Genomic DNA, 61,919 nt, shown 5'->3' with positions numbered 1-61,919 from the left:
TCCACATTGGGTTAGTAGATTTTTAATGTCATAAATGGGCACCAAATTGTTAGTTATTTAAATGATTGTCATACGAATCCTATACAGCTATTATGTACCTAGTAGCACTATAACAATGCTGCTACGTAGTCACTTCCAGCATGAACCCCCTCCCCCAAACCTCACTTTCTGATAAACAGCTCCTGGAATTAAGAAGTGCCCATCCCTCTGTTTGTCAACAAAACCTCATTTTCTGGTAAACAGCTCCTGTAATTGAGAAGTGTCCATTCCTCTGTTTGCCTGATATTTCCACCTCACACTGGATCAACTTCCAGTATTAGGGAGAATGGGAATGTCAGGCAACTGATTTCCAATCAACGGGGGTTGATCCCTGGCAAGAGAAAGGGCTGCTTACTGGTAAATGTGGTTTAGGATACTTTCTTGTCCCTACATGTTCCCTAAAGTAGGGCCTGCAAAGATATCATGACTATGTAGCAATTGAGAATGTGTAATTGTAGGTTATATATTCATAATTGAACAAGAAAATTCCAGCCTATTATTGTATTTTTTTAATGGAGGACTTTTTGCCTCTTGGGCCATGAAGACTTGGATGGATTTGGGCACTATCAACCTTGACTTGGGTGGTGGTTCCAGAGTGACGTATGCTGCTCTGTCTCAGGCAGCAAATGTCTTGGACTGAACAAGGAGGCAAACAACTACTTGACAATGTATTGTCGAAGGTTTTCATGGCTGGAATAACTGGGTTGTTGTAGGTTTTTCTGGCTATATGGCCATGTTCTAGAAGCATTTTCTCCTGATGTTTCGCCTGCACCTTTGGCAGGCATCCTCAGAGGTAGTGAGGTTGAGCTCACAACCTGCCATAGATGCAGGCAAAACACCAGGAGAGAATGCTTTTAGAACATGTCCATACAGCCAGAAAAAACTTACAACAACCCAACTACTTGACATTTCCTTTTCAGTCCAGAAACAGATGATGACTGGACTAATAGCTGAATCTACCACATTTGGTGCAACAAACTAGTTCAGGGGCCACTAGACAGCTCGTGGGGCATAAATAGCTACCTTCCAAAGAAGAAATAGCTGGATAATTCATGAAGAACATCTGTGAAACTGCTCCTCTGACCCACAGCATGTGTTGCCTGTGGCAATCTCTTCATTCTGCCTGATAGGGACAGCCCTGAATGGAGTGGAGAAGTCTTTCTTAGAGAAGTCTGTATGAGACTGCATTCTTTCTCATGGCTTGCTATCTGCTACCTGCAACTAAAGAGATAAATAAGTTGTGACATCAACTGCCAAGAACAAGGACAAGTGAAAATATGCTGGGAATACGAGTTACTCCACAACAGATGTCAAACCTGGCTGCGTCCCCTTCGCAACCTTGTGTTGGAGTTTTATTTTTAACAGCAACACCAATTAAGAGAAGTCACTTCCAATAGGTACGTGTGTAGAGTGGAATAAAAGAGAGGGGCATCCCAGGAAGCATGAATGATGATTAATTCCAAGAAGAGGAATAAAACAAGGTCGTAAACATGCACTGAACCTAGCAGGACTCCTTTGTTCCTATGATGCAAGGTTGCAGTTGTGCTGAGCAATAAAGAACAACCCAAGCTGACTGCTTGCTTAGCACTCTTCTGAGTGAAGATGCCATTCTTCTTCTGCTGATGCTGAAACACATAACTCCAGAACAATGGGAACATTTCCTTGTTTTTATGCTGTGCCATTTCAAAGAACATTGGGGACACATGCCACAGGGTTTGTATCCCAAACTATGGTACACATGTAGACTTGTTGTATGCATGTGCCCAGCAGCAGTGCATAATTTCCATGCTGTTTCTGTGTCACTTTTTAATCCAGAGCTCTTCTTGTGAACATCTCCCAATCAGCCAATCCCATCTCAACCTCTCATTTTCCCTGGGGCAACTGTACTGCTAGCTGACATGAAAACATAGCGTTAGGGCAGATTTGTGGAGACAAGATGAACATGAACTCTTTTTAATGTGTAGGGGGAGGATGCCAAGTTATGCCTTCTCCCACTCCCTCCCCAGCTTGTCCCTCTGCTCTTTTGCTGCTGATTTCTTCTCTCCGGGTAGGAAATGTCATGTTTATTACCAACCAACTTTCCTCTTGCTCTCTGAAGCTTTCCCTCTGTTTCTGGAATCTCTCAAGGTCATTCTTTGTTCTTACCAAAATTGGGTGTCATTTGCAAATATGGATGGCATCTGAGAAGTGCTAGACAAAGACTGATCCTTGTGGTGGGACAGAAAGAGGGATGTTGTTTTTAGCCATTGTATCCTCAATATGTCCTAGTTTGGGTAACAGATACAATGGCATTGCCCAGGACTAAAGGACAAGCTAATTTTTCAGGTCTGGAATAGAAACATGTCAAAGCAAAATGCAGGTCAAGGGAATTGTTCTGACCTCAAGTTAAATGAATAGTATTTGCGGTGCTCGTCAAGTTCCATGGAATACAAAAAGGCTGATCAAAATAGAGAAGGTATGGGACCGATACTACAGCTAATGATCTCAGAATCTCAAGTTTCATGTGCCACAGTGTGGGATCAAATATGTTAAGTCAAGAATGATTAATTCATTGGATGCAGCAGGTGGCTCTCAGTGAGTTGACAGCTGTTTAGAATGCATAGCAAAAAATTAAAACCATCACAAAACAAAACAAATAATACAATGGTTTGAGCATAGATCATATCAAGCATTTCCAACCAATTTTTGGAAAGTGCATAATGTGATACATATTATTCTATTAGGTTTGTAGAGCATGATTTCATATATTATTATATTTTTACAGATATCTTCTGTGTAGATTTGAAGAAGTGAATCCCAAGGTTCAAAAAGACTGGTTTTCAAAGTAGGCATAGATAATAGTCCCTCCATGGCACTACCCTTCCTCGATGGCAGATCTACATATTTCTGTAAACAAGAGGATTCTGGTGCTGCTGCTGATAAGGTCTCTCATGTCAGGAAGGCTTTTGCTGATGAATCAGGCTAAATGTGCCAAAAGCTTGTTGGAGAACCAGGTTTTGGATCAACAAAAGAAGCAGTAGAGCTACTGATTGAATTTTGTGAGGCCAATAATTGCTTCACTGCAAACATATTCTTCAGGCAGCCAACGAATTGACAATGCATGCATGTTACTTCAATGCCAATTCTGAAATCAAATAGAGGCCATATAACTGGAGGGAGATGTTGGAGAAGCTCCATTGTCTGTGAAAACAAGACCAGGAACAGATTGTGACAAATGTGAATTTGTAATGTAAAAAGCAAAATAATGCTAACGAACATTAAATTAACCATCATGCAACCCAAGGAACATCCTAGTAGAATCTAAAGATAATGTAGAAATAGATTTGTGCAATTAAGCCTTTGACTGAGAGCTAGAACAAGTCTGGATTGAAGTCAAGGACACTGCTAGGTAGAATGAAAAAAGATATAGTTGGAAGCCAAAAAGAAAGAAAAGCGTAATTGAATTACAAATGAAACTCTTCAAGCAGATAAGAACAGATAAGAAGCAAAAGGAAATGGTGAAAGAAATAGGTTCAGAACCCTGAATTGTTAACTAATTTGTGACTAGTATGCAACAACTTGGAAAGCTCCTAAATAGGGGAAAGCAACAAAAAAGGAAGAACAAAAGACCTCTTCCACAAGATCCAAGAATCAAAGTAAAATTTATACAAATAGTGACGACAATAAACGAACCAGAAAAAAATACTGTATGATCTGGAAGAAATAAAAAGATGATTGAAACAATGCACTGAAGAACTATTTAAAAGATGAAATGATGACGATTCATTCAAAGAACCACCATTTGAAGATGAATACACAATTTTAGAATGTGAAATGGAAGCTGCACTCAGAGAACTAGGGAGGAATAAAGCAACAGGAGCAGATGGTATACAGCTGCGTCAACGTAGTGAAAAATATTCAATTCTGCTTCTAAGTAATATCAGCTAAGAAATAAAAGAAACAAAAAGGTCCACAAATTGAAAACACTCAAATATACATTCCAATCCCAAAGAAGGAGGTTACCAAGGGATGCTGCAACCATTATTCCATTATATTAATGCAAGCCAAATTATGTTCAAATTATAAATTGTTCACAATCTAAAGATAGCAAAATTGGGGCACGTAATCAGATTTCATATGATTTGAAATCACTTTCTAAGCTGCTGGTCTATTGTAGGCCTCAGCATTAGCTTCTTAAAATGTGCTGACTACAATGTAAGGCAGGCATACTCATACAATTGAAGGCGGGTATAGCCATACAACTCCCTCCGCCACATCCATAAATTGATATCCATGGATCACATACCATGCTCTAAAAACATTTCCCTTCCAAAATATTTGTGGGCTTCCCCAGGTTCTCCAGTGCAATTCTATGGTATGTTTTTTGCTGAAGTATAGTCAAAACATAGGATTTGCTATTATCCATTGTTTTAGGTATCCAGGTGGCTCTGGGAATGTATTCTTCATGTTTACAGAGGCAGCACTGAACATATTAAGTGGGAAGCCATCTCCTTCTCATTATCTTAATATTTCATTAACAGTAACTTAATTTACCATAATTAACAATAACCAAAAATTGTAATAATAATCTGGAAGAAATAAAAAGATTGTCCCCTCTGCCTTCAGGTTTATATTGAGCTAATTAAAGAGATTTCACTTTTAACAGCAAGGGGGTTGCAAGTTTTGGTTTTTCTGGGCTAAAAGAATGGAACTCATTCAGCCTGGATTAATAGTAAATGTGGGTGGGAACTGGGAGGGAGACGTCCCTGACAAACCCGTTCATCCACACTCATTAGTGAGCTTGAGGCACTGGCAAAAAATGTTATGGGACTTCCAGAAAAACATACAATTAACTTTGATGGCTGTCGGTGTTCTGCTTCCTTATATTGGCAGTCACGTTTAATTCTTTCCCTCGTGTTGCAGGAGATGGAATGCACTGTCGTGCAGCTTGACACCCCTACACACTGGCTTGCTCATTGGTTAAGCTTTTGAGATGTTAATTGTCACTGACACTACCAAAGGAATCTTAAGCATATACAAGCTTAGGACCAAAGCAGCCCTGGAGCAAATCAGTTCTGACAAAGCAGAAGAGGAGCTTGAAAAATCAGTACTTCTGGGAAGTTTCCAGAGGATATTTTTATTCTATGACTATTCTTCCAAAAAATATGGAATGTTCTGGTGTTCAAAGAGAGACGTCCTTCTCTTCCATTTGTACCCTGTGTAGTCCCACTGTTTTTTCTATTTTTAATTATTAGGAAAAGGGAAAGGAGATGCTAGTAATCTACTGATTATATTAGGCGCCCTTCATCTGCAAACAGCTCTGGTAAGTTTTGAGAGGAGAAGAAACATGGGGATATAAGCCTGAGATGTAGTGTTCCCACGAAGCAGATCTTGTCCTTAGAAGCCCTTATATGCTCTGAATGAAGCCCCTTGCCGATCACTGCGTATCTTCACAGAGTAGGGCATTGCTCTTCAACATAGTTGTTAAGATGTTGGATAAAATCAGAACTGTAAGCTGCAATATCAGATCTTTTGGGAAATGTAGAAAGGCAGAAGCTGAACAATAGCAAATCCCATGCTTACACTCACCCCCGCCACCTATACATACAAGGACTAGTGGAGAAAGAAAAAGAAACGTATTCCTCCTAACAAAAACATAGGAGTTTAGTTTTACTTATCATAACTGGAACATCAAATACATGTGGTACACGCTCTTGTCACATCCCGCCTGGACTACTGCAATGCTCTCTACGTGGGGCTGCCCTTGAAGACGGCCCGGAAGCTTCAGCTGGTTCAGCGCGCGGCAGCCATGTTACTAACTGGAGCGGGTGGCAGGGAGCACACAACGCCCTTGTTGTCCCAGCTCCACTGGCTGCCGATTTGCTACCGGACCCAATTCAAGGTGCTGGTTTTGGCCTACAAAGCCCTAAACGGTTCCGGCCCAAAATACCTTTCCGACCGCATCTTGGCCTACGAGCCCACGAGGACCTTGAGATCGTCTGGGGAGGCCCTTCTCTCGATCCCGCCTGCCTCACAGGCACGGCTGGCGGGGACGAGGGAGAGGGCCTTCTTGGTGGTGGCCCCCCGGCTGTGGAACACTCTCCCTGCACACATCAGACAGGCGCCTTCCCTCATGTCCTTTCGAAAAAGCCTTAAGACATGGCTGTTCGAGAGGGCATTTAATTAAGTGCTAAACAATACGGTAATGAGAACTGGAATGGAACAAGGAATATGAGACTGGCTATGATTCCACTAAGAGACGAAGCGGATTTTTAGTGTAGTCTGTAAATTGTTGTATAGTTTATATGTTGTTGAAACTGGCTTTTTGTAATTGTCTTTTATGTGTACTGTACACCGGCATGAGTCGCCCTTATGGGTTGAGAATGGCGGTTAATAAGTGCATCAAATAAATAAATGTTCTACTGGAGGAGAGAGATGGAAGAAAAAAATAGCTTTGGTTTAAAATTATTTTGGAAGAAAGTGCAACAAACAGGAAATCTGCAAGTACATGAACTAGTAATTAGTGGGTATAAGCATGCAAAGGTTGTTAACTCTAACAAACCACTTCCAGAAGTCCAGGCATTTGCAGGATAAGGCCAGAACCTATAGATCTCTAGACATGTACAGCATGTCATACTCAGGCCAGTGGGTGACAACAATGAAGGCAGATGAGTACTCTAACCAGTCCCATCAAGAGAAGGGGTTTGCTGGAAATTCCTGGACCAGGAAGGGCAGGATTGAACTCTTCCGGACCATGAAGTGTCCATGCTGGTCGCTAAATTTGTTGAGTGATTTCAGCTCTGTAAGAACCCTGGGTTCGAGGGTCCGGCGTGTCAAGGTCCCAAAGGGCCAAATAAGACACAGATGGGATGAAGTCAAAGAACAGAAGTATTTATTCACCTCAGCCAAGCGTGGATGTCAGCAGGTCGTTGATTGGTCCAGGTCAGTGCTGGCTAGGATTCACTCCCCGCTAGCTATAAGACCACCATTTGTTGCCACTGTTGATTGGCTCCAAGCACGGTGGGAAAGTTAATAAACTGCCATTGCTTGATTTGAAGTCTAGCAGCTGCATTTTAGTCCATCCTTGGAAGGGATGCAGGAGGAAAGGAATGTGGCTGAGCTGGAGATAATGGTTCTGTTCCTGCTGGGAGATTTGATGGTTCTGCTCCTGCCTGGCCAGAACAGGATAATGGGTCTCAGCTGGCCAATCAATGGGTGCCAGAGGTGTTAGCATAGCCTCAGTGGAGGCTCCAGGGAAAGAGTCTCATTTGGTGATCGGGATGAGAAAATGTTCTCAGAGAGAATCAGATAAAATCTGGAGAGAAACCCAATAGTTCTGCTTAAGCTCATTACATGTCTCTCAGGACATTATAGGTGATTATGTCTTTCCTTAAACTATATGTTGGAACATACCCTGAAGTGTGTATGTAGTGCTTGTGAAACTTTGACAAATTCATTGGGAAGTCACCTGAAACTGGGGGAAAGTTTACTGAAATTATCATGGACTCCATTGCGGGGCACCTATGGAGCCACAGGTTTCGGGATGACATTGTTATAAGTTCAGTTTTAACAGTGATTGTTGGGGGGCAAAGGCAAGAGGAAAGATGTTGCCAGAAGCCAAGGGAAATAAGGTGGAGCAATACAAAGCAACAAAAATGCATCCAAGCTCCATCAATGCCCTGTCACAGACCAGCATGGACACTTTATGAGCTGGAGGCGCCCAATCCTGCCTTGCCTGGTCCAGGAATTTCCAGCAAACCCCTTCTCTTGATGGGACTGGTAAAAGCACTCATCTGCCTTCATTGTTGTCACCCACTGGTGCTCTCTAGAGTGTGCTACATTCAATGTTCTGAAGGCAAGAACAGATGCTTGGGCGGGGAGGGGGGGGGAGGGTAATCCAAGGATCAGATAGAGGTGTTGGGTGAGAAGTGATGGCCGATGGGAACAGTGTTTTTGGAGGAGGTTAAAAGAAATGAGTAGGGTGTTGGAAACTTCCATTGGCTAGGTGATAGTCCGGGAAGCCAGGTGAGACTGTGAGGCATCTGAAAAGGATACTAAGAAGTTAGTAATCCAGTGGCCCACTGAGTTCCTTTGCCCTTAATATTAGCTAGGCTCCGGCCTCCACACTGAACACTTTAGGGTGCAAGAGGCAGAGGATTATGGGGAGTGTTCTTAGGGATATTATGGAAGTTATTGTTTTGGAAACAATAACAATCCCTAAGAACACTCCCCATAGTGTAGATAGTTTGTAGGTTTGTGATGAGGAAACACAACCTACAAACTATCTACAGACCCACTAAGAAAATCCAACAAATGCTGCATTCAGCAAAGGACAAAAAGGGATCCTTTCACCTCTTCAGGAGTCTACCGTATACTATGTAGCTGTGGACAAGTCTACATAGGGACCACCAAACGAATCAAGGAACATGAAAGGCAGTGCAGACTAATCCAACCTGAGAAGTCAGCCATAGCAGAGCACCTGATGAACCAACCTGGACACAGCATATTATTTGAGAACACAGAAATGGTGGGCAATAGTATGACAGCTGGGACCCTACACTGCTGTTTGCGCAACGCGGGTCTGAATTAGGGGAACACATGCATGAGTGAGTGCACCAAGTGAGAGACGCAGCTGTGGCGGAGACGTTGCAATGGAAGGAAGGATAATAAGGAGCGGGGAAAGACGACCAATGGAAGGAAGGATAAAAAGGAGGGGGGAAATACTGTTACATTACCTCACCCTTACTCTGTCCCTCCTGAGTTAAATTACTTCACTGCTATCCTGTTGCAGCTGCGTCTCTCATTCTCTCCGTTGTCTCATGCATGTGTTTCCTTCATTGATTCTCACTTGCGTTGTGCAACTAGTGTAGAGTCCCAGCTATCATACTATTGCTGAAATGCTGGACTACTCTAACAATCACCATATCAGACTACACAGAGAAACCAATGTGGACAATTTCAACAGAAAGGAAGAAACCATGAAAATGAACAAAATCTGGCTACGAGTACTTAAAAAAACTTTAAGTAAATAAAGTAAATAAAGAACAACATTCAAACACAGGGGAACTCCAGACAAAAAACAATAAGGAACACCTAATCACCTCTCAACAAAAGATTCTCCCAGGCAGTAACAAGCCATGCCTAAAAACTGTCAGACCATCAAATGCTAATCAAGGTGGCCAAGTGAAACATTCTCATCTAGCTCCAACTGACAAGAGTTCTTTCTCCCACCCTGGACTTTCCACAGATATATAAACCCAATTTTCCTAGTTTCCAACAGATCTCAAAACCTCTGAGGATGCTTACTATAGATGCAGGTGAAAAGTCAGGAGAGAATGCTTCTAGAACATGACCATACAGCCCAAAAAACCTACAACAACCCAGTGATCCGGCTAGAAAGCCTTCGATAATACATTGTTTTACAATATATTTAGCCTCCTCTGCCAGTTAGTGCTGTCTCACCAAATTACAACTCCCATGATTCCACAGGTTTAAGCCATGGCAGTTAAAAGCGATGTCAAACTGCATTTATTCTATTGTTAATGGACCCTAAGGCACCATTTTCTGACTCTTTTTTATGATGCATGGGGATTACCAAAGCAACATGTTACATCTCTACTTCAAGCTTGAAACCCAAGAACAGATGCCCAATTTGCCCTATAGCAGAACTAGCCCTAGAGAAAGTCCACTGCATTGATCAGAGGCTTTCGTTTGTTTATAATCCTCCTTTTCCCAATAAACCACCCTCTGGCATTGGGTAGGTTTGTTCTGCTCTGAGCGTTCGCTCTTTTCCCTGCTTGTTAAAGAGATCAAAGAAACGACTGTGCTTCCTTCCTTGATTTATAAACTGAGCGCCCTCGGGGGCAAATGAGGAGGGGCTCGTCCTGAAATAGTAACTATGTTATTACACCCTTCAGGAAATCACTGCTTGCCCGAGGGATTTATAACCACCTTAGCACACCATGGTAACTAATAAAATCTAAATTGGTCCAAAGTAGCAACCAGTTCCTGAAATACGCAGGATAAATTAGCTGCTGATGACATAATAGGTCGTTGCAGAATTTTGTTTTGATATACGAGAAAAGCCTTTTATTCTAAGGGAAACGGAAACAGTGCATTTGGGGGGAAATGCTCAGCAAGAGAGAGCCAAGAACAGAGATTGGAACATTGCTTTGTAAAAGTATTTATTTATGTACTGTATTTGTATACCACCTCTCTCAGCCTATCGGCGACTCAGTTTGTTACGTTTCCTAGTTAATTCTATTTTTAAGAGTAGCTTATCACCGCTAAATGTTACTATGCTAAAGAAGTAATTTCTTTTATGACTTGTGTCAATCTTTACTTTTCTGTCACTTTCTATTACCTTTTTCAGAGGAAAAACCATTTCGGATTGACGAGAGAATGACAGAAAATGAGAAAAAATCTTCATTGTGGCAATTCAAATGTATCTCCTCCTATGAACCACCTATGAGATGAAGATTGTCGGGGGAGGCCCTGCTCTCAGTCCCGCCTCTTTCACAGGTGCATCTGGTGGGAACGAGAGACAGGGCCTTCTCAGTGGTGGCCCCTCGACTGTGGAACTTCCTCCCCAGTGAGATTAGAGCAGCTCCCTCCCTCCTGGCCCTCCTGGCCTTCAGAAGGAAAGTGAAAAACTGGCTCTGTGGTCAAGCTTTTGGAGATTAACCTATAGTTCAATAATTGCCTTGAAATATGTGCGTTCTCTCCTGATGTTTCACCAGCATCTAGGGCAACCATCCTCAGAGGTTGTGAGATCAAAAAACCTCCAACAACCCAGTGATCCCAGCCATGAAAGTCTTCGACAATACATTAAACAACCAAGTGCCAGTGAATACCTCCCAAACAGAGGGTGCCTCCAGGCCAAAACAGCATGGCTACCTCTATGCAAATACCCTCATTGATTGACTTTGCAGCTGCATGGCTACTCAATGGTATTCAAGCTGGCTAACTGCAATGTTCACACTTGCTTCAACAGACAAGGGTTCTTTCTCCCACCCTGAACATTATTCCACATTATTTTTGGAGGGCTCTGTTGTCATGCTACTAGGGGTGAATGAGGACGACATCACAACCAAATCCTTCCACCTCCAATTCCTACCTTTAAAGCATGGAGAGCTATCTGTTCTGGCACATTTTCTTCTAACCTGTTGCAGCTTTTTAACAAATCAGAACGGGTTCCCTGAAAAAACAGGGATGATGGAAAATAACTTTTCATCAATATGGAGAAACTGGCTGGACTATTTTGGAAGTTGTAATCTCCAACAGTAACTGTTCCGAGTTCTGCTATTGCCAATTGCCATTCATAAACCTTTCCCTTCCTCCTTCATGTCTGAATTTGTCCAATTGCCTTTCAAAGCCATTGAGTGAACCTCCTTACTGTTATAATATTTTTGACAAAATGATTTTTACTACCTGTCCTGGTTCATATTCCATTCAAATACCTTGGATGATCTAAAGTATGAAGTTTAAAAGAGAGGGAGAAAAACAATTCCACGAGACATGATTCCTGAAGTGACTGCAAGATGTCATTATATCCACAGGCATGTGGTCAATTTCAACAGAAAGGAGGCGGTAATGGAGATGAACAAAATCTGGCTATCAGTATTAAAACAAAACCTCTAAAATCATAACAGTAAATAAAGAATAACACTCAGGAATGGGGGAGTTCCAAACAGAAAACAATCAGGGCTAGCTAATCACCTTTCAACAAAGGATTCTCCTAGGAAGTAAGAAGCCAGACCTTGAAACTGCCAGGCCATTAAATGCTAATCAAGGTGGCCAATGGCTACATTCACACCTACCTCAAACAGACAAGAGTTATTTCTCCCACTGGACATTCCACAGATATATAAATCCACTGGCTATCAGTCTGTTACTGAGCACAACTCAAAGTGCTGGCTTTAGGCTCTAAAGCCCTAAATCAGTGGTTCTCAACCTAGGGTCCCCAGATGTTTTTGGCCTACAACTCCCAGAAATCCCAGCCAGTTTACCAGCTGTTAGGATTTCTGGGAGTTGAAGGCCAAAAACATCTGGGGACCCCAGGTTGAGAACCACTGCCCTAAACGGTTCTGGCCCAGCTTACCTGTCCGAACATATCTCCCCTTATGAACCATCTCGGAGATTAGGATCGTCTGGGGAAACCCTGCTCTCAGTCCCACCTTTTTTGCAAGTGTGGCAGATACGGATGAGAAACAGGGCTTTCTCAGTAGTGGCCCCTTGGTTGTGAAATTCCCTTCCTGGCAATATCAGGGCAGCCCCCTTCCTCCTAGTGTTCAGAATGAGAGTCAAAACCTGACTGGGAGCAAACATTTGAAAAATAGAGCGGTGCAGAAATGTTAATATGGAAAATGTGCAATATGACTACGGAATGGCCTTGGGCTCTAATTCTGGATGACGTGAAAAGTATTTTAATTATGTTTATTATGTTTTTAATTTTAAACCATGTTTTTAGTTGGATATTGTATATTGTAAGCCATCCTGAGTCCCCCTCGGGGTAGAAAAAGGCGGGATATAAATAAATAAAATAAATAAATACATCTAATTTTCCTAGTTACCAACAAACCTCACAACCTCTGAGGATGCCTGCCATAGATGAAAGTGAAACGTCAGGAGAAAATGCTTCTAGAACATGGCCATACAGCCTGAAAAAAACTCACAATAACCCTGTCATTATATGGTTTGGCAGACATAATTTGAGGGATAATTTATAAGGTGCATTTTGTCCTGGGTCCTATAAAGCTATTACTTTTTGGATGGGACACTTAAGAGGAAGGGATGCTGTGGCTCCTGATTGGCTGCTGTGACCCTGCTCTTGTTACTAAGCAACGGGATGTCTCTTCTCACTAAGCTGTCACTGCGGGTTAGGTGCACTTAGATACCCAGGGTTTTTGAGAAAGGGGACTTTTTTCTACTTGCCATCTTGGATCTTGAGTCTGCTGCTGGTTTGGACAAGAACTTGGGCAGGCAGGCCAGGGAGAATGAAAAGGAGAGATTTGAAGAGTGTAGACAGAGCTGCTGCCCGGATCCCTAAAAAAATCTTCCTGGAGGATGCGTGGCTTCTTTCCAAGTCACTGGAGACCATTTACGACATGGCTTCTGGCGGGAGGGGCGCATGGGAGCCTGGCTTGTGCAAAGCCCAAGGATTCCACCTTGAAACATGTGGAGGGCCACGACGCTTGAGTCAGCCAGCTAGCCATTAAGAGCAACCATGCAAGGTACTTGGTACCTGCGTGTTTCATCTGTCACCATCCTGCAACTTGATGGCCTTGAAATTGGCAGAACAAACCCAGTGCTCTACCAATAAATAATACACAGCAGAAAGAGGGAAGGAAGGAAGGAGAAGCAAGTTAGCACTCATTTATTAGCATGTGGAAAATAGAGAGTGGGGAGGGAAGGAAGGAAGGAAGGAAGGAAGGAAGGAAGGAAGGAAGGAAGGAAGGAAGGAAGGAAGGAAGCAGAAGCAAGTTAGTTTCCATTTATTAGCATGTATCAAATTAACATGCCCCAGTGGCACACCAGGTTGAATTGCTGAGCTGCTGATCTTGCTGACTGAAAGGTCGTGATTCGAATCCAGGGAGTGGGGTGAGCTCCACCTATTAACCCCAGCTTCAGCCAACCTAGCAGTTCAACAACATACAAATGTGAGTAGATCAATAGGTACTGCTCTGGCAGGAAGGTAACGGCATTCCATGCAATCATGCCGGCCACATGACCTTGGAGGTGTCTATGGACAACGCCGGCTCTTTGGCTTAGCAATGGAGATGATCACCAACCCCCAGAGTTGGACACGACTAGACTTAATGTCAGGGGAAAACCTTTACCTTATTAAATAGCGATTGAGATTTAATACAGATTCTTGTGTGTGTTCACCTATATAATTTATATAGGAATATTTAATTGAATTGGCATATTCAAATGTCATAATCTATAAATTGTCTGTCAACTTGAAGGCACAATATTTTCAGTACCCCCTGAGGTCTTTCCAGAAGCATGTCATAGTATGTCCAGCTACAGGAAAGCTGCTGCATAGGGTCCTGCTATTCGTCCCACTTTCCAAAAACACAGAAATGACTTGCGGGGTGGGGTGCTGCTTTCACGGTGAATTTTTGGAGGTGATTGGAGGATTAGCTGCATCTGCCTTTTTAATGTTTTTAGTATATTTGAAATAGTTTTTCAATTATTCTTACTGTTATAAATTTGTCAGAGTGGTAACGTTGTATGTCCCCCTCCATTCGGTATTTTTACAATGGGAGATTTAAAGCATGGGTTCAAAACTTACATACATTGCATATGTAGCAACCATAGTGTACCTTGAAGTATTTATTAGTTTGTTAAAATATGGAGCAGTGGGATAAAGTGCTGAGCGGCTGAACTTGCTGACAGAAAGGTTGCAGGTTCGAATTCGAGCTCCTGCTGTTAGCCTCAGCTTCTGCCAACTGAGTAGTTCGAAAACATGCAAATGTGAGTAGATCAATACATACTGCTCTGGTGGGAAGGTAACAGTGCTCCATGCAGTCACGCCAGCCACATGACCTTGGAGGTGTCTATGGACAATGCCGGCTCTTTGGGTTAAAAATGGAGATGAGCACCAACCTCCAGAGTTGGACATGGCTGGACTTAATGTTACGGGAAAACTTTCACCTTTACCTAAATATGTTCACTCCATCTTCCATCATGGCATCTTAGAGCAGCATACAATTAGAACAATATATTTTTTTTCAAATGCCATATAACATCCACAGAATAATTTAAAGTGTTAAATGTTTATTAAATGAACAGCAAAACTAAACTAAATTCTTCTGCTTTATTTCCCTCCCATTTTCCCCTCCCCTTCTGTTCACTTGTATTTTTCATCAGAACAATGCAAGCCCAATTGCAATGCCCTCCTTCCCCTTTCCAAGTTCACACACACTCCAGCCCTGGCAGCCTCCTCTTCCATGCTTTCTTTCTGAAAACAAGGCCTTGCCCAGACATTGATTGGGGCTTAAAATAGCCTCGGGGATTCAAGAACAGCCACTGATGGCTGCTAGTAAATGCTGGAGCTGGCAGGGGCAGGACATCCAGATGCTGATGCCAGCATGAAGGACACGGCTTGCCATTTCCTAGCTAATGTGGATTGTTTCTCTTCTGAACACCAGAGCTTTAATACAATAAAGCAGGGGTTGGCAAAGTTTGGCCATCCCAGGGGCCAATTTTATGCCTTTCTCTGGACTTGTCACACACCATTTCTTGCTTCCTGCTGCCATGCTGCCAGGTTCTGATGGCAATCTCAAAAAAGCCACTGAATTATGGTAAGCAGGAAATGTATGTGCGTGTTTCTGCATCCAAGTTGCCTATTGACTTACGGCATGAAATTTCATGGTGTTTCCTTAGGCAAGGAATACCAAGAGGTTTTTTGCTTCTGAAATGTAGCCTAAAACGGGGCTTCTTAAACTTTTCTACTTGCGACTTCTTTTGGTCCGAGAAATTTTTGCATGACTCCAGATATATAGGTATACAAAATATGTATAAAAATGTTTACTGATAACAAACCAACATTTGTTATCAACTTCCTAACTGAGAGAGCTGTTCAGCAGTGGAACTCTCTGCCCTGGAGTGTGGTGGAGACTCCTTTTGCGGAGGCTTTTAAACAGATGCTAGATGGCCATCTGTTGGGGGTGCTTTGAATGCAATTTTCCTGCTTCTTGGAAGGGGGCTGGACTGGATGCCCCATGAGACCTCTTCCAACTTTATGATTCTATGATTTCCAATGTTTGCTAAGAAGCTTCCTTCGTTATGAAACACAGTTGAAGCATCTTCTGCAGAGTCCACTGTAAACATTGCACAGCAGATTCGTGTAAATGCCTAATAACTTCATCACATGCGCCGATTTTAGCCGAGGTTACTCATTGAGCCAGTCAGCTACCATCACATGATGCCATGCCAACTCTGTGAGTAAAGGAGGGTGGAGCCAGCATATGCCGCCAGCAGGGCAACACAGGAAAGATCCCGTGTTGCCATACAGTATATGGGGGAAGCCGTGCACACCACGCACGCTCACGCTTGCTCCATGTGATTATCTTCTATTGGATCTGGGTGTTGCAGGGCATGGGGTGACAGATTTCCTATGCCCCCCTGACAAAGCGGAGCACCACCACCAGCCACCGGAGGTATGATAAGGTTGTAAAACAGTTACTAGGTGACATTCAGAAATTTTTTACTGTTGTCAAATTTTTGGGACCCCAGCATTGAGCTAAGCTAAGGGGACTCCATTTGGAGTCGAGACCCACAGCTTAAGAAGCAGTGCCCTAAAGCCCTTGGTATTTGGTGACAGTCTCTCACCCAAGTATTAACCAGAGATTCCAAGATCAGATGGGATTTGATGCCTTTGGAGTATTTAGGTTTGTTTTAAAATGTAATTTTCCTGCTTTGTCATCTGATTTTGAGAATTGGGCATGAACATTCTTTTAAATCAGTAGTTTCCTGCTTCCTTTAACTCTGTTGCAGGTGCAGTTTGCCATTGAAATCTGGTAGCACGTTACAGGTGGGGGGGGGGGGCACACAAGAATAGCTTTGGAGTAATGCATGCACCTGACCGCCAACACATTTCCTGCTCCAGCAATAAATAAATGATATTATTTTTTCTTGTTCAGAAATTAAGACAGAAATTTCTACTGAAGGAGATATTCCAAGATCAAGGTAAAATGAAATGACAATTCTTCCTCTCTTACTATGGGAGGTGGGCTAAGGAACATCTAATCTAGCCACTGACTTCTAACCAGAAGGTAGATATAGACAAGCGTAGAAGGTGAGCTCTGGCATCCCAATGACTGGCAGGGAAGGAGTAAACTAACACTGAAACTCACCCCATCCCATGTGTCTTTACAAATTAATTTTGGGATTTTTTTTTCATGTCAGGAGCGACTTGCGAAACTGCAAGTTACTTCTTGTGTGAGAGAATTGGCCATCTGCAAAGACGTTGCCCAAGGGATACTCGGATTCTTTTTTAGATGCTTTACCATTCTTGTGGGAGACTTCTCACATGTCCCGCATGGGGAGCTGAAACTGACAGAGGGAGCTCATACGCACTCTCCCCGGATTCAAACCAGCAACCTTCAGTCAGCAACCCAACCTTCAGGTCAGCAGTCCTGACGGCACAAAGGTTTAACCCATTGCGCCATAGGGAGCTCCAATTTAGCAATGAAAATTTAGCAATGCAAATAGTAGAGAACAGCTGCTCTCCTAGCTAAGTAGAGGTTTATATGCTGCCCTTTTTCTCAGCTGATTAAAACTGGAGACTTCATACTCACATCCACTGACTGGCGATGCTTTATGAAAACTGGAGACTTAAGGCCTGGTCTTGAGATCTGATAACCTTAAATTATTGGAAGAAGCATTGATGTAAACATTTGGTCCCTATAGTCTTAACTACGCAGCCCTTTTTCTATTCTATGTCTTTAAAGAAGGTCATTCATTACTTCTAATGACTCTCTTGGTATTTCAAATATTCAATTTCTACAATACGTTATTGGCCCAGCTTCCTTGGCTAAAACTTAAATAGTGTCAGTGCTTTCAAAGACATCAGTCTCTGACCAATTACTTGTTCCATTTAGAGTAGTCCCATTGATTTAAGTTCCGAATGGTAAGTTGGCACCTATGTCAATAACATTGATTCAGTGGGTTGATTCTGGGGCAGAATTGGCAAGTGTACTGAGAGTATTCTTTTTTTATTGCAGAGATATTCATTCTTACAAAAAAAAAGTCTCAAGCACAGTTTGTGTATCATCTGTTCCAAATAAATTCATTTCTATTATTTATAAAAAAAACCTAATTGATTTTTCTCGCAGTCAATAGATTCAGGCACATCTGTGCTTGGGTAAACTAAGGTAAAAGTTCACATAGACCAAGTAAGATCAATTTCCACTTGAGAAAATGTGCAAGTAAATATATGAAGTCTGCCTTACCCAATCAACATTTACACGAGAGAATATTCTTCCCAACTATAATGAATAGGAAGATACTACCCTGTCATGTCAAGCTTTCTCCCACAGAGAAGGCTCATATGCATGCCTAAAGAGACTGCAGGTTTCTCTGCATATTTTAATATGTAATGCGGCTGCCTAATTTGGAGAAAGTGTGTTTGCACTTAAAGACAAATTGCACATAATGCAATGAATCCACCCCTGGAAGCCGCTATTATCTCTGGGAAGGAATCAGCAAATGAGAGAGAGTCTCTTCTGAGCAACCTGCATTTTTAAGGGAATGTCCAGGAAAACGTGGTGGGGTGGCGTGGGGGTGGATTATATTCCTAACATTGCTCTACTGGGAGCTCCCATGAAGCTTTTGAAGATCTGAAACCCCTTTATGACTTGGGTCTAGGTCACCTAAAGGAGTTTATTTTTCATATAAGCCTACCTGATTAGTTTTGAAATCTGATTAGTCTTGAAATCTTTCTGCTTTGTCACTTATTTATTTATTTATTGTGTCAGAAGCTAATTGAGGGTACAGTTGTAATGTATTTAAAAACACAAACATAGTTAAAAACTTGGCATTATACTAAATGTCATTTGACCAGTAGCTGGCCACTTGGAGTGCCTGTAGGGTTCCTATAAGAAGGTCCTCCACTGTGCATGTGGCAGGGTTCAGGTTGCATTGTAATAGGTGGTCTGCGGTTTGCTCTTCTCCAAACCATGTCATAGACTCCACTTTGTAGCCCCATTTTTTAAGGTTGGTTCTGCATCTTGTGGTGCCAGAGCTCAGTCTGTTCAGTACCTTTCAAGTCATCCAGCCTTCTGTGTGCCCAGTTTCTCATTTGGTATCAGCCATAGATTGAGGTTCTGGATTTTAGCCTGCCACTTTTGGACTCTCGCTTGCTGAGGTGTTCCTGTGAGTATTTTATTTATTTATTTATTTGCGGCATTTATATGCCGCCTTTCTCACCCCGAAAGGAAATCAGAGCGGCTTACAATATATATTTTCATACAATATATTAAATTATTACCATAGTACAATATCAGTATTATATATTACTATATTGCACTATACCATTATATTGTAATATTATTAGTAATATTATTATTATTAGTATCTCTGTAGATCTTAGAAAGCTATTTCTTGATTCAAAGCATTATTTATTTATCAGGAGCAGACCAAACAGTTGCATTGCATTTTTTTTACAAACAAGCAAACAAACAGAACACAAAATTTGCAAGCTTGGTAGTTGATTAAATGTCCTTTGACCAGTAGCTGACCACTTGGAGTGCCTCTGGTGTTGCTGCAAGAAGGTCATCCATTGCGCATGTGGCAGGGCTCAGGTTGCATTGCAGTAGGTGGTCTGTGATTTGCTCTTCTCCACACTCGCATGTCGTGGATTCCACTTTGTAGCCCCATTTCTTAAGGTTGGCTCTGCATCTCGTGGTGCCAGAGCGCAGTCTGTTCAGCGCCTTCCAAGTCGCCCAGTTTTCTGTGTGCCCAGGGGAGAGTCTCTCATTTGGTATCAGCCATTGGTTGAGGTTCTGGGTTTGAGCTTGCCACTTTTGGACTCTCACTTGCTGTTCCAGTGAGTGTCTCTGTAGTTTTCTAATTCAATCAGGGGATGAGCCAGAAATATCATTGATTGGTCCTTTCATTATTGGCTGCTACTTCCCAGCGGATGTCAGGTGGAGCAATATCGACTAAACAGTATAATTTCTCCAGTGGTGTGTGGCGTAAACATCCCGTGATAATGCAGCATGTTTCATTAAGAGCCACATCCACTGTTTTAATATGGTGGAGTGTGTTCCACACTGAGCATATGTATTCAGCAGCAGAGTAGAAAAGCACAAGGGCAGATGTCTTCATTGTGTCTGCTTGTGATTCCCAGGTTGTGTCAGTCAGCTTTCGTATGATATTAATTCTAGCACCCACTTTTTGCTTGATAGTCAACTGGTATTTCTGGCACAGTCCAGGATAATTCTCAGGTATTTTGGTGTGCTGCAATGCTCCAGTGGGATTCCTTCCCAGGTAATCCTCAGATGCTTGCTTTGTCACTGCCTAAGGTATATTTAGTGCACACTTGGGAGAAGACTTTCTCAGTAACTATTATCAAATCCTGGGATTTCCTTTCAAGGAACACTAGGCTACTTCCCTCTCTTGCGTCATCCAGACTGTTTATAAAGACCGAAGAGTCCCAGATTCTGTTCCTGGTCTCTCTCCCAACCCATTTTATTTGGGAGATTTCATATTTTGTTATCTCAGAATACTTTCTCTCAGTTCCTGGTACAGTCAGGGATTTTTGTACCAGTTCCAAGGGTCAGTTAATTTTAACCCAGTATAAGACCCAGAGTAATAGGAACGAAGTCTGGGATTTAGAAATTAGTGTACTGTAGATTACTTTCCACCTGCCAGCAAAGAGTTTTATGGTCAGAAGGGCAGCTGACTTTGTCAACTGATACTTGCTGTGTTAGAAGCAGAAAACATTGCATGGCTGTACTAATTTCTAATTTGTCTTGTGGTGATGGCCTGTTTCTTAGGTTTTACCAAACCCACTCTCTCCCTGCATCACTAAATTGAAGAGGCTTAGATGAGATGCCCCTTTTAAAAAGGCAAACTTTGTGGAACCCCCTAGTCCTGGTTTTTCAATAAGGAACTAGGAGGCAGAGAAGACATAAAAAAGACCCCAGATTTATTTGCAAATAAGCCGAGGGTGACCATCCTGAAAGGAAGGTGGCATACCGAATGAGATCTCACATAGGGTTCTTATAGTTCTGCAGGTACAATTCACTCTCTTTCATCTTGTTCCATCCTGTACAAAGCACCATTTGGTCAGATGCTTATCAAAACAGTCCAGGAAAGCACAACTTCTCAATTACAATCATTCAATATAGCAATATACCATCTGGGGTTTTCCTCTTCCTTTAGGCATCAATTTTGGTCCACTCCATCAGAAACTATTCTGTTAGAACAGTCTACATCTAAGACCTGCTTTTTTGAGTTTATTGTCCTGTGAGTTCCTTGGCTTGACATTTCAGACCTTCAACAGATATCTCCTTTTGCATCTCTAAGGAAGCGATGGGCTGTTTATGGTTGGGACTTCCTCTCCCATAATTATAAATGGCTATCATGTCTCCTCTCAGCCTTCTCTTCTTCAGGCTAAACATGCCCACCTCTTTAAGCCTCTCCTCATAGGGCTTGTTCTCCAGACCCTTGATCATTTTAGTTGTCTTCCTCTGGACACATTCCAGCTTGTCAACATCTCCCTTCAGTTGTGGTGCCCAGAATTGGATACAGTATTCCAGGTGTGGTCTAACCAAGGCGGTTTAAGCTTCTGCTTTGTCAGTGTATTACTCTGCTTTAGATATCTTCTCTCTCTCTCTTACCTTTCCTAACTCGCTGGAGAGGAGTCTTTTCACTAAACTGGCACTGTTTTTATTGGTGTATTTAAAATGGCATTTTATATGTGTTAAGCCTTTGCTTTATGCTTTTAAAAATCTCTCTGTGCCTCTTCTTGTACATCCCCAGGCCCACTTGTTTGCATAAACATAGCCACTGCCGTGCTGCAAGAGACCAGTAGCATGTACTGCCGAGTTATTTGCCTCCCAGTCTATCTAGTTCAGTATTCTGTCACCCACGGCAAGAAACTCCTGCTTGCAGAGTCTGGCTGTGTCGCCCATCAACAAATAGATCAATCCTGCACAGTCAAAATGAGAAGAGAAAAGAGAGAACTATCTTATGGTCAACAGTAGCACACTGAAAAATATGCTTTCAGTGCTCCTGGGCAACGGTCCAAAATGCCTGAGGTGGAAAAGGGTCAGTCCCTTGTCAAGGGAATGCACTGACACCGGTCTAAACACACTCCCCCTGCAATCTGCCTGTCACCATAGCTCTGTTCAAGAGTCAGTCAGGAACCATTTGTGTCATTCTGAGGCACCCCCTCACTCCCACATCCTCTCCAGTTCCTACCACGTCCCACAAGGTGACAGTTTCTTTTTGTTCTCAGAATGTGAAAAGAGGGGACAGAGATGGTAGCAGACCACTCCTGAGAAAACAGTGGTGTGCTTTTAAGTGCACAGTGCAAAAGAGGCATAAGTCTCAGGATAAAAAATAACCCACAAAATGGATGTTTGTTATTTTTATAAATTGTGGGACATGTCTGAGCCAGAAACTATTTCCATGCATGGTTTCAGGGGCTGCTGGGAAATCCATATACATGAGCATCACACCAAGCAGGCAGTCTATGAAAGCTTATGCTACCAACTTCATTCTCTCAGTTACTTTGAGGAATTTATTGCCCAAGGGAAGGCAAACTGCCATTGACACAGGACAATCACTTTTGGTGATGGGCCCTATTGCATTTTGCTTATTTCTTATTAGTCTCACACTTTAATCTCATGTTAATATTTTGCAATATAGGAGTGCTATTTTGTGTATGCTAATGTTTTTCATATATATGTATGTAGTGCTATAGACTCAACTACTATAGGTATACCAAGCAATACTGGAAGGAACAGAGAAGAATGGATTACCTGAGGAAGGTGTACCCACAACAATTGCCGAAACAAGGAAATACTACCCGGGATACCTTGTAGTAACCTCTGATACTACTACAATTTCGTATGTAACAAATGATCCTCCAAGAAACTTAGGATTGACTTTTTGAACCATCAGACAGATTCTGTCAACATATTGGACCTCTGAACTGCCTTTACTAAGTAAGAGGAGTTGACGTCTCCCACCTTAAAATGTATGTAAATGCAGATATTTACTCGTAATAGAGATAAGAATTGTATTTGTATGTTGGATATAAAAAACCTATTACATAACAGTATATTTAATATTTTAATAATTAACAATAACATACTATTTCCTATGTACTTGGTTATATAGATATCTGTGATGTAATTATACCCTATTGCACAATGTCATGTGCATCCTGTTGCTGGTCTGTCTCCTTCCTGTGATAAACCCACCTCTCCTTCCTATGATAAACCTGTCAATAGCTACAGATCATGCCATGCCATCATTTAAGCCCCTTCCACACAGCTGTATAAAATCCATAACTGAACTGGACTATATGGCAGTGTGGACTCAGATAACCCACTTCAAAGCAGATATTGTGGATTATCTGCATTTATATTCTGGGTTATATGGCTGTTTACAAGGGCCATTACCTGGTGTTATGAGGCCATTCTGCTTTTGTGCCAGAATATTAGCAATTGTGACATCAGGAAATAGGATTTTCTTCCTCTCACCCATCCCTCGCTTTTCCCAAATTCCTCAATTTGAAGTTTTATTTAATTAAAATGTGTTTTTTAATTTAAGTAACCTTAGCTGGAATTGTAGAGTTGTGGAAGGGCAGAGCTACAAGGTCAATTGCAGAAGTGGGCATAGGACTGAGCTTTAAGACATTGTACGACACTTGTTCTTTTTTGTTGCACTGTCTTACCAGAGCTTCTCTCTGAAATGTATCACTTCTTTCCTTCATGTGAATGATGGCTTAGATTATATTTTGGCTGAAATTCCTGATCAGCTACCTAGTTATATAACTACTTTAGTAATGTGGCCAAATAGCGTCTCCCTGCATGACCCCTCAGTCTGGAGTCACTGGGTAGCAGCTGCTGCACGCAACAAGGGTCTGCTCTCCTGTTGATTAAGCTGCAACAGACTGATGTTTCCACTCTTTTCCTGCCAGTGGTCTCTGATGTGACAGCCAGAAGTAGGATCCCTGTTGTAATTCCTCTATTCTGTCCCCCATGCTATTCAACATCTACATGAAACCACTGGGAGAGGTCATCCGGAGTTTTGGAGTATGGTGCCATCTCTACGCAGATGACACCCAACTCTACTACTCATTTCCACCAGATTCCAAGGAAGCCCCGAGGATACTGGACTAGTGCCTGGCTGCTGTGACAATCTGGATGAGGACGAACAAGTTGAGGATCAATCCTGACAAGACAGAGGTCCTCCAGATCAATTATCTGTCTGACCGGGATATTGGGTGGCAGCCTGTGCTGGACGGGGTTGCACTTCCCTGAAATCACAGTTCCGCAGTTTGGGGGTCCTCCTGGATTCAGCACTGATGCTTGATGCGCAGGTGTCGGCAGTGGCCGGGAGGGCCTTTACACAATTAAAACTCATGCACCAACTGTGACCTTACATCATGAAGTCTAACTTGACCATGGCGGTCCATGCCTTGGTTACCTCTAGACTGGACTACTGCAATGCACTCTACGTGGGGCTACCCTGGAAGACAGCCCGGAAACTACAACTTGTGCAACGTTCAGCAGCCAGATTAATAACTGGGGCTAGTTACAGGGAACAGTCGATTCCCCTGTTTAAAGTGCTCCACTGGCTGCAGTTTATTTTCCAGGCCCAATTCAAGGTGCAAGTCATCACCTATAAAGCCCTAAATGGTTTGGGACCCGCCTACCTTTGTGACCGTATCTCCCTCCATGAACCAACCCGAGCCCTCCGATCTTCAGGGGAAGCCCTCCTTTCGCCCCTGCCAGTTTCACAAGCTCACCTTGTGGGCACAAGGGAGCCTTCTCCTCTGTGCCCCCCCCCCCGCCCCCAGACTCTGGAACTCATTACCTGGAGAAAGCCCCTACCCTAGAAACATTTTTAAAAAGAACCTTAAAACCTGGCTCTTCCGAGGCACCTTTGGTGAGTAGGTACATAACCTCACACTATCACTCAGCCTCAACATTTCTGTCATTGGAGTACATGCCCCCCCTCGTTGGAAAGCTTGGTTCCACAACCCCGTTTTTAATGAGCTCTCTTTGCAAATAACCTGCTCCTCCTTTTATCTCACCTGAGTTTTTAATCATTTTATTCTGCACATGTGGCCCTCCCATTGTCACTGTGATTGTAATTTTATATTGCTAATGTATTTATATGTTTATTATTATTATTATTATTATTATTATTATTATTATATAATTATGATGCTGTTGCTTGTTGCTTGTGTTTTTGGTTTTTACATTGCTGTAATTTGTTGTTCGGGCCTGGCCTCATGTAAACCGTCCCGAGTCCCTGTTAGGGGAGATGGTGGCAGGGTATATGAGAATATTTGGAGTAGATCCCCCCTGCAGCTGATCTCAATATATTGTGTTCTTTTCATTTAACTATTATATCAATAATATAATTATATTTACTTTATGAGAATATTCTGATCTCTATCACGGGTGCAGGTAAGGATTGCCATATTTTGTTGCCCCAGACATTTGATCGATGAAGATGCAATGAGGAGAGGAAAGTCCTCTGCGGGAATTTTTTTTAGCTTTCTACTCTATAGTTAAATGCAGAGGAGATTTATGGTACAAACATAAATATAACAAAAATATTGATGATAATTAATTGGACCTATTCATTGCAACATTCACCAGCCACTCACTGCATCAATCACATTTTATAAATGTAGGCACTGCAGTGTCTTATTAGGAGAGAAAGTGAACTGTAGTTACAGCCCACAGAATCCTGCCACACATGGGCAAATTTCTATATCTGAATGCTTTCACGTTATCTTTGTTTTGCAGATTGCTAAATATTTTTGTCTGGGAGGTCTCTCTGTTATCCAACAGTTTCAGGCACTCTGTTCAATGTTTCTTCTAGCTGTTTTCCTGTCGGCCACTCCATCTTGTTCTTAATATACTTTTGCTGGACACCCCGAGGGGCTTTCAGATTTCTTTTAATGCCCTACAGGCCTTCTTATTTTTTTAACCCTTTTCTCCCTTTTCTCCTCACTTACCAAAGTAAAAATAATATTCAACACTTGGGTCTTCTCTTCTGACTAGAGCTTCTTAAACTTTTTCCACTCACAACCCCTTTTCTGCCTGAGAAGTTTTCACATGAGCCCAGGTATATAGGTACATGAAATAGGGATAAAAATCAACATTTATTAATAATAAATCAGTATTTGCAAAACTTGCTAATCAGGCTGATTTTCCTTTTTGTTGAGTGCAGAGTCCACTGTAAACCCTGCACTTTGTTGCTAACAAAATTTTGTAATTGGGTGGTGTTCAAAACCCTTTTACCTCTGCTAGTTTTTGTGTGACCCCAACACTGAACTAAGGGGACCTCAATTGGGGATGGCACCCACAGTTTACTGTCTACTTAAATTCATCTCCTCCAGCCATAGGACAGGAACAATTCCACCAGCCTTGAAAAATCCTGCAAATCTCTTGCGCATACAGGCATACAAATATCAGTGTGCTGGAAGAAGCAAAGACCACTAGCACTGAAGTGATGATCTTCCGCCATCAACTTTGCTGGACTGGCCACATTGTTCTAATCCCCGATCACCGTCTCCCAAAGTAGTTTCAAACAGTGCAGTCCCCGCCCCCCATTGACACAGGTATGGTTTCTTATTGACTGTGGAATAGAGGGTTCTTTGCTGTCTGTTAGCTAAATCTGTATTTATTTGGAGATTCTTCTCCTCACACAGCATTTGCTTGGTTCTCAGCTTGTAAAGAACAGGATAGTTCAAACAGACAACAATATCAAATCAGAATATTTAATGTAAACTGCTTTAATGCCTCCTTTGTGAAAACAAAAAGTGGGAAATAAATAAACATAATAAATATAAGCATAAAAATATCTATATAAATTAAAATGTAATGTTCGTTTTTAGGATTAACATAACTCAAAAACCACTGGATGAATTGACACCAAATTTTGACACAACACACCTTTCAGGCCAATGAGTGACAATCGCTCATAGAAACACTGAAAAACACAGCAGAAGAGACTTTAAAAGCAAAAAAACAAAAAATATATTACAATTCATGTACAAAACCACATGTATACACAAACACACATATATACACATATACACACACATATATGCATATATACATGTACAAACACATATACACAGACTGGGCCACAGCAACACATGGCAGGAGATGTCTAGTTAATAATAATTAATACAGCCAAATGAGCAGCGCCTCTGATGAATTTAGGCTATTTTAATAAACTCAAATACATACATCTGAGGGCAGGAGAGAGACATTGCATTTATTACATTACTTTACAGGAAATATATTGTACATCTTATATGATATTGGGTTGGCATGGCCCATACTACCTCTGTGGAGGAAACGCACCAGCATTACAGCATTGCAATGGGCATCTATTGAGATTATTATTATAACTTGCATCTTACTAGCCTGGCCTGGCTCTTGAGCAGCTTGGAAGAGCAATACTGTCATACACAGCTATGTTGGTACGTAGGAGGCTGACACCCAGTTAGCATGGCTTCTGTCTCTCAATCAACACATCGGACCTTAGGTTGGGCTAGAACGGTGGTTCTCAACCTGTGGGTCCCCAGATGTTTCAACTCCCAGAAATCCTAACAGATAGTAAACTGGTTGGGAGTTCTGGGAGTTGTAAGCTAAAACACTTGGGGACCCACAGGTTATGCCAAAATCGCATCTCTCTCTGTCTCTCTCATGCACCTGGGTTAGAGGGTTGTTCTTCCTATACGATGGCCAAAACTTGCTTCCAACATTCCTGCAAGGAGAAATACAATGGTGATCGTGGAGTGCATGTCACTATAAACTGTCACTGATTCCCAAATGAATTCATAACTTGGATAAATTTTGGATAATACTCCCAGAATCCCCAAACTCACAGTGCTTCAAAAAGTAATCTTTTCAGGCTGTGTATTGCAGTTCAGCCTGTGATTGTGTTTCTGGAGTGAAACACCATGCAACTGATCAGTGGGTGCTGAGACCTTCCTGTAAATAATGACCTTTCCAAAGAGTTTTCCCATTTGTTGTTAATATTCCCAGTTTAATTATAAAAGTAATCACTTGGAAAATGAGTCTTACATTAGATAGTATTTTTCACCTAAAAACAGAGGAGCAAGGGAGAAAATGAATCCTTTCTGATTTCCCTGTCAATAAATAACGTAGATAACTTTCCACAAGGGTTATTTTCTTTTCTCATTTGATATGGGAAATTAATTTGCATTATCCATTAGATCTTGACTCATGTGCTTGTTAAGTTTATGATTCTAAAAGAAAACCAAACTAGAGTAATAGTGAAGTAATTGCCCTCTGCAATTGACTGAATAACATTTCTGAGGAAAATTTTGAAATAAATGCTTGTTTATAACAGAAAGGAATCCCTTTCAACCTGATGCTCCAGCTTTTAACACTTAACGCTTCTTCTCCTAGTACGAACACTTTCTTTTGCCCTTCTTTACTGCTGGGTCAAGAACACTTATTCTGTATCAATAAAAAAAATCAGCATATAATTTTGTAATGCCAAGGAAGCCAGATACTATCACCATTAACCTAGCTTCTCTATTATGTGATTCAAAAGTTGTGGTTCCCTAGTGTACACATATGCAAGGGGGATTCAAGAGCAAAAGGTGCTTTTTGACTTTGCAAGGTTGGACAGCAGGGGGTAGCAATTAGATGTTTTGATGATAAAGTATGACACGGGGTAACACCTATACCCTCTTTCCATTGCTTAAGTACCCACAAGGGATGTTCATTTTAATGGGAGCAAACACAAAATCCCTTCCAATGGAATTTACATTATTATACCAAAATTACATCTGTGTCTCTAATGCACCAACTATCTTCATATTTCTCCTCCCAGGTGGACACGTATGCTGCTCCTGGTGTAGTTTCAAGGTCACAAATACACTTCATGATACAAAGCTCTTTGAAGACAGGAGCAGAATTCAAAACAAGCTTAACAGATTAGAGAGATGGGACAAAACTAACAAAATGAAGTTCGACACTGACAAATGCAAGATTCTCCACTTAGGCAGAAAAAATGAAATGCAAAGATACAGAATGGGGGACGCCTGGTTTGAAACCAGTATGTGTGGAAAAGATCTTGGAGTCCTTATGGACAACAAGCTGAACATGAGCCAACAATGAGATGTGGCAGCAAAAAAAGTCAATGAGATTTTGGCCTGCATCAATAGGAATATAGTGTCTAGATCCAGGGAAGTCATGCTACCCCTCTATTCTGCCTTGGTCAACCACACCTGGAATACTGTGTCCAATTCTGGGCACCGCAATTGAAGAGGGATGTTGATAAACTGGAAAGTGTCCAGAGGAGGGCATCTAAAATGATCAAGGCTATGGAGAACAAGCCCTATAAGGGACGGCTTAAAGAGCTGAGCATGTTTAGCCTGCAGAAGAGAAGGCTAAGAGGAGACATGATAGCCGTGTATAAGTATGTGAGAGGAAGTCATAGGGGGGAGGGAGCAAGCTTGTTTTCTGCTGCCCTGGAGAGGCTTTTAAGCAGAGACTGGATGGCCATCTGTTTGGGGTGCTTTGAATGCGATTTTCCTGCTTCTTGGCAGGGGGTTGGACTGGATGGCCCACGAAGTTTCTTCCAACTCTATGATTGTATGATCTCTGCTTTCTGTGGTTACACTTTAAGATCCAGCAGTTATAAGGAAGAGGATCAGTCCCGATGCCTGTCTCTACTCAACAAGTAGATCTGGAAATGCTAATTTTCTAAAGTACCCAATTCTGGGAGCAATTAGGGTTTCCAAAACCGGATCCATCTCTGTTTGTAGTTGGAGTCTCGAAATTCCCTCAACAGCCAGCTGGCAACACAATGCCTGTGGCACCCACTCTGCCAACTGCAGTCCTCTTTTCACAGAGATGTTGGCACATGGTATACTAGCCAACTGCGATCTCTTCTCCTCACCATCATTGTGGTGGGTTCAGTTGCATGATATGCCAGAGTTCCCCAAAAACCATTTCTCTGAGTAATAACCAAGCCTTCCTTACTCAGGAGTCAAATGACACAGCCAAATAATTATGGGTCTCGGATGACAGTCTGCCTCCACCTACCCCATTAAACCAGCCAGCCAATCTCTTTCCTGCCTGTGAGCTCTGATTTTGTTCTCTGGGCCTTTTTTTAAATAACATCACAAGTTTCATGCATGGGAAGTAGGAAGATATAAATATTACTGAGGATAATAATGAGCAAGAGATTGCCAAGTCCATATTAGGGATGTAATTGTTACACAAAGGTGAAAAACTACAGAGATGGCTACTGTCCATATACCAGAAACTTGATCTTCCACAATAACCACCTCCAGCAGTAGAAAGAGATGGAATGATAGAAAAAGGCTTTGCCAGACAACAATACACTTTGGAATAGGTCTTAAGGGTATCATTGGTTAGATCCCTGTTATAGAATTACCAGGCCATTGCTATCCCTGTCATTCAGAATCCAAAACCTGAGACTTAGAGATGCTCCCTTGTGATATCTCAGTAGCCCAGGTGATGTGGCAAGGCTCATGTTACAACTTTCTGAATTTCATCAGATAGTCTTTGCACCCAGTTTCCATGCACTTAAGTAATGGAGCCCCACAGAGACCATCACATGACATATGGGCACTTCTAGTAGGACTCCGTGGCACTCCATTTCCTAAGTGGATGGAAGCAGAGCCTGAAGACCATCTTCACGTGTTGAGTGTTAACTGACTTCAAACTGTAGAAAGTGGGGGAAAGTGGCAAGAAGGCAGGAAAAAGTGCAGAAAGGACTTGGAGTAACTGACTATCCCAGAAGATGAGGAAAGATGATACGGAATGGGGTAGGATTGTTAACTTTCCTCCATTTCTCCCAGCTTTGTCTGATATGTGATGTCATTAAGCATGATACTATAAGCACCAACCACAGTTGGACAGAGTGTCCCATTCAAATATCAGTAGCAGCAACCACTAACCAACAAATAAGGAAGCTGCATATCCACCACACATTTTTCAAGTCAGTGCTCTCCCTCAGAGATTTCTCCCTTGCATCCTGAAGACTGGAAAAAGGAAGTCAGGCTCTATCCAAACCTTACCCTGCTGCTCAACCTCAAACAGTCACCCAAGTATGGATCAGTAACAAAGCAACATTGTCTTCAGCACATGAAGCATCTTTTTTTTAAAAGGTAATTGGGGAAGTTGGGAACAGTGTTGATGGAGTAGGTTGTTCAGAATCAAAGATGCTAATTTTGTTATGTTCACCTTGTAGATATGTTCTATATATCTCCAACATCAGATGTGCAGAAGCAAACTCCATTTAATTCCTGTAATCACCAAAAGTACAATAATCTCAATACAATGGAGCCCCTGGTGGCGCAGCGGGTTAAACTCCTGTGCCGGCAGGACTGAAGACCAACAGGTCGCAGGTTTGAATCCGAGGAGAAGTGGATGAGCTCCCTCTATCAGCTCCTCATGCGGGGACATGAGGGAAGCCTCCCACAAGGATGATAAAACATCAAATCATCCAGGCATCTCCTGGGCAACATCCTTGCAGACGGCCAATTCTCTCAAACCAGAAGCGACTTGCAGTTTCTCAGGTCACTCCTGACATGACAAAAAAAAAATCTCAATACAAAGGTGCTTATGCTCAAAGTAAAAGAAAAAAGGGTGGGAGAACAACTTCTTTGCCCCAACACACAACAGGAATCCATAAGAAGTTGCAAAACATTGTAAAGCAGTGGGATGTGTTAGTGATGTATTTTGCAAGTGAAAAAACGCACATGGTTATCTAAGAAGGCAAAGTGGCCTCATAGAACCATTTAGTCCAAGGTCCAAAATTGCATAGTTGTACTGCTGCTGCTGGAAATGATGTTATGTCCATTCAGAAGAACCACAAATATCTCCTCTGCTTGTGGAATTAAAGGATATACTAAGAGGACTCTGGATTCATGACAAACCCTTTTTCTAGACTTTCTCAGATATGTGTTTGCTGGTTACTCTTTTATATGTGTTTATGAAACAAATAAACAGCTTCCCTTTTCTTCTTACTTTGTGTATTACGGTGTTGGAATAAGCTGATAAATATAATAATTAGTTCAAATTATTAGACTCACTGAATCAATGGAAATTTGGATAGCCAACGCTTGCATAAGTTTCATCAGTCTATTAGCTGAGACTGACAACTTGGTTTAGTCTAATATTTCCAAACTGTAGATTGCCCTGGTAAATTGTTTTGTTAATTGGTATGCAAATGTATAAAACAACAAACAAAAAGGGAAAGTGTGGGTGCCTGGAGGATAGGTTATAAGCACAGGTCATGTTTTGAATTGCTAGCAGATTGTAAAGGACATGTAATGCTGGCAGACCAGAGGACCAAAGCTGTTTCTTCTTCTCTGGCCAAACAGCTGGAGGTTCTGGCTGCATCTTTGCCCCAGCTTCTAGCTAGCCACTGTTTGGCTTCAAGGCAATGCCTGAGTGTTTTCTGCCAGCTCCTGCCTAGCAGAGGGAGAGGAAAGGCCTTGGCTTTCCTGACAAGGACAACAGCTTCCTCTTCTTTTCTAGCCTTGTAGCAGCAGATAGATGACACTATAACCACTCAGTGGCTGGGGAGGAGCTGCATCCAATTGCTATTGCACACCAAAGGCAAAGTCACAGGACAAAGAGACATTGATACCACTTTGTGCAACACATTCCAAGTGTATTTGGATGTTATGAAACATAGATCACCAACAGGATTTTGGCTGTGACTTTTGACATCGCACAACATAATTACTGCTCACATGATTACTGGTCACTTCTTTTGCAGCATCAGTCTTACCTTTATGTTTCTTAACTTTGTGGGCCTTGGGGCTACATGAGATACCCTTAACTCTGGTCTTAAACTGGCAGGTTTTGTTTTGGGTTTGCTTATTAAATATATGTGTCTGTGTGATGTGACCAAAATGACAATTCCTAGCCATACCCAATCTTTGTTATAATAGTGTGGAACAGAGCAAAAGTGGATGGCAAGAGTGCAATCACAATGATAATTTCCAAGCTCTGAACAGGAGCTAACTTAAAATAATCTACTTCACCCCCTCCCCCACTTTATAGTTCCAAGGACTCCATTATACAAATCACATACTGTGCTGATCCCTCTATTAGACCAACCAAAAGGGCAAGCAATTTATCATGCTAGCTTTTAAGGCCCTTGGCTTTTCCATCAGATACAAATGATAAATATCACGAAGGAGAGAAAGACTGCACAAGACTGCATGGCAGGGTTACCAGGTCAGGATTGTTCCAGGCCCAGAGATTTAAGTACCAAAACCTCTGACCAAGGGTTGAATCCTTGCGATGGCACAGTATGTGGCCCCTGTAATGTCATTAACATTAATACATTAAGCATCAGCCACAGTTGCTCAGAATACGCCATTCAAGTACATAAAAAACCTCCACAAAGTGTCATAAATAAGGAGAGTGTGCCCGTGTGTTCATAGTTTTTAAGGCAGTGCTCTGACCCTGAGATTTCTCCCCTTTGGACTAGAGAAGAGATACCAGCCCTGAAAGCTGACAATTCTATGTTTGAGGTAGCATAGAGGGAGTGCAGACAGAAAGTTAGAGGACCACCCCTATAGGTGTGAGATGTCTGGGAACAAAAACAATGAAAAAACAACAAAGTTTTACTTCTTCTTTTGTGGCCAGAAAGTATCTCCTTTTGAGCTGTGATCTGTCTCTGTCCTGTGCGTGAAGCACTGAAGCTCTTAGATCTGGGGACAAATTTAGGTGTTGTAACAAGCAAAGTATGTCAATAGCAACCAAATTAGATCACTTCACTTTATACTGGTGGAGATGTGTCATCAGATATTCAAGTCCAAGGGTAAATTAACACAAAGCCCCCTGCCTTCAAGTTAGGATTCCCATATCATAAGCAGACATGCCTCATTGGAAAGGATGAGGATGCTTAGCAAAGTGGAAGACTGCCGGGGGGGGGGGGGGGGAGGGGGGGAGAGCCTACATTGCAGATGGGTTGATTCAATCATGGAAGCCACCACCCTGAGTTTTCAAAACCTCAGCAGAGTGGTTGTTGAACAGGGCTCTTGGAAGTCTCCTTCATATAGTAACTGTAAATCAAAGTTGACTTGATAGCAAATCACAAGAACCGATACATGTAACTATTAATTTGTACTAGTTGTTTCAGGATCCTACTTTTGCTACACTAGTCACTCAACTTTAGTTGCTGTGTATACTGATATATACATCTAGAAATTTCAGTACAAAATTGATCCCCAAAACCTGAGCCAACTTATCCATGGGCCAGTGTAAGTTTTCTACCTTAACTCTTATAAAAAAAAAGCAATTATTATTATTATTATTATTATTATTATTATTATTATTATTATTATTTACAGCATTTATATTCCACCTTTCTCACCCCGAAGGGGACTCAGGACAGACAGACAAACAAAGGTATGTGTTGGCCTTTTTCCAACTTAAGCGTCCTGGAGGTTATGTTCTATTCCGGCCACAGGGCATGCTGTCTCTCCATCCTCTATGACAACAAGCCTTTTGATCACAGACTTTCCTCCTGTTCTTTGATCATTGGCTTTTTTATGGTGCTGTAAAATACCTCCCCATTTAAATGGTGCCTAATTTCTCTACTCAGAGCTCACAGCTGTTTTGAACTGCTTAGGTGGACAGTAAGCTAGGCTGAAAGTAGGGTGCTCAGCCTGACGCAGGCTTGAACTGCCAACCTTTTGGTTGGAAAAGATCAATTGCTGCTAGTGAATAACCAGTTTTGCTAAAGCCCGGCCCTAACTATCCCCTAGTCTATTCTGGGAGAACCTAAAAGTACCACCAGTCCTTTCTACTTTCCCCATCCTAGTGTTGCTTTTGTCCTTTTTGAATGGGAAAATGGCACTGCCAGCCAGGGGCAGCTGGCTCCCTGAGACAACACTGATGGTTCATATCAAAATATATAAATTTTGGCTCCAAATCTTTCCTTCAATGTATACATGAGGTCAACTTATACACTCTGGTTAAAAGTCTGTGTTGTCATTCCTTCCCATGCTCTTTTGCTATATGCTCCAACTGTACTGATTTGACAGGGGCTGTCCCGATTAATTCTCTGCCATCCCATATTTTCACCTGCTTTTAAAATCTCTCAGTTTCTTTCTTTTTCTCCCAGTTCTACACTTTCTCCACAGCTTTCCTTCAATAGCTGCAAAGTGTGTGCAAAGTTTGTACTTCAGTAGAAAGAGGAGAAACTAGGACAAGAGTTTGCCCTTCCCAGTAGGCTCAGGCAAAAGCAAAATGGTACAAAGTGCTTGTGAGTTCTCTCTGATTAATCACATTTGCTATCCTGACCACACCTTGATGTCTCTTGGCCAAACACGCCCCATTTTTCATCTGTGGAAACCCTGGAAGGCATGTTTTATACTCAGCCATAGCCTATGAACTACTAGCTCAGTGAGGGGCCTGTAGGAATGTGCTGCAACATGGAGGTAAACCATCAGCCCTGGTGATGGTATGTATTAGACCTCTGACTCAACACGATGTACCATGTGTGTTGACCTGCAGAAACTGCCAAGTTCTTTTGTAAGCTCCCGACGACCAAACCGATTATGACACCAAATAAAGGAAATGAAAGCTAATTTAAGAAAGCTTTTTCTCCAATCCTTCCTTTAAGTGCAAACACCATCTGGTTCCTCTAACTCTGTCAGCTTTTCCAGTCCTGAGGCATTTTTTTTGCTCTTCCTAATTACTGTCATTACGCAGTGGGTAGTGATTACAACGGATACTGATGAAAGATACCAGGAAGGCCCTGTCCCCCTATAGACTTGGCACACGGAACTAGCCAGCCTCCCTGAAGCTGTTGAAGGGAAAATAAATTAATGGGGATGGGGAGGATTGGGCTGGCAATTTCAGAAAATGAATACATGTTGCTGATGCTGACTGAAGGCTTTTTAAAAAAAAATGTTGGAAAAGGTGGGGACAGGATAGGTAAGGAAACGGGTATCTTACATAGAATTAAATCAGTGAAAGCACTACTTTGTAGATATAAGGTAGGGCGTAAAATTGTGCTGAAGACAGAAGGAAACGTACTGAAAACACCCAAGTAAACGGAAGCTCAGAATCAAGTGTGAGAGACATATCTAGGAAGAGAAAAGGTGAGAAAATTATTTCCAGGAATGAAGTCATTTACACCTTCTCCTTCCTCCCCAAACACCTGACATGAATAAGATGCAGCCTCCTTTGGAAGCTTTTTGCAAAAAAAAAAGTTGTTGAATATACATCATCCCATTTCTCCCCCACTGTGCTTTGTACTCACTTTTTATTTAAAGTGCCCACTTCTAGCTTGCCTTTTTGTGATTTTGTGCATTTTCCTTCAGCAAAAATCTTCCATGCTGCCTGCAAATGCATATCTTGAAATCTCAGTTGCTGTTTTTTCTAGCTTCAGGTTAATGTGATTTGGAGTAGAGAAGTGGTGTTGGAAGGTTGGTTCTCCTCTCTCCCACCCACCTACCTCTTCCCTCTTAACAAGCTCCTTCCAGCTGCTTCTCTCCTTGCACAGATCCATACTTGTATGCATATAACTTGCTTCTGGAGTCCCACAGGAAAAAGTTGCTGGGAGAGAAAATAAACAGGGGAAAGGCAGCAGAAGGGAGAAAGGTCAAGCAATCTGTGCCGCTTCTCTGCTTCAGATTGACTCCTGGAGCTCCTTTTCCTAAAGATGGTGAAGGGGTATTGTAACAACATTCCATAAATCAGTATTTCTCAACTTGGGGGTCAGGACCCCTGGGGAGGTCGCGAGGGGGGTGTCAGAGTAGTCACCAAAAATCATCAGAAAACAGTATTTTTAATTATTCTGTTGGTCATGGGGTTCTGTGTGGGAAGTTTGGACCAATTCTATCATTGGTGGTGTTCATAATGCTCTTTGATTGTAGGTGAACGATAAATCCCAGCAACCAGGCTGTGGTGCATTTGGCTTGGAGTCAGCTGCATTAAATCACCACTGACCAAAAGGTCATGAGTTTGAAGCCAGCCCAGGTCGGCGTAAGCTCCCAACCATTTGTCTAGCTTGCTGTCGACCTTTGCACCCTGAAAGACAGTTGCATCTGTCAAATAGGAAATTTAGGTACCGCTTATGGCGCTCTATGCAGTCATGCTGGCCACCTGACCTAGGAGGTGTCTGTGGACAATGTCGGCTCTTTGGCTTAGAAATGGAGATGAGCACCACACCCTAGAGTCGGACACGACTGGACTTAATGTCAGGGGAAAACCTTTACCTTTACCTATGTGGGGAGGCTAATTTAAGTAATTCACAATGCCATAAAAATCTCCAGCAGCAGGCAAAAGAATGAGGAAGTACTTAATCAAGGACTCGGTGTCGCAAGTGGACTATGAAGCAACAGCTTCCCTGGTGGCCAGAATTTGAGCATACCCTCATAAAGCTTAAATTGCCTCTGTCTTTGTCTATATATGTTGTGTGTCTATGGCATTGAAGGTTTGCCATGTATATGTATAATCCACCCCAAGTCCCCTCCAGGGTGAGAAGTGCAGAATATAAATACTGTAAATAAATAATAAATAAATAAACTATAACTCCCAAATGTCAAGGTCTATTTCCCCCAAATTCCACCAGTGTTGACATTTGGGCGTATTGAGTATTTGTGCCAAGTTTGGTCCAGATCCATTATTGTTTCACAGTGCTCTCTGGAGGTAGGTGAACTACATCTCCAAAACTCAAGGTCAATGCCACCAAACCCTTCTAGTATTTTCTGTTAGTCATGGGAGTTCTGTGTGCCAAGTTCAGTTCAATTCCATTTTGAACACTCTTTGATTGTAGGTTAACTATAAATCCCAGCAACTACAACTCCCAAATGACCAAATCAATCCCTCCACAACACCACCAGTATTCAAATCTGGGCGTGTTGGGTATTTGTGCCAAATTTCATCCAGCGAATGAATATACATCCTGTATATTAGATGTTTACATTACGATTCATAACAGTAGCAAAATTAGAGTTATGAAGTAGCAACAAAAATAATGTTATGGCTGGGGGTCACCCCAACGTGAGGAACTGTATTAAAGTTGAGAAACACTGCCTTAGCTGAAGAGGTATTGTTCCTTAGGTGGAGGGGTATTGATACATAGTGGTGTGTCACATATTGCTGCTCCGGCTTGAGAATCAGCTCCACTGAATTTGATGAGAATGACTTCTGAGTAAACCAAGGATGGAAATAATATTCTTGAAAGTCAGGAAAACTTGCTGGGTAAAGCAGCAAGACCTTTATACAGTTTTCTCCTGCTATTCGGACATCCCAAAGTGTTCTTGTAAATTATTCTATGAAGAACTGCATACAGTACTGATTCCTGACTACAAAAGACTTCTTTTGCATAAAAAATCATTATATATTTCTCTACAGAATAATTCCTCTGGAATGCTGAGTTGAATACTGCAAAGAATAAATTATTATGTGCCACAGGGGAGGGAAAACTAGAGTAATTATTCTTATTCATATTGACCAACTGAAGCTAGAGAATTCTTAGCAACGGTTGCTCTTCATCTTGCAAAGTGATTAGTGGGGTGCCTCAGGGCTCAGACCTGTTTATCAAATTATCAGATGACATCAAATATGGGGGGGGGGGGCAGTGAATATTCTTGAGGACAGGATCAGAATCCAAAATGGCCTTTGAAGATTGGAGAGCTTGCAGAAAATAAATCACTGCATCTCTTCAGAAAAAAATGAAACTCATAAATATTGGATAGCTGACACCTGGCTTGAAAAGTGTCTAAAGGTCTTAGAAAACAAGTTAAACATGAACTGACAATGTAATACAACAACCAAAAGAACTAATGCAATTCTGGACTGTATCAATGGGAGGATACTATCCACATCAGGGGAAGTCCTAGTGTGCTCTTCTCCCCTGGTCAGACCTCACATGTCCAGTTCTAGGCACCATACTTCAGGAAAGATATTGACAAGCTTGAATGCGCCCAGAGAAGGGAGACCAAAACTATCAAAGGTCTAACCAAGCTATATTAGGAAAAATTTGAGGAGCTGGGTCTGTTTAGCTTAGAAAAGACTGAGAAGTGGCATGATTGCTGTCTTTAAACATCTGAAGGGATGAGAAGTAGAAAACAGAGCTTGTTTATGCTACACCAAAATGAGACATACATAGATAGACTGGGATTAAATAACAATGGTTAGTATAAACTGAAATAATAACTTGGGTGAGTGAATACCCTAGTTACTGCTAATTATTCCAGAACTGAAGGAGTTTTTTTTTTTGTGTATGTGTGTTTGTCAGGATATTTACATAGACAGACTGGGATTAAATAGCAACGGTTAGTGCTAATTTAAATAATATCTTAGGTGAATGAATACCCTAGTTACTACTAATTATTAAGGAACTCTAGGAGGTTTGTGTGTGTGTGTGTGTGTGTGTGTGTGTCAGGAGTGACTTGAGAAACTGAATTTCGCTTCTGGTGTGGGAGAATTGGCCATCTGCAAGGACGTTGCCCAGGGGATGCCCGGATGTTTGATGTTTTACCATCCTTGTGGGAGACTTCTCTCATGTCCCCACATGGGGAAGTGGAGCTGACAGAGGGAGCTCACACATGCTCTCCCTGGATTTGAACCTGCAATCTGCCAGTCTTCAGTCCTGCCGGCACAAGGATTTAACCCATTGTGCCACCGGGGTATCTATGCATGTGTGGGTATGCATTATTAAAAATAAAGACTCATTTTTAGATTATACTGTGGCTCTGCTATACATCAGGAGTGTAAATTGCTGCTGTTAGTACAGTTGCTATATCTGCTTTCAGCTATGGAAGAGCTAAATATTGTTTATTTTGCCTTTGGATGTCCAGGCCAGCTACATCATAAACGTATAGCCTAAGGATATTGTTCTTCATCAGGTTACTGTTCCTCGGCTCTTGTTCTTCTCAAAATCCTTTAGCAACCCTTCTCAGCAGAGTCTTGCTTAATTATCACCAGCAGCTGGACAAGTGAAAAATACATGAATTAGCTTTAAAATGATGGATGATGTTGTAAAGGCTGAACTGGCATCCATTTCACTCATCAAATGATGCATATACCAGAATAGTGATTGCCAGGCTGCAGGGGAAAGTTTGTTTCTAACTTCTTTACTCTTTTTCTGGGGAGAGATGGGCAATGTGTGATGGCATAAAATAATTCTCTCCATTCACCACCTCCAGATGGATTTTTGGCTATAGTAGATCACAACAAGTGCCTCCTGCTGGCACAGCGGGTTAAACCACCGAGCTGCTGAACTTGCTGACTTAAAGGTTGGCAGTTCAAATCTGGGGAGCAGGGTGAACTCCCGCTGTTAGGCCCAGCTTCTGCTAACCAAGGGGTTCAAAAACATGCAAATGTGAGATCAATAGGTACCACATCTATGAGAAGGTAACAGCGCTCCATGCTGTCATGCTGGCCACATGACCTAGGAGGTGTTTATGGACAACGCTGGCTCTTCGGCTTAGAAATGGAGATGAGCACCACCCCCCAGAGTCGGACACAACTAGACTTAATGTTAATGGAAACCTTTACTTTAACCTTTTAAGATCACAACAGTTCATTCCAAAGGTATCATGAACCCAGAATAATACCTCCCCAGTTGTTGCATATTCATATTTTATTTATATTAAATATACATTGGCTGTTTTTCTACCTAAACTCTTTGAGACATGTTACAACTAAAACACAGTAACATACAAAATCATGTCACTAAATAGACAAATAAAAGGTCAGATGCAAGCAACAGTGAAACCACCTCCAGCATCACAAGTCAAAACCAAAGGCCCAGGGAGCTAAAACAGTCTATGTTAAAGTATGTTTATAATGTGAAAGCTAGAAGGACCTTAAAGGAGATGTCCAAAACTTAGACACCATCACTTCAAAGGTTCACTAGTCAGTCACACTTCTGAAGATGGCAGGATGTGAAGGAAAGGGTGTGAAGGCCTTCAAAGAAAGCAGACTTATATGAGAGAAAGTAGATCAAGCCGGATTTCCTCCTAGCTCCACACATATCAGCAACAGGGAATCTTTCTCATCATGCATGGTCTGCCTGGGTATACAGGGCCAAAAACAAAAGTTGGTTTGGCTAAGCAGTGGTTTTCAACATGTGGGTCCCCAGATATTTTGGTCTTCAACTCCCAGAAATCCTAACAGCTGGTAAACTGGGATTTCTGGGAGTTGTATGCCAAAACACCGAAGGACCCACAGGTTGAGAACCACAGGGCTAAAGCATTCCTCCCCTTCCATGAATTTCCCTATCTAACATATAATCTACTCTGTGCATTAATAAGAGTTGGGGGAAGAAAGCTTCCTGTTTAAGCCAGTATGATAAAGGTGTGCACTATAAAATGTACACTCTCTGTCTTTTATGCAATAAGGGGTAATAAATCAATGTCGCTATCTTGGGTTTGTGATTCTACAGAACGGGAACAAAGGTACAGGGAAGGTTGCCCCCCAAAGTCACGTTATCTAGAAGTTGTGCTCCTCCTCATACATTTTGAAGAATGAAGTATAATCAAAATTTAAAGAGAATGCATGAGGCTTCATCATTATTTCTGTCCCCCAAAATCCACAGTTTATTTTATCCCCATCATCTATCTGGGATTTTCTTCTCCTTCTCTATTACTATCCTGCTTAACCTTTTCCCCACACTAGATAGATATTCATTCCCGGTCTAACATTTTGACACTGTCACTTATTCAGCTAAGTCAACTTTTAAGCATCTGGAATAGTGATCATGACCAATGCCTTTAACCGAAAAATAAAGAGGTAGCAATGGTGAGTACTATTTCTTTATCTACCCACAACATGTTTTAGTTGTGCATATGGTAAAGGGCTGCCACCTGGCGGTAGGAGGGTGCCAGGATAGTAATAGCATCACATTGACTTTGTATTGTAATAACTACTGCTCTCATTTTTTGTGTGACAACAAACATTTGTGCAGCTTGTCTTATAAGTCACAATTAGAAAAAGGACACATTTCAGAGCTGATTAAAAACGATAGAAAGAGAGTCATGCTGGTCCATGAGGGAGAAATCCAGAATCCACAATTAGGCAATAGCTTATTAAACTTCAAAATGCCACCAAAGTGTGTTTTGTGTTCTCTATAAATCTTCATCACGCTTGGTGATATAGAAAGATGGGGCATAGGGAAAAGGCCCCAAAGTTGTCCAAAGGTCAGGGCCATGAAATCAAAAGTCAACTCAGTTACAAAATGGAGATTAAAATGGAACATGGTGGCTCATCTCCTGCCCTAAAAAAACACATAAGATGCATGTCTGTCCTTTGTCTTGACTGAAACAAACAGCTTCATGAGGATGTAGAGCAGTGGTTCTCAACTTGTGGGTCTCCAGATGTTTTGGTCTTAAACTTCCAGAAATCCTAACAGCTGGTAAACTGGCTGAGATTTCTGGGAATTGTAGACCAAAACACCTGGGGACCCACAGGTTGAGAACCACTGATGAAGAGCCAACTCACAGTTACAGACTTTATGTGAGCAAAGCTGGAGATCACATTTTAGATGGTGCACTAAATAAGGTAAATTGCGAGCATTAGCTTTCACCTAAATGGAGTAAGTGAAAAGTCTAGAACATTGTTGAATGGTGATGGTTTTCCTTCAGAGATGTAAATACATTTTTTTTTTTAAAAAAAAAGCAAAGTTAGTTTTCCTGGTCCAAGGAGGAAACACCTCAAGAATGAGCAAATGCATACAAGCATGCGTGCTTTTGAACTCTACAAACTTTTCCAATGAGCTGAGTGATACCAAATGTATTGGATGGGGAAGAAAAAAAGTATAGAAATTATGTTGATAGGGCAGTGAGAAGCCATCACGCTGCCCCGAGTCGCCTTCGGGCTGAAAAGAGCAGGATAAAAATGATGCAAGTAAGTAAGATAGAAGATAGAATTTTCACTTATATCACGACTGCGACGAGACTTACATTTGCTAAACGTTGGAAAGAAGAAGGGAGGCCCACTATAGAGCAATGGCTAGAGAAATTAAGAGATATCAAAGACATGGACACACTGACGTTCCATTTGAAAAAAGGGTCAGGAAACCCACCATCCAAAACAAACTGGGATATGGTGGAAGAGTACGAGACGAAAAGAGAGGAAGAATGATCTGCTCTAAATCTGCAAAAGAACCTAAGGAGGAAAAAATGAAAAGAAAACAAAGGGTCAACTAGAGTAGGACCCCACCCTCAGGTGACGAGGGGAATAAGGGGAGTCTGCAAGCAACAAATATAGTAACTGATTGGACATAAAATGGAAGTCATATGTTTTAATTTGTGTATAGTACTTTTGGAGTGCCTGTATGTATTGTCCGATGGGAAGAATGAATGGTATTTTCTTATGTGTAAATGTATGTCTACTTCTTTTTTTAACTGAAAAATTCAATAAAGATTATTTTTTTTAAAAAAGTAAGTAAGTAAGTAAATACATACATACATACATAAATGGAGGTTGGGCTAAAATATTGACATTACAAAAAATGCATAAATAAACAAATATTTTGGATAAAATTGCTGCTCTGCTTTCCTTCTCATTAAAATAATTCATAATTTATATGTATGTAGAAGGTAGTCTGATTTGGAGCCACATTCCGAGCCCTGCGATAGAAAGTCAGGTTGTGGTTGCTGCCTTGGCTGTTGCTGCTGATATAATAGTTCTGATTTCTTATTAAAGGTCCACACCCCCCCCCCAAGTCTGTCATTGGGATTTCCTCCTTGAGTTGCAAATCACCTGCCTACACAAATCAGGCAAGGATTTCCCACATCTTGCCCCACTCCCCCACATAAATTTGAATACTGTCATCAACCAGGATGGTGTAGTGTTTTGAGTGTTGGAGATCTGGAGACCAGGGTATGGTTTCCCACTCAGACATGGAAGCCCGCTGGGTGACCTTGGACAAGTCGCATACTCTCAGTGCCAGGAAACATGATAATATGTGTTGTAATTCACCTTCGGTCATATAAGTTAGAAGAAACTTGAAGGCACACAATAACAACAAACAGCAAATAATACAGACAGTAGAGACTCTCTCTTAACATGAGCTGGTGAGGAGTTCTTTGCCCTGCTTGCAAAAGGGAACTGAAAAACTACTGGTGGAAACTTGCACAGAGAAATGAGAACAGCTGTTGCCACATTCACCTCCCTTCCCTTAGGCAAGAAATGGGGGGGGGGGGGGGGTGTGAGAGAGAGAAACTACCACAAGATTACTTGAGCCACATTGACAAGCATGTGCTGCCAGAATAGTGAGAAAATAACAATGAAGGTTTCTGATGGGCTGTAAACACTTCTAGGGGAAAGCCAGGAATCCTGTAAGAGTGAAAAATCAAATTGGGCACACCACCAGGAAATCAAAAGACATTTACTTCTGTGTTTTTCTTTTTAATGTAATGTTTAAGTCTAAGTTACTGATTATTGAAACTTGGATGTACCCCTGGCTTGGAAAACCCTTAATAAAAATCATTTAAAAAAGACATTTACTTCTTGGGAGGAGAGCAATGACCTATCTTGATAAAATAATTGAAAATAGAGACCACACACTGGTAATGAAGATCCGCATAGTTAAAGCAATGGTATTCCCCATAGTAACTTATGAATGCGAAAGCTGGACCATAAGGAAGGCTGAGTGAAGGAAGATAGATGCTTTTGAACTGTAGTGCTGAAGGAAAATTCTGAGAGTGCCTTGGACCACAAGAAGTTCAAACCAGTCCATATTCCAGGAAATGATGCCTGACTGCTCACTAGAGGGAAGGGTATTAGAGGCAAAGATGAAATACTTTGGCCACATAATGAGAAGATAGGAAAGCTTGGAAAGGATAATGATGCTGGGCAAAATGGAAGGAAAAAGGAAGAGGGGCCTACTAAGGGCAAGATGGATGGATGGTATTCTTGAAGTATCTGGCTTGACCTTGAAGGAACTGAGGGTGGCAACTGCTGACAGGGAGCTCTGCCGTGGGCTGGTCCATGAGGTCACAAAGAGTCAGAAATGGCTGAACCAATAAACAACAAAAAGCCAGACTCAAGGCCCTTTCACACTACACAGTTCTGGCACTATGGGATTTGCAGTTGAGTGAGGCACCACTAAACTTTGACAGAGAAGGCTAAAGACTTTGTAATACTGCAACTTGATTTCATGCCATTGAGCTATGGCAGTTAAAGTGGTGTCAAACTGCATTAATTCATCAGTGTAGATGCGGTCTATGATGCCTCTTTAACAACCATGGCAATATCTTACGGAATCCTGGGGAATGCAGTTTATGAAAGAGTACTATGAATGTTCACCTGGAGAGTTGTAGTGCCTCATTTCCAAACTACAAAGCCCAAAATTCCATTTTATGTAACCAAGGAAGCTCAAGGTGGAATCGTACGGTTATAATTGTGTGGTGGGAACAGGGCAAAAGATTAGCAATGAATAGTTATACTAGTAGTTATAGTAGGCATCCACCAACAAACCCACTCATTTTCAACTCCCAATCCAACTGTCCTACTCTCCCATGCATGTCCCTCGTTGCCCCTGCCTGAGTAGCTTTCCCAGGATCGTTTATGTAGCACTGTAAAGAGAATTTTAATTAAAACAAATGTACTGTTCCAGCCTCTGAGCAAGGCAGAACACATGCTCCGAGACATTTTGCATATCCACTCATAAACTTCCTCTTTGAGTGTAGTAACATTTGCCACAGGATATATATTTATAAAGAGTTCAGAAGCTCGACATGCCTCACTCCCATACCAGATTCCCACATCATTTGCATCCTTTTACATTCTGTTGTGAGACCTGCAGCATTTTCTCCTCACAAAACACTTCTGAGAAAGATGCAAACAGGAGAAACCAGCTACAAAAGGAAACACTGATCTCTGTCCATGGTGCTGTTTCAGTGCAATTCCAGTCGATCATTCCCAGTTCTTTTTCCATCTATGCTCTGCAATTCCTCTGTTTATGTTTTTGAGCTAAAAAAATTTCCACAGAACAGGATGCAAAAGGTAATAAAAGTTCACTGGCATGTACATATTGTCAGAAGGAACTTCCTTGTACAACTCATAAACTTTCTATTATATGCCGAGAACATAACGATCTCCTAACACTTGCCCAATAAACCAGCAGTTGAAAGCATCATTGCAATGGGAATTGAGATTATGGAAATGTACTCAGCCCCTTATACTCGAGTCAAAGTTATTTATTATTTTACTCTGTTATTATTATTATTATTATTATTATTATTACATTTATTATTTTATTCTTCTTCATATTATTACATTTCTCATTTTACTCTATTATTATTATTACATTTATTATTTTATTTTATTATTACTGTTATTTTTACATTTTCATTATTTTCATCTATTATTATTACATTTATTATTTTCTCTATTATTATTAGAAGGATAGGTAAGCACATTTACAATGAAGAAGGTAAGAATAATGGTTTAATCAGAGTTGGGCAATCTAATCTTATATTACAGTTTTATGTAAATATTCAAAAACATTTAACCTACTGATGCCTCAATTAATGCAATTGTATTGGTATCTATTTTCATTTTGAAATTTACCAGTTGCTGCTGCATTTCCCATCCTCAGCTTATACTCAAGTCAATACATTTTCCCAGTTTTTGTGGTAAAATTAGGTGCTTATATTTGGGTAGGCTTATATTTGGGTAGGCTTATACTTGAGTATGCATGGGTAACTAAAAAGGAAAACAAAATTTCACTGAACAATCATAAGCTGAAGTTCTAACAACTTCCCAGCAAGAACATTGCAGAATAATTGCCCCTAGCTGTTGAATATGTGTGTCACATTCAGATTATGTCGTTACACCTAACGAGAGTATGTGCTCACAGTGCAGTTCTTGATGATGAAAATACCACAATATTCTGCTCCTTTTCATTTATATTGTTTGAATCCCAATGCACAGAATGAAGTACATTCACAAAAAAGTACACAGGTGTGAGGTCATTCGTCTATCTAGTTCAGTATTTCAATGTGGAGATTTCCAGTGTTCTTTGTTTCTGACCCAAGTACTATCTAGACCTGACCATTCTTAGCCTCCAAAATCAGATGAAACTGTGTATGTTTAGGATGGAATGGTGAACCTATCCAATTGATTTATTATTTTTAGGGGGCAGAAATAAAAAAAACCCAAGGATTTCTAGGAAATTAAGCAATATTTTATTTTCTTAGGCACATATCTTTTCTAACCTCAGAGCTCACAAAGGAAGTGCAGTAAAATGAATCCCAAAGTATCAATTGAACTGGGACTTTTGGACAGATGAAATATTTTGAAAATTTAATTACAATATGGGGAAACAACAAACTTACTTTCACTGTTACAGTGATACACTCAGCTGGTGCTTATGTCCAGTCACTGTCCTTATCAAACGTGATGTTTATATCACGCTTGAGTGAGGGCCTGCTAAATCTCACCCTTTTAAATCTGCTGCTATGCCAGCTTCTCACTGAGGAAGTTTTCTTGAGTAGTTTTGGTGGTCACCAACATCGTTGCCCCGAGTTCGGTTGCTGGCACTGGAAAGGTAGGATTGCAGTTATTGTCATAGGAAGGCAGGAAGTCTACATCCATGATGTCATTTCCTGGTACAGGAATATGGTGCACACTTGTCTTAAAGTTTTCTTCTGTGGAAGTATCTGAAGTGACAACCGAATGTGGGCATTCAGGTACTTCAGGGCTATCATCTCCTGGGCTGCAGCCAAGGTCTTTCTGAACTTCATTTTCAATGGAGTGATCATTTCCTGGAATAGAAGCAACTTCATGAGTAATGCACAAACGTTAAGAGGGTGTAGGCTAAGAGCCTTTGAGTACAAGAGATATCTTTTGTCCTTTTTTTCTTTCATTCTTTTCTTTCTTTCTTTTTTTACTTGCAACACATGTGAGATAAAAGCAAACAGCCAAAAAGCTTCCCCAGGGAAAGCTCTCTCTTCGCTCAACTTCAGTAGCATTTGAAATCTTCAGCTACTCAACACTTTCAAGGTAAGGTGTGACAAGATGAAAATCATGACTTATTAAACATAAGATAGGACGAAAAGAAAAGATTGAGGTTTATTGAGGTACCATGGACTTCTAAGTGTTCTGGGCAGTTTTTTAGAATCTGGGTTAAGATGACAGTTCTCAGCTACTCTCTTTCTCATATGTCTTCTCCAGCCATTTTACAACAAAGCAAATTTATCTGCCAGTAATAAGTAACTGAGTATTTCTTTCTTTTCATTCCAACTTCTATTCCCCACAAGGAGGCAATTTGGTGGTCTCCAGCCACATATACAACTGTACAGATTCTTATTTGGACTCCTTTTACCAGCCTCTCTGGTTGACCTTTTCTATCAACTAGGGGTTCACAAATTGGCATCTAATTTGAGCTGTCAGGAATGCTTTCTCTTTCAAATCCCAAGCTTCCTTCCCAGTGTAACTTCTCCTCACCCTTATGTGCATTTCATGCTAACTATAAAAAAACTTTTTTTTAAACTAGAAATAACTAGGAATGCCCTCCCTAGGGATATCAGATCGCCCCCCTCCCTTTTAACATTCTGTAAAAAAAGTCAAAATTTGGCTTTTTGAGTAAATGCAGTGTAATAAACAAATATAGAACAATGGAACAATTGGATGATGTGATTGGACATTGATTTTAATAAGGAGACGCTGTTGATATATGTTTTATATGTTTTTATTGGCTCTGTATGGTTTTTTTATATTATATGGTAAATGTTTTAAATTGTATTTTATGGTATCTGGGCATCGAATTGTTGCCAACTGTAAACTGCTTTGAGTTGCCTTCAGGCTGAGAAAGGTGGTATACAAATATGGTAAATAAATAAATAAATAAATAATGACAAGATTAATACTGTAAAAATGTAAGGATGTGTATGTTAATCATAAATTAATATACACCAAAACAAGAGATGAATAGCAGTGAACATGTTCAGTTATGACATAACTGGTACTTACATACTATCTAGGAACATCAGAAAATTTAAAAAAAAAAGATTAAAGATTGACCTCCCATCAGACTCTGTTATGTAATAGCCACAAAATATATGTACAAGATCATAAGTGACCAGCTCTACGGATGGCCAGAACTGCTAGCCCTCCTATACACTGAAAGATGTATCCCCCACTTCCTGAAATCCAGTGGTGTTAAGCCAACTTGAAAGCAAGCACTTTTAGAAATATAAGAGACATAGGCAGTGTGCATCTTGTTCTGAAGCCAATCGGTGCCTCCAGGAAGCTCTTAAAGCTTATTAGCTTCATGCATTTTCCCCATGCACCTTGTCCTAATTGAGCAATACTCGTTTTCAATTGAGGTCCTGTCTCTACAGCATGTCAGCAAATGCCAATGTAATGTGTTGTTCTTTTATTGCCACAGAAGCCAATCCACTGGTGGTGGAAGCAGCAGGGAACTCAAGAAGCAGAGGTATTTGGTGTGTCGCCTGCTTCTGGCCTAGAATCTAAGATGGAATCCTATTAGTTCACTACAAGAGTGGTTGCAATTTTTTCAGGATCATGTAGCAATGGCAAGGGAAGGCATATAAAGTATTTAAAATCTCTGAGCATCTTATTTCTCCAATGTCTGACTATCTTTAGAGTCATCGGGTTTATTTCTCCTGTTGCTTCCACCTATGCTGAAGTTATGCAGCAATCAATAATATTCCAACCCTTGCCACTAGATCAGTGGTTCTCAACCTATGGGTCCCAGATGTTTTGGCCTTCAACTCCCAGAAATCCTAACAGCTGGTAAACTGGCTGGCACTGCAGAGAGTTGAAGGCGAAAACACCTGGGGACCCACAGGTTGAGAACAATTGCACTAAATGATCAACTCCATAATGGATTAAAATCAATTCCCAGAAAGGTTTGCAGCATTCTCCTTACCAGTTTTCCTCATCTTCTTCTTTCTCCTTTGTTTCAAGTACATTACAAAGCATAGAACTGCTATGGTGAAGGTTAGTCCCACAAAAACAAAGGTTAAGGCTGAACAAGTCTGTTCTGTAGTAAGAGGTGCTGGTATCTGGGTTGTAATGGAGGCCACTGTGAGGATGGTTCCTGTGGAGGAAAACAGAGGCTGATAATGGGCCATATCAAAAATAACATGTGGATTATTGTTTTGAACAACTTGTGCACTTGAAACACTTTATCTTAACAATAGAAATAATGTTTGGTATATTTTCTTTGTTTCTCTAAGGACATTACTATCTTACCTTTCCTTCCAAGGTGCTTCAGAAAAGGTTGCACAGTTCCCAATAAGAATAAGCACCCCTTATTTTATTATCACATAGACTGTGTGAGGCAGGTCATGCTAAGATAATACAATATAACTGGCCAAAGGTCACTCAGGGAGGTTTGTAGTAGAATGAAAGTGAAAATGCCAACCTCCCTACTTAAATTTGCAGTTCTTCCTAAAAGGACTCTTTGTAAGTATCCCACCATCAAAAAGTCCAACAGGTGTGTGTTTGGGGGTGGGGGGACTTCTTGCTTGTGTTGTCTCACCTATGGAGCTCTTTGTTCAAATAAGCTCTTCTGGAGATTGGAAAACCTATTTTGGATTCCCAAGACTTCCCAGACAGTAAACATAATAGATGGTGGATTTAGAAAGTTGTAATTGATACTTAAGTGATACCAAAGTTGAAAAGCAGTCATGGAAAGAAAACATCAGTGGGTATTCTTATATAAACTATATTCAAGAAATGAAAATTTGTTTTTCTCTTTCCAAGGTCTAGTAGCAATAAAAGTCAGATAAAGTTTGTGCTAGGAAACAAAACATTTAGCACCTTGCAGAGACTGCTTGAAGGTTTAGTCCAAAATATACCAAGGGATGACCTTTTCTTTTGTTAACTCCCACGTATCATTTTCCTTTGGATGTCTAGATCAATGATTTGTTAACATGCTGGAGTAGCTGGCGAGGCAGACTTATTTCCTCACCCATTTTGTTGTTCATACTTGCTCATCAAGGGGCTGTAGACAGCTATGGCCAGCCCTCCTTATCCACTAATGCTGCATCCACTGAGTCTACATTTATGGCTTGAAAATATTGAAAATAAACTCCCCAAAAGCAAAACTTGATTATGTCATTTTATTTATGGGTCACCATTTTACTATGTCAATGTATATAATGGGGCCTGAGCTTCCACTGATTTTTGTTTTGCAGAGCAGGTTCCTACAACCAAACCACAGCAGATACCAAATGCCTATTGTATAGGTACCAGATCCCTCTGGCTTTGGAAGCTGAGTAGGGTCAGCCTTGGTTAGTATTTGGATAAGAGACTGTCAGAAAAGAGTTTTAAAGATGGGCTTAAAGCTAACCTTAAAAACTGTGGCATAGACACCGAGAACTGGGGGCCCTTCCACACATCTCTATATCTCAAAATATCAAGGCAGAAAATCCCACGTTATCTGAGTGTGAACTCAGATAACCCAGTTCAAAGCAGGGATTTTCTGCCTTGATATTCTGAGATATAGGACTGTGTGGAAGGGCCCTGGGAAGATCTGACCCTTGAGCACTCTAACTGGAGGTCAGCTGTGACCAGCAGTGCTGTGAAATTTGAAGAGGCACAAATAGAGGGCAAAAGGGAGAAACGTGCCAAGAGGAAGGTGTGTCAAGCCAACCCTGACCAAGACTGCCTTCCATCTGGAAATCGATGGCCTCACTGTGGAAGAACATGTGGGTCAAGAATAGGACTCCACTATCACCTACATATCCACCGCAAATACAGAACACTTGAAAGGACATTATACTCAGACAATGAGGGATCGCATAAGTAAGTAGTGTATATACTTGAGTATAAGCCTAGTTTTTCAGCCCTTTTTTAAGGCTGAAAAAGTTCCCCTCGGCTTATATTCGAGTCAAGGTTATTTATTATTTTACTCTGTTATTATTATTTTTATTACATTTATTATTTTACTCTATTATTATTAGTAGTAGTATTACATTTATTATTCTATTGTTACTATTATTATTACATTTCCATTATTTTACTCTATTTATTATTGTTATTATTACATTTATTATTCTGTTATTACTGTTATTACACACTTTCATTATTTTACTCTATTATTGTTGTTGTTATTATTACATTTATCATTTTACTCTATTATTATTGGAAGTATACATAAGCACATTTACGTTGAAGAAGTTTAGAATAATGGTTTAATCAGAATTGGGTGGTCTTATCTTAAATTAAAGTTTTATGTAAATATTCAAAAACATTTAACCCACTGATGCCTCAATTAATGTAATTGTATTGGTATCTATTTTTATTTTGAATTTTACCAGTAGCTGCTGCATTTCCCACCCTCGGCTTATACTCGAGTCAATATGTTTTCCCAGTTATTTGTGGTAAAATTAGGTGCCTCGGCTTATATTTGGGTCGGCTTATACTCAAGTATATACGGTAAGATCCCTCTGGCCTTGGAAGCTGAGTAGGGTCAGTCCAGATTAGTATTTGGATAGGATTATCAACCAATACCAGGTGCTGTAGGATATAACTCATAGGAAGAAACTTACAAGAACATCACTGAGTCTTCTTTCCTTCAGAAAAAACTATGAAAAATTCATAGAGTCTCCATGAGTCAACAGGTAACTTGAAGGCACACACATACACATGTCTACAATCAGATTGACAAGAGTAGAATTCCACCATCTCCCAATTCAATTTATTTCATTATTTACTGCAGAGATGCTGCTGACCTGACCCTGAAAGCGTTTCTCCACTCCTCTTCACAGTCCTCCCAATGTTGATATGGTTATTAAAAGAAAAACCTTACAGCTAGTCAGTAGATCCGGAAGAAAGTAGGAGGTTGGAGAGACAGGAAAATGTTTTGTTGAAAGGAGATTTGCTGTCAGAAGATTAGTTAACTGTCATTAAATGTCTATTTTAAAAGAAGCAGGTAAGTAAGAAACAATCAGAGAGCGATAAGAATACCAACCATTGTTGGGCTAATCTAAATTACTGATAATTAAATCATCAGTTTAAACCAAATCTAAATCAAGTAATGCTTCATTGTACATCTCACAAACTATTTTGAAAAGCTGACATGGTGTAGTTAGGGTGCTGGGGCAATTGATTTTGTCATTTGTATCGCAAGCGCGATTGGTGGGGACGAGAGAGAGGGCCTTCTCGGTGGTGGCCCCTCGACTCTGGAACTCACTTCCAAAGGACATCAAGCATGCCCCAACTTTGGCAGTCTTTAGGGGGAGCTTAAAAACGTGGTTGTTCCAGTGTGCCTTCCCAGAATAATGAACCCTTAGCATTATGTCCTCTAAAAGCACTTTATACTCATTTAGGACTGCTTGTACGTTTCCACCAATGCCCCATCTCCACTATCTTGTTCATGCCCAGCATTATTTGTTAACTTAATTACATTTGGCCCAGCCATAGATTTTAAATGTGTTTTGTGCTATTGTTCAATGTTTATGCTATTTGTGTATGAGATTTATTTAAATTGCTTTGTATTAGTATTTGTATTTTGCTTTGTATTGTGGTTGTTATTGCTTGTATTGATGTATTGTGGGCTCTGCCTCATGTAAGCTGCACCAAGTCCCTTGGGAGATCGTAGCGGGGTATAAATAAAGTTTTTATTATTATTATTATTATTATTATTTGGAAGTTGTAGTTGCTGGGATTTATAGTTCGCCTACAATCAAAGAGCATTCTGAACTCCACTAATGATGGAATTGAACCAAACTTGGCACACAGAACTCCCATGACCAACAGAAAATTCTGGAAGGGTTTGATGGGCATTGACCTTGAGTTTTGGAGTTGTAGTTCACCTACATCCAACCACTGTGGACTCAAACAATGATGGAGCTGGACTAAACTTGGCACGAATACTCAATATGCCCAAATGTGAACACTGGTGGAATTTTGCGGGAATAGACCTTGACATTTGAGAGTTGTAGGTGTTGGGATTTATAGTTCACCTACAATCAAAGAACATTCTGAACCCCACCAACGATAGAATTGGGCCAAACTTCCCACACAGAACCCTCATGACCAACAGAAAATACTGTGTTTTCTGATGGTCTTTGGCAACCTCTCGGACACCCCCAGATTGAGAAACACTTGAGTTAGGAGGTCTCCAAGTACCCAGGTATTTAAGGTCAAATCATAGACCTGCAGAGAGCTGTTGCAATTGAATGTGAGGCTGGCAGAACAAACCATTAGTTCAATGTTCAAAACATGGACTTGATTGTCTTTTTTAAAAATGTGCTGCTTTGGTTCTTTATCTCTTTTTAAAAGCTTCAGGCAAGGCAGCGGTTGCACTCTGCACAATGTGCCCTGAAACCAGTGCGGGGACAGCCATTTCTTTCTTTGTATACTATCCTTGGAAATGAAAATGATTATGTTTCCCTTGCCAGGGGCTTTTACAGTTTCACTTCTCATTGCACACTTTTTATTTTGTATCCTTTTAATTGCGCTTTGGATGTATTTTTACGCTGTCTTTAAACTATGTGTTTTTATAACCTTTAAAAAATCTGAACGATTATTTTAAATTTTGGAAGTTACCTTGGATCCCTTGACAGGAGAAAGAAAGGATATAAATAGAAAAAAATAATAATTAATTAATAAGCCAGGTGCTGGCTTGCCTCTAGTATTTGCTTGCGGTAATTGAAGAGGAATTGATTTTATAACAGGATCTGGGTAATCTTGGTAAGAAATTAATTGGGACTAAAATGAGTAGATTAATTTAATTGATTTGAGTGTTCTGCAGGTGAAGTACAGCTTTACAAAAAGGTCATTTTGGAGTTCTTTGGTTAGAAAATCCTTTTTTGTTTTGTTTTCCATGAGCTGTATTATTTTTTTGAATTGAAAAATCCATATATGCTTTTATGGCCCCTTCTACACTGCCATGTAAAATCCAGTTTATCTACTTTGAACCAGATTTTTTTTTGTTGTGTCAGGAGCAACCGCTCCTGTTGTGAGAGAATTGGCCGTCTGCAAGGACGTTGCCCAGGGGACGCCTGGATGATTATATGACAGTATCAAAAAAAGATTTTCCCTTGAGTGTGAGGGATGGTGCTCATCTCCATTTCTAAGCTGAAGAGCTGGTGTTGTCCATAGACGCCTCCAAGGTCATGTGGCCAGCATGACTTCATAGAGCGCTGTAACCTTCCTGCAGAAGTAGCTATTGATCTACTCACATTTGCATGTTTTCAAACTGCTAAGTTGGCAGAAGCTGGGGCTAACGATGGGAGCTACCCCGTCGCACAAATTCGAATTGCCGATCTTCCGGTCAGCAAGTTCTGCAGCTTATGACAGTATAGACTCATATAATGTCGATTATCTGCTTTGATAATCTGGATTATATGGCAGTGTAGAAGGGGCCTAAATTAGCATAAGCAAATCACATGTGCTTTTAAATATCTAACAATGCTCTTACTACTAAACTATGTTGTCAACTATTCTATATAGTACAGATAACAGTAGATTGCGATGTGGTATGACACCATATTTAAATCGTTCATAGGGGCCAGATCTACACTGCTCTATATCCTAGGATGTGATCCCAGATTATCTTCGTATCCCAGATTATTGAAGACAATAATGTGGGATCAGATCCTGGGATATAGGTCAGTGTGGATCCAGCCAGGGTTGTCAGGATGGAGGAAGCTTGTTTTTTGCTGCTCTAGAAAACACAACATGACCCTGTGCAGGCCCGTAGCCAGGATTTCGTTTCGGGGGGGGGGGGGGGTAAAAAATTTTCAGGGGGAGTTTCGGGGGGGGCTGAGTTTCGGGGGGGGCTGAGTCTGAGTGAAAGAGGGTCTAGCCTAGCAAACCTTTTGTATCATTACCCCAATACCCCCATACATATGGGATATATTGAGAATGGTGATCAAATCATGATATTAATAAACATAACAGTTTAAATAATGCACCAGTAAGGCCTTTTCACGAACCACCATGAGAATTTCGGGGGGGGCTGAAGCCCCCCGAGCCCCCCCCCCCCCCCTGGCTACATGCCTGACCCTGTGGATTCAAGGAAAGAGATTCCATCTAAGCAATAAGAACTAATTGACAAGGGAACAAATTGCCTTCAAAAGTAGTAGATTTTCCTTCTTTCAAGAGACATTAGATAACCTTTCTTCAGGAGTGCTTTGTTCTGTGCATTTCTGTGCAAGATGACTCTTGTGTTGCCTTTCCAACTCTAATATTCAGTTTGTTTCATTCTTATAACCATGTCCTGCCTTGTTTTTGTTGCACTGTATAATTTTTGCATTTTTCCCTTTTTTATTTAAACCCTTGAAGAAACATCTTTAAATAGATCCCCACATAGCAAGTTTCCTATGATGAGCCGGGCTGACACCTATGAAGCTAAACATTAGAACAAAAATTCTGTGGATGTCAAGTGTGCCTACTTTCCTTTTTCCCATTTTTCTCTTTTCTGTTGTGCCATATGTTAGTGTTACGCTATCTTAACAAAAAACAATGAAGCAAAGCAGCACACAAAAATAAAAGCACCCAACCAGCAAGCAGATCAAGGGTCTGGAGAACAAGCCCTATGAGGAGCGACTTAAAGAGCTGGGCATGATAGAGAGAAGGCTGAGAGGAGACATGATAGCCATGTATAAATATGTGAGAGGAAGCCACAGGGAGAAGGGAGCAAGCTTGTTTTCTTTTGCCCTGGAGACTAGGATGCAGAACAATGGCTTCAAACTACAGGAAAGGAGATTCCACCGGAACATCAGGAAGAACTTCCTGACTGTGAGAGCTGTTCAGCAATGGAACTCTCTGCCCTGGAGTGTGGTGGAGGCTCCTTCTTTGGAAGCTTTTAAACAGAGGCTGGATGGCCATCTGCCAAGGGTGCTTTGAATGAGATTTTCCAGCTTCTTGGCAGTGGGTTGGACTGGATGGCCCACAAGATCTCTTCCAACTCTATGATTCTATGACTCATAGTTAAATGAAACAACAGAAAGTGAGAGAAATCCACCCTTTGGAAGGGAAATCCACTCCTGGAAGAGTTATCCTGGGAAAATGTGTCTGTGCTGAAGCTTTCTCACCAATCCTTGTTTCCATAACAAACCAAATTTTTCAAAATCCAATTATCACAGGGACAGAAAGTGAGTTGGAATCTTCTGAACAGGGGCACAGACAGCAAAACAAACACCACAGGGGTCTTTACCCTTCCCTATGCTATCCAAAACTAAAATTTGATATATTTTTGGCTGGAGTTGCACTTTAAAATGTACCTGTTCTGACTTGCATACAAATTCCACTTAAGAACAAATCTACAAAATCTATTTTGTTCACAACAAAAGCCTGTATCCCCAAAGCATCAGATCCTATCTGATCTTGAAAGCTAAGCAGGGTCAGCCCTGATTAGCACTTGGATGTGAGAAACCATTTGCTAAATTTCAGAGAAAACAACTGGCAAATCTACTCCTAATTCTTGTGAAATTCATGAGATTGCTATAAGCTGACAGGCAACTTGATGGCACATAAGCATATGATCTTCATGCCATAGACCTGAGAATAATAATAATAATAATAATAATAATAATAATAATAATAATGCCCTCTAGAAACTAACAGTCATCAAGAGAACTGCTCTAAACAAGGTAAATACAAAAGGTTACATAAACAAGCACTATTGCTCCTTATTAAATAGTCATGTCTGAATCTTGTGTTTAGAACTGTGGACTGTGAGGACAGAATTCTGGTCCACGAGCCTCCTACTTCTTTATCCATTTATTTTATTTTATTATTTCCGCTCCTTTTAAGCCACCTGCCACTCCTTCACTGTGGCTGGCCAAGGGATATGTTCTGTATCAGAAACTAGAGCTGATGTAGTCTATGCAATGCAATTTTCTGAATCAGCACCCCAAATAACCAAACCGAATCTAAATTTGACCAAAAACTGATTTGTAACCCTTTTGGTACTAATGTTGGAGAGTGGTCCCTGGTCAAAATGGTCACTGGTCAAAATGGTCCCTGATCAAAAAAGGTTGGGAACCACTGGCTTAGAACAATAAAGTATTAGGACCTGACAGATCTGTCTGTCTAGGTTGTTCCTCACATTGCTCCTAGAACAGTTTCTCAAACTGAGGTCCTCTAGATGTTTTGGACTTCAACTTCCACAATTCATAACAGCTGGTAAGATGGCGGGAATTTGTGGGAGCTGAAGCCCAAAAGACCTGTAGGATCAGAGTTTGAGAAGCACTGTTTGAGTAAAGCTGAAATGATTGAGATCCAAGAAAAAAACTATGGTTCCAGGCAGCCCTAATCAGTACAATTCCTTGACTATCTGCTGGGGTTTGATTCCAGTACCCCTGTGGATACCAAAAACCACTCAAGTCCCTTTATATACAATGGTGGAGTAAAATTATGTTGCTTATTTAAAATGGCAAAATCAATGTTGGTTTTTGGAATAATTGATTTTTGCAATATTTTCAAGCATGGATGGTATAATCCTTAGATAGATACGGAGGGACTTGAACATTAATGCAGTTTGACACTACTTTAACTGCCATGGCTTGATGCTATGGAATACTGTTAAAGATTACTATGTGCAATGTTTAACAATATATGTAATGTATTTATATGCCATTGTTTATATGACTTTTTATTATTTTAATTTGCATTGTAATTCGTATTTGTATGTTTTGTGTTTAATGTGGCATTGAATATTGCCAATCTGGAAACCGCTCTGAGTCCCCTCCGGGGTTGAGATAGAGCGGGGTAAAAATACAGTAAATAATGAAAATTGCAGTTTTACAAGACTTTTTGCCCTTTTTTTGTCCAAACTACACTTTTCATGATTCCACTTTGTTGAGCCATGGAAGTTAATGCTTGAGCTCCATTTCTTGAGCTCTCATGCTGTGATATGTCAGTAGTAACAAGAATGAACTGCTGTGAGAGCATTAGTTGAGCTACCCCCTATCCACCAAATTCATCTGAGAATTTTGGCCTGCAATACTGCTTCATGTCATCCTCCGCTTCCATAAAAAGCTGGTTTATAGGGAAATCATATAATTAGTCCAACTAGCCCACTACTATGTATTTCAGTTGCCTTTGACACTGCCATATATCCACCTTATCTGCTTTGAACTGGATTATAGGAGTCTACAGATAATCTGGATTTTATATGGTAGTGTAGAAGGGGCCTTGGAGGTGGGCAAATTGTGTCCATAGGCTTGCAGGGAGCTCCCTAAAACTGTTTCTGTAAGCTGTGTCTGCTCCTGAACCTTCCTTTCAGGCAGGAAAAAGGTAAATTGTTCCTCCTGGAACTCTCCAGGAGCAGACAGAGACCTTTAAAATCGAGTGTAGCTTTCCAATCCTTCATATCCACTTCTCTTTCCTTTTTCTTTTTTGGCAGCCTATGTGGCCAGTGGAGGATCCCTGGGTAGAAAATTATCCATGGATTCTGCATCCAAGTCTTGGAAATATTTTTAAAAATCACAACTCTGAAAATCAAACATCAATGTTGCCATTTTATATATTGGTCACCATTTTACTATACCATTGTACATATGGAATTTGAGCATCCATGGATTTTGCTATCCATGATGGAGGGGAAAGTCCTGGAACCAAACATCTTTCCTTCAGCATGGGACCCAATGTAACTTACTGCAAGAAAAGACAAAGCTAAAAAGTTGTTGATAAAATTTTCAAACATAACTAAACAAACTACCATATCAAAACGCCATTAATTTGAAAAGCATCATTTAAGATCATGATAAAGATAAAAAGTACAGTATATTCTGGCGTATAAGACTACTTTTTAACCCAAGAAAATCTTTGCAAAAGTCAGGGGTTGTCTTATACGCAGGTGTAGTCTTATGCATGGGAGTCGTCTTAACTCTATATTTTAACTGGAAAAGTTGGGGGTCGTCTTATACGCCCAGTCATCTTATATGCCGGAATATACGGTACCTCTTTCCAAGAAAAAGTCCCTTCTGCACAAGAAATTAATTGTCAAATCCTCCCGATGGAGATCAGATCTGCCCCTTCCCTCCTGACTTTCAGAAAGCTTGTAAAATCTTGGCTTTGGAACATAGCATTCTCAGAATTATGATCGAGTCAATAACTGCTGACCACATGGGCGGATGATGATGAATTTGTGATTACCTTGACGACTTGGCTATTTGATCTGTATTTTAATGTATTGTAATGTATTAATGTACTATGATGTTATTATGTTTTAGCTTATCTGTATATGAATTTCCTGTTGTTAGCCAGCCTGAGTCCCTCTTCGGAGGTCGAGAAGACCGGGTTATAAAAGCTCTAAATAATAATAAATAATAATAAATAAAATGGGTTTTTTTCCTGCCTGCAAAAAGGATAGCAGAGAAGGGGACAACCTAGAGAATTCTCTCTCCCATGTCCTCACCAGTTGGCCATGTGATGATTGTGGGACTGGGAGAAAGCCCTTCTAATTCTGTTATACCAGTCATGGGCAAACTTTGGCCCTCCGAGTGTTTTGGACTTCAACTCCCACAATTCTGAACAGTTTGTAGACTGTATTGTCGAAGGCTTTCATGGCTGGAATCACTAAGTTATTGTGGGTTTTTTCGGGCTATATGGCCATGTTCTAGAGGTATTTCTCCTGACGTTTCGCCTGCATCTATGGCAAGCATCCTCAGAGGTGAGGTCTGTTGGAACTGGGAAAAAGGGGTTTATATATCCCTTTTATATAAACCCCTTTTTCCCAGTTCCAACAGACCTCACCTCTGAGGATGCTTGCCATAGATGCAGGCAAAACGTCAGGAGAAATGCCTCTAAAACATGGCCATATAGCCCGAAAAAACCCACAAGAACTTAGTTTGTAGACTATTAGGAATTGTGGGAGTTGAAGTCCAAAACACCTGAGGGGCCAAAGTTTGAGCATGTCTGTTATGCACTAGGTTTACTGGGAAATAGTTGTAAGTGCCTTGCATAACTGAGCACTTTGAGGTATAATGTATTCATCTTACTCTAAAGCGGAAACAGTGGAACCTAATCATAGCAGAACCAGATAATCTCCTTTATTTACACAGTAAATGTAAGACTCCCAAGCTTTGCATAGATATTGTCCATAGTCCATCCATGAGAAAAATTCACTAAAAATTCACAGCAGAATAGTTTTCTGTGTATTTTACTGGGGAATACCCATGGATGGGAGATAAGTCCTCGTTTGCTCTATTTCCTTACCTTGAGAACCACGCAATTGATTTTTTCTTATTTGCCCCTTTTAACTGAATGCTTGCTTTACAAATAGGAAACTGAGACTGAAAGGGAAGAGATTGCTAAAGCAGTGAAGTCAATCCCATAAGAGTAGCATCATCATTGCCCACTGGCATACTTCCTTTGGTAAAAGCGGTGTTCCTCCCTCTTACTCCTTTCCTGGTTCCTTTCATGGGTCTCAGCCAATTGTTGACATCTCTTCCTACTACTACAGGATCTAGTTCTAGCTTTTCCTATCCCTTGAAGATCCCAGTTCCCTCTCCTTTTTCCCATCAGCCATGAAAATTGTTTTTCTCACTTACTTGTCTCCTTCTCGGTGCCTCCTCTCTGCATCACTTTGCAGCTGATACATTTTTCAATCAGACGGTCGTAGCATAGGCTATGGTGATGGCAGGTGGTGTTGGGACTGGAGTGGCTGCTTCTCTTCTTCCTCATGGCTGAGAGTCTTGTTTTCTTTTAAAGAACAGTTTAGGAAGATGAACTAAAGAGCTAACGATACAAATTTTGCCCAAAGGAGAAATCTCTGAACCGCTGAACCTTAAGGCCTCAGCAGATTCAACACTCTTGAGGTCTCATTTCCTCCCAGAGGCCCCGAAGGGTAGCAAGGGCAGATTTGCATGAGCAACCCCTCCTCATCCTGAGCCTCCCCAAGCATCCCTACATTGTTTTGCAGCAAAACCCATGTGAAAGTGATGCAGCACAATATATTCCGTTTCTTGTGACTTCCACAGTCTTTGATGTAGAGCCTTGCTGTGAGAAGCATTCCAAGACTGGGAATGTTCTTAAACACTGCAGACAGATTCAACCAGAAAAATCAGCAATAGCAGAACACATGATAAACAAAGCTGGGCATAGAATATTATTTGAGAACAAGGAAATTCTAGACTAATTTGACAACCACTATATCAAACAATACAATGAAGCCTTTGAAATCCACAAGCACATGGACAATTTCAACAGAAAGGAAGAAACCATGAAAATGAACAAAATTTGGCTACCAGTATTTAAAAA

The 61,919-nt window shown here is 41.0% G+C and overlaps 1 protein-coding gene across 1 annotated transcript; it reads right to left on the bottom strand.

The window, feature by feature from the left end:
• Positions 1–46,901: 46,901 nt before the first annotated feature.
• On the bottom strand, positions 46,902–61,471 carry LOC132777370 (tumor necrosis factor receptor superfamily member 13C-like). Its single transcript, XM_060779717.2, has 3 exons — positions 61,211–61,471; positions 49,624–49,794; positions 46,902–47,494 (listed from the first exon to the last, which is right to left on the bottom strand). The coding sequence occupies exons 1-3, from the start codon at positions 61,341–61,343 to the stop codon at positions 47,187–47,189; spliced, it is 612 nt and encodes a 203-aa protein (XP_060635700.2). The 5' UTR covers positions 61,344–61,471; the 3' UTR covers positions 46,902–47,186.
• Between the last annotated feature and the right edge of the window lie 448 nt (positions 61,472–61,919).

Source organism: Anolis sagrei, chromosome 5 (genome assembly GCF_037176765.1).
Source record: "Anolis sagrei isolate rAnoSag1 chromosome 5, rAnoSag1.mat, whole genome shotgun sequence".
Classification (NCBI taxonomy): Eukaryota; Metazoa; Chordata; class Lepidosauria; order Squamata; family Dactyloidae; genus Anolis; species Anolis sagrei.
This window is presented reverse-complemented; position numbering and strand designations above follow the sequence as displayed.

Coding starts and splice junctions, on each gene's coding strand:
- LOC132777370 (XM_060779717.2), bottom strand. CDS start 61,343: ATGAGGAAGAAGAGAAGCAGCCACTCCAGTCCCAACACCACCTGCCAT. Junction 49,795..61,210: donor AGGCACCGAGAAGGAGACAA/GTAAGTGAGAAA, acceptor TTTCCTCCACAG/GAACCATCCTCACAGTGGCC. Junction 47,495..49,623: donor GAAGAAGATGAGGAAAACTG/GTAAGGAGAATG, acceptor CTTCTATTCCAG/GAAATGATCACTCCATTGAA.